This window comes from Pelmatolapia mariae, linkage group LG3_W, assembly GCF_036321145.2.
Source record: "Pelmatolapia mariae isolate MD_Pm_ZW linkage group LG3_W, Pm_UMD_F_2, whole genome shotgun sequence".
NCBI lineage: Eukaryota > Metazoa > Chordata > Actinopteri > Cichliformes > Cichlidae > Pelmatolapia > Pelmatolapia mariae.
In genome coordinates, this window is record NC_086229.1 from 66,248,935 (window position 1) to 66,321,023 (window position 72,089).

General features: G+C 40.7%; 1 protein-coding gene across 1 annotated transcript; it reads left to right on the top strand.

Annotated features, from left to right (window-relative positions):
* The first annotated feature begins 16,262 nt into the window (after positions 1–16,262).
* LOC134623882 (polyamine-transporting ATPase 13A2-like) lies at positions 16,263–50,686 on the top strand. The gene is made up of 28 exons (XM_065470223.1): positions 16,263–16,949; positions 27,120–27,287; positions 28,128–28,186; positions 28,288–28,354; positions 28,441–28,520; positions 28,629–28,706; positions 28,792–28,861; positions 29,160–29,294; positions 29,414–29,480; positions 32,682–32,813; positions 34,062–34,223; positions 34,814–34,924; positions 35,009–35,055; positions 36,319–36,507; positions 36,614–36,820; positions 37,030–37,140; positions 37,259–37,406; positions 39,064–39,175; positions 40,070–40,194; positions 40,348–40,538; positions 43,216–43,296; positions 43,521–43,600; positions 44,959–45,111; positions 45,624–45,720; positions 48,156–48,379; positions 48,490–48,641; positions 48,750–48,916; positions 50,540–50,686. The coding sequence occupies exons 1-28, from the start codon at positions 16,263–16,265 to the stop codon at positions 50,684–50,686; spliced, it is 4,047 nt and encodes a 1,348-aa protein (XP_065326295.1).
* Positions 50,687–72,089: the final 21,403 nt, after the last annotated feature.

A 72,089-nucleotide genomic window follows, 5' to 3' on the forward strand; every position in this document is an offset into this window, starting at 1 on the left:
CAAAACAATCAAAAGTACAATCAGTTCTAAGCTAGGAAATGATCATCATGCAGCATTCTATCACAAGTAAACTTATAGCATTAAAAGCTTATACTGACTAAAAAATACAATTTTCTATTGACATTCCCTCCTGTTGTCAGTATAACCTTTAAGTGAGATATCAGTATGTAACATCTTGTTGTACATTTTCTGTCACATCATCCTTAATAGCACAGCACCGACAGAAGTTACAGAATGTGAGCAGAATACTATATATACACATATATAAATACAGAGACATATATAAATAAGAGTATACAGAAGGGATAAATAGAATAAATAAGAATACAAGGGAATTGCAAGTATTTCAAGTATCTCAAGTATTGAAGTCTATTGCACCGTTGGTTATTAACAAGAAGTATTGCACAGTGAAAAGGCAGTAGTAGTCTTTTAGCACCTGTAGCCAGGAGCCAGTGTAAAGCCAAGAAAACCAGTCACTTTTATCACTTACATAGTCCTGATCTTGGGCCTGCTGGATCTGTCTCAAGGCTTTCAGGGCGTCAGTCATGTTTGATGAGTGTACATTGTGTTAGGTTTTGTATTGTGATTGTCATTTATGCTTAGAAATATTTAACCATATATGCTTAGAAGTGTATAATCAATTGTGTAGTGATAGGATGTGTGATCTTTAGTAGGCTGTAAAAGGCTTTGTGTGCATTCCAGAGCTCTCTGACTTTCACACCCACATTTTGGGAGCATGGGAGAGGTCGTACCTTGTCTTATTGTTTTATGGTAGGATAAACTGTTTTAGTCTAAGTACCTTTTGTTTAGGTGGACGGCTCTGGGGAGTCTTCCTGGGGTCACAGTTTGACCCCCCACACACAGATACACACATACACATAGACACACACACACACAAGGTATTCTTTGTTCACATGCATACCTATGTCAGATGTCATATGTTAATGACCCTATGCATATTCATGTAACCACAATAAAAGGAGTGCTATAGGGAACCTGGCTGAGAGTCCGACGGAGGCCAAGTGGGCGGAACGACATCTGGCTCCGGTCCGGTCTCCCTCATGCATGAGTACGAACTTTGCCTACTTGGTGTTCAATGCTTTTGCTGTGTAATTACATTGTCTTCAACGTTCCAGCGAATAGGTTTAAGCTATGAACCTATCATTAATTGGTCCTTCGAGAGCCGGATCCCTAGAATTGACATTCACCGAGGGGAAAAAGAGACACACCGAAAGACGTCAGCCAGGACGTATAGAAGTTCCTGTACTAAAGTCCCGAGACGTGAGAATTCGTCTTCTGGCCGATGGATTAGCTGTCTGTTTTTTCTCCTCGCTGGATGATGATTGACGGGATTCGAGATTAATGCAAGAGCGACACCAAGTAAGTACTGTACAAAGGAGAGCGCTGTAGCTGCGCGGGTTCACGCGAGCATGGTCGCGCGGGTTTCACGCGGACCTGAGCCGTGCGGTTAGTCGCAGGCTTATGAAAAAAAAAAAAACAACAAAAAAAACAACAAAAAAAAACTGACTGACTGGTAAAAGCTGACAAGATTTGACCACTACTCAAGGTTAACCTCCACCTAGACAGGACAAAAGGGTGGATGAATTTATGTGTTTCTTTTACAGGAGCAGGAAGATGACAGCAGCATCCTAGGTTGCATGACGATTTAACCTTTTGAATGCCATTTTCTGTGTTTGTGAATCTATCAGGGGTGTGTTATTCATGGGCTTGTGCGCAGCGCTAACATTTCTGCAGCATTACAGTTCTTCATGTGATTTGATCATGTGATTTATACCAGGATAGCTGGTTGATGTTTTTCTACTACAGGATTTCTGGGTTTATGTGTGAAGAAAACTGTGTTTACAGGTTATGAGTTGGTGATGCTGTTACACTGTGTTGTTGGGGAAATGTGAAGGTTACTTTGACGATGTGAATAACATGTGAGAACTTTCCTGTGTTGAAACTAGTGTCACTTCTTTCCACAGCTATGGATGGCTAACTTTATGGTCCTTTTACAGCACCTCTGGAACCTGTCGACCTGCTCCTGACCTCCAGGATTGTCCATGTGTGTTGCTGATGTTTGTTTGTCTAAGAGTGCATGTAGAGGATTCAACAGAGACGGACAAGTAACATGAGGAAGCCAATGAGAGATGCAGTGTTTATGGAATAGTTTAATATGGGGCTCATTAGCTGGCCACTACTGAGCTCCTAGTGATAGCTAAGTGGAGTGACTTTGCTTAAGGGAAGTCAGAGAATACACTAATGTTAACTGAGTACATGGGATGATCCATGTCTGAGGCAAATTATGCCAATAATTGCAGTTTACTGATTTGAGGAAACCTGCGCATGATACTTGTCCTGTTGATGCTGAGTGCTTTATTACTCTTATGATACAATTGTTTATAAGTGTGGAGTTTGATTTCACTTCCAGATCTTGTTTTCCAGGCCATGATGGTGTGTATGTTGGCTCCAGGCGGAGCCAGATGTTGAGCACACTTACTGTGCAAAACACACTAACATCTTTTATTGCAGGGTTACGGAGCTACTCCAGAGGAGATGCCCTGATGTTGCCTGGGACGTGATCTAGCTAACCTTTTTCTTTAAGACAGGAATCTGGTTTTGATGAGTTGACTCATGGGAGTGTCCATGCGTCAAGAGGAGGGGTCCAGAATTAACAATGTTTTCTATGATTTTTGCAGTACTTTGTGTGATTAACAGTTCATTTACGGGTATTAAACCTATGCAAAGTGGTGCATCCATGTTCAGATGAGGCTTTGATGGTCCATAGATGAAGCTCATTGAACTAAAGAATGTGGTTTGATGATGATTGACATGCTTTCCAAGTAGGAGTTTTTCCTCCTAGCAAGGAAATACAGGTGCAGCAGTCAGAGTATTGCTGAAAAGGAATCTCCTGAGAAATCTTCTGAGGCCCAGTGATAAGCAACCCATTCCAGGAATAGCTGTCAGCCTAGGCAGTGGTTGAGGTCAAAGGTCGAGCTGTTTGGGGCCCATCATGAGATCAGACTTTGGAGCCACAGCAAGGACCACGAAGCTGCGTTGGAATGAGAGCTGTGCCAAGGGGGCTTTCCAGAGGCCAACAGAGGAGATTGTGGATGACAGACGGGCACCTGAAGGATGAGGGGAGCGTGCCAAGCTCCATCGACAACGCGGGCGGAGTTCGAGGATGGCATCATGATTCTGTGAAAAGCACAGGAACCAGAAGCTATGGTGGTGATGACAGCAGTTTCCTATGAACATCACCTAATGCTGTGTCACTATACTGTGCATACGATGACACTCTGAAGACTGCTGGGATCATAAACAGCAGTAAAAATAACTGGATCCAGCACCCTTTACACAGAGGATTTTTCCTGCACAGGATGGACAATAGAGGAGTCATATGTATCCCTCTCGCAGGACGGGGAGGCCTGAAATGAGGTGATGGGGGTTGGTAGAGGCCATAAAACTAGAGTGCTAAAGAGGTCTGCAGCTTTCAAGATAGCTGAGACCCATGTTGATAAACAACAAACTCAACTGGTATGTTTGAATGTCTATTCTACATACATTTGGACTCTGGTCCTATGAACAGTGATGGAAACAACTGGAAGAGACATTTATGACGCCCTGCAGAAGTTAAACCACTCTGCAGAGAGACATGCGATTTATATGTCTTGCTGAGGAGCACCACCAAGCTTTGAAAAGTGTTTTTGAAAATGTTAATTTCTCTTTTGACTATTAACAATTCATTTGTTTGCTTGTAGGATGCAGTTTACCATTGAATGAGATTAATGAGAAATTGGATAACTGCTAATACATTTGTCAAACGGTGTACGTTTACAGTAATTTAGAGCGAATGACATATGCTGAATATGAAAATGTTTGCATTGACACTGTCAGAAATGAGGTATTCATAACTGGGTACTTTTCTAGCATAACTGCCAAAAAGGGGGGAATGTTAGGTTTTGTATTGTGATTGTCATTTATGCTTAGAAATATTTAACCATATATGCTTAGAAGTGTATAATCAATTGTGTAGTGATAGGATGTGTGATCTTTAGTAGGCTGTAAAAGGCTTTGTGTGCATTCCAGAGCTCTCTGACTTTCACACCCACATTTTGGGAGCATGGGAGAGGTCGTACCTTGTCTTATTGTTTTATGGTAGGATAAACTGTTTTAGTCTAAGTACCTTTTGTTTAGATGGACGGCTCTGGGGAGTCTTCCTGGGGTCACAGTTTGACCCCCCACACACAGATACACACATACACATAGACACACACACACACACACACAAGGTATTCTTTGTTCACATGCATACCTATGTCAGATGTCATATGTTAATGACCCTATGCATATTCATGTAACCACAATAAAAGGAGTGCTATAGGGAACCTGGCTGAGAGTCCGACGGAGGCCAAGTGGGCGGAACGACATCTGGCTCCGGTCCGGTCTCCCTCATGCATGAGTACGAACTTTGCCTACTTGGTGTTCAATGCTTTTGCTGTGTAATTACATTGTCTTCAACGTTCCAGCGAATAGGTTTAAGCTATGAACCTATCACATTGTCTGGTATGTAAGTGCAGCAGGTGTTGTTGAAGAGGACGCAAAAGTCCCCCTTTCTCTGCTAGTATCATGTCCAAAGCTACTCGATGTTGCATCACTGTGATCCGTAATGCATTGATTTCTTTATTCTGCTGTTCGTTGATCTTGCACGAAGCGTTCAAGAAGAGTCCAAAGCAGTAGTCCAGAGTTTCGATCCTCAGCATGTTTTTTCCAGTTCCCACCCAGGGGAACAATGTGTGGAGTACTTTCTGTCTGGTAGTCCACAGTTTGAATTCCTTGGGTACGTTGCTTCCCCATATCGGGTCATGTGGTTGAAGCTTAGGGAATGTTGATCTTCTTTTCCGGCGTGCTGTAGAAGTGGTGTTTACTGCGGTCATCCTGAAAGTGTGGTCTGACAGGGATATAGGAGCACATGTTCCTGTCCAGCCTGGGGGCAGTATGAAATATGCCCGTTGTCCACATAGCCAGGCCATTCCTTGCACCCAGTACGTGCCGTTAGACGGTCCACTCATATTCACAGGGGCGCCCTCTCTGTGGCCTGCAGTTTGGACACAGTTTGTCGTGTTTCCAACGGGTGTGTTACCTTTCTCTTGTTGATAACACACGGAGTGGTTCTTCCCTGGGAGTTGGTCCAGAAACACTGGGAAGCGGATGGATGTATTCCGGTTAGTCACGTTGAAATCGATCCAGAAGAGTTGATCACATGTTCCATTACTAAGTCCAACAGCATGTGGGATTGTGTCGTTGGTGATGATTCGGCTGTGTTGGAATCCAATGCCAGCGACGCTGGATGCACACTTTGCTTAGTGTTGTTCATATATTCACCATATATTGTGGGGTGTGTCGATGTGCTGGGCATATGAGAACAGACATAACAGTCTGTATTTGCCGATTCCGCCTTGGTCCTGTCATGGATATAACGGTACCAGGCATTGTTCATCCAAGGGTGTATATGGTCTTGCGTCATGTCTCTTAGGTGGGAGTTGTCGTGCGTCCATCTTTTCTGTCTGCCTCGTGGTTAAGCTGTTGTTGGCATCAGCTGGGGTCCTGTAAGGGTGAGTGTCGTAGTCAAGGTAACCAAGAGGGTCCACCTTCCCATGGTTGCACACAGGTCCGTCACACCCTGTCACTTGGCTGCCCTAGAGTTGATCAGCTGGAGATTGAAGTGCGAGCAATGCTCAATCAGCACTTCCCCCTCACCACTGAAGCAACCAAGCGAGGGTGAAACTTTCCTAGTTGATTTCTGTGAAGGAAGTGGAATCCTCTGGGACCTCGACCTTTTTGCAGTGGCTCTGATGTATCCAGGAGGGTCTCTCTGCTATTTTGCAGGCTAATGGAGTGGTCAGAAGTACTTGGTATGGACCCTCCCACCGTGGCGAGCTCCAGTTTTTCCTTTGGAGTACTCGAACAAGGATCCAATCACCTGGCTTCAACCTGCAGGAAATAGGAAAAGAAGAGTCTTGCGGCAGTTTATTGTTCAAAACGACTTCTCTGTTTGTCCACAATTGAGTCATCCAATCTGCCAGAGTGGTTTCACGGATTGATTTATCTATTGGCTCACTAATAACTGGCAATGAAAAAGGTCGCCCATGTATAATTTCAAATGGGGACAGTTTGTTATTTCCTTGTGTTATTCTCATCCACATTTTGACTAGGCCTACACATTCTGGCCATGGTCTGCCAGTTTCTTCCATTGTTTTCCTGAGTCTTTGTTTTATAGTGCCATTTGTTCTCTCCACTAATCCTGCACTCTGTGGATGGTAGGCACAATGGTGTTTTAAACTGAAACCTAGTGCTTCAGATACTTTGCTGATCACGTCATTTACAAAATGGGTTCCATTATCTGATCTTATCAGAGTAGGAATACCATATGTTGGAATGAAATTTTGCTGAAGTTTCAAAATTTATAGTGTAAAAATGTCGGTTTATTATAAAAACTATCACCCCTCCTGAACTATCACCAGAGCGGCTGTTTTGTCATCAGTGTCTAGTACTGCTCCGTGTTTCAGCCATTGTTTTCGTTCTTTTGGTGCTGCTTTTTGTTCATCCTGTAGTACACATGGTGGAATGGTGTGGTCTTCATGAGTTGTTAATAAGACTGTGGTTGCTATAGCTGCTGATTTTGCAGCTTTGTCAGCAAGATTGTTTCCCTTTGTAATTTCAGAGTCATCCTTCTGATGTGCTGCACATTTGCAAATTGCTAAATGTCGTATCACATAAGGAGTTTTCTCCCATGTAAACAGATATGTGCCATGATAAAACTTTTCTCCACACACTAGAAATAAGAGGGAACTAATTTCAACCCTCTGTTACCTTTTATTCATTTATTTTATAATGGAGCTTTTTTCCCAAATCTAGTATCAATTAACTAATTTGCATATCAGCTTATAATGCGCTAAGTTGACAGGTCAACAGAAATGCACGTTCAAAATATTATCACAAAACAATTTTCTTCATACAGTAAATTACTTGTGTTGCATCAATCAAACAGAAAGCATCTCACAATTTATTGTATTACCAACTAAATTTATTGTCTGATTACTGCTTGGTCATACCAGACTCTCTCTGACTTTATTTTTTCTTCTCTGTTTTCACAAACGTTTCCCTTATTGTCAAGCTGAAGAGTTAAATGTCAGCGGTGGATAAGTTCAGCATTTGATAAAAAAACTATTAAGTTTTCCCTGCTTTAACACCAATGAGAGATATAGGCGCATGTATAGTGTGTGCACACTGCTCGGTGTGTGTCTAGGCCTGCCTCTACCCCCTGCTCCTGCCCTGGCATTCCTCTCCCTTTCTTTTGGATTACTCCTGCTCCGGTTTTTTTGTTTTTCCTCATCAGGTGTTAATTTTGCTTGTTTATTCCCCATTTAAAAAGAGTTTGCTGGGCCGTCACTGGCACGCTTGAGTTCACAGTGGTTTACTGATACGGCCTTCGACTTCACTTCTAAAAAATGAAGCGGTATCAGTTTTACGAGATGAAACTCAACCGTTCTCCTTTGTCACCAGTACGTGAGCCTCAGCAAAGAAAACAAATAAAATAGAAGTAGTTCAGCAGCGTATTGTGCTGTAAAATCAACTTACTTCCAGACACATACACACACATAGACATTTGCGCGCTAATTTGTCACGAAGTATTTCACGGTCACTTCTAGAACCACTCTAAACACAGTTCCTTGTGGCGAACTTAAACCTTATTTGTTACGAGGTATTTGACGGCTACCTCTAACCTATTTTACGCGTATCATGAAGTAATTCCGACTACAGCAAACCTATTTTGCGCATTTCACGAAGTAATTCCGGCTACAGCAAACCTATTTTGCGCATTTCTTAAAACCTTCTCGGTGGTTTTATATATCAAAATAGTGTCTCTCACCCTCAGACCTCTTACTGGTGGTTCGGATCGTCGGACTGAATCCCACCGCCGTGGACCAGACTAAAAACACCGGCCTGAACCCGAATTTAACGTCCCAGGTCTTTATGGCCTCGTCTAAGAGGGCTGTGCACAGACTTCGGTGCTGGCTTCCCACGGCGTCAGGAGTCAGTGCTGGATCCTGGAACAGAGTCACAGATAACAGTTCTGATGTTTCTGATCCGGCTCGAAGGACCAAAATAAATGTCAAGAGATTTATTCTAAATGACACTTCTTCAGCTAAGAGTCTAAGAGGAGAAACACACACAGACGCTGCAGCATTTACTTGTATACAAGGGCGATCACAGAACGCTCACACCAGGGTGGGTGCCCTGTGATGCGCGCTCTGTTCTTGCACTTGTCTTTATTTATACACAAGAAAAATGAATACATTTGTTCAGTGACGTGAGCATGTGCGTATGTGATTGTGTGTGTGTGTGTGTGTGTGCGCGCGAGGTCAGAACTGCTTGTTTGACTTCTTACTATCGCTGTGGGAAGATTCAGATGCAAATATCAGAACACGTTTTATAAAGAACAATCAGTCCAAAACAATCAAAAGTACAACCAGTTCTAAGCTAGGAAATGATCATCATGCAGCATTCTATCACAAGTAAACTTATATAATTAAAAGCTTATACTGACTAAAAAATACAATTTTCTATTGACAATTGCCCTGTATTTGGCTCCATCCATCTTCCATCAACTCTGACCGCTTCCCTGTCCCTGCTGAAGAGAAGCACCCCTTTATGACTGATCGCAGCCGGCACAAATGTTTTACGGAACTATTTTTAAAGCCTGGTGGATTTGCAGCCACATGTGCAATATTTTTTGCATATGAAACCAGAGTTGTACTTATATCTTATACATTTAGCTTGTCCTAGGTCACAATTTCCTTCCACATATGGCTTTGGAATAAATTGCATAAGCATTTTCAGAAACAAAAATATAAAACAAACGAAACACGCTTTGCGGATCTGATCAGCTGTTCATAACACTTCCTACGTTGGAATAAATGTTAGCACGATCTAGCTGATGTCCGTTATTACCTGCCTGAAACCGGTCGTGACGTCATTTTTGAAGAAAACATAGCTTTTTCGTATAGGGCATTTACAAACTTGTGCTGGTGCTTTTAAAATTCATGTTTGAGTTTATGCTTTTCTGTATAACTTCTGGGATGCTTAGAATTCAAATTACACTGTTGGAAATAGTTTATTTTGACGCACATGCTCAAAAATAAAAATAAATCTCAAAAATAAAACTATGAAGACACTCAAAATAAATTTCATGTGATTGGAAACTATTTTGTGCAACTTTTTTTGCATTTACAGTTTTGCGGGATAAACCTCTTAAATTTCTCTAACTAGAAATATGTGTAAAAAAGAATTTTTTTAAAAATTGTTTTAGTAGTGTATTGCATGTTTCTTGCAATTTATGTAGTTACTATGGACTTAATGCATACATATTATTAAAATTCTGGATAGAATGGTTGTATTGATGCATAGCAACTTGAAATACTTCCAAAAATTGCACTACAGCATCTAAAAATATAAAGATTAACTCTGGCGGACTTGGTTCTAGATCTTAAAGGGTTAAAGCTTTGTCTTTGATTTACTTTTATTCATCAGACCAAGTTGAATAAATTCTGAGACTGAGCTGAATGGGACGTTGTCTCTACACATCTACATGTTTCACTAGTACTAGTTCCATCTGGTACTTTGAATATGTGACACTTGTTAAGTTTGCATTGACAGCTGTTAACAAGTGGATTAGAGTGGTTTGGAATGTGCTTTCTAAGGAATTAGTGTGGGTACTGATGTCACAATGATCAAAGCTGCATCTTTACATAAAACAGATGACACGGAAATACAGACCATTTTCTGTGGCTGTACCATCTGTCGCACTGCTCATTTATCTTCACTGTTTTTTAATCACTTGGGAAATTTATTTTCAAACTTTCCATCCTGGTGATCAAAAGAGTGTTTGGGGTTTTCAGAGATCCTTCAGAAAAACAGTAAGTGTTTAAAATTACATCTTTTAGTATGTTAGGTAATCTGACAGGTTGGCTGAAGTCTGTGAGCTTCAGTGGATTAACAGATTTTTAATGTTAATCCAGCTGAACCAGAATTAAAGCTTCACTTTACTGGTTACTGGTTACAGATGAATGTCATGTGGAGTTAGTGTGAAGAATTAGATTTACTCTTGGCTGGTTTCATCTGTGAAAACACTTATTAAATGAATTCAATGTGTTTTATCATCCAAAGAACCAAAAGCCTTCTTAAAAAAGAAAAAGGAGGAAACGTACTCAGTTACCCTCCTGTACTCAGATTACAGTCATGTGATTTCCAGAAAGTGCAGCAGCTGCATGCTCTCTCTCCCTGCAGACTATTTGCTGCTGCTCGTCTTTTCCATGTTTTCTCTGTGTGTGTTTCTGCTGCTTCTTTGTCCCTCACTGTAAACAGATGTACTGAGAGACTCCTGCACTGATGTTCCATAGGAAAGTCCAAACATCTGTTGACTTTATTCATTAGAACAAGTTTATCTCAATTCACTGACAGACAAAGTGGAAGGCTGTCTCAACACATAGACCAGTTTTTTGGAAATAACATACAGTGACAGCAGATGGATTATACCAACCTCAAACATTTTATCTTTATATGGATTTTTTTTCCGATAATCTTAAGCGTTTGAGGATTTAACAGATTTCTTAAGAGCAACAGTAAATTTTTGCTGTCTTTTTCTAAAATGGATATACATTTTCAGACAGTGATTCTGAAGTTTGTGTTTCACCTCTTTTCTCATGATGCACATGCTTCTGATAATCCCCCAGTAAGATTTGGATTCTTATTCTGAGTTTATGGTTTCTTTAAGAGTGAGTTTCTGTGTTTTAGCACTTAGTGCAGTTTTTTCTTCTTTTCCTTTGAGTCTTTACTCTTCTGTGTTTTATTCTGTTGCTGGTAGTATGTGAATGCCGGGGTAGTGTGTCCTATAGTTCCTCAGGAAGCAATGATGGCAGGAACTAGAGTGTGTGTATGTGTGTCCGTGTGTTTGTGTGTGTGTCAAAATGTGTTAAACCATAAACTAGTAAAATAATAATAAAAATAATAATAATAAAATTATTATTATTATTATTATTATTAATAATAATAATAATAATAAAAAGGTTATTCTCAATTAACCTTAATTAACCTTAATTAACCAAAATTAACGTAAACCTTTCCATTTTTTATTTTATTTTATTTAATTTTAAGTTGTTACAGACGGGACAGAAATGACTGGGGGATAGGAAAGGGAGAAAGAAAGAAAGAAAGAGAGGGAAAGAGGGACTCTCAATGTCTCAATGACACCTGTTGAGAGAAAAAAAAGAAAACATGCAAAAAGAGAGCAACACAATAAACACGACACCACTGCAATAACATAGATATGTGTATGTAACAGTAAATACTAAATACTGAATGTTATTGTGCAGCATGCAAGACCGACAGAGCACAATGGTATCTACCAATAAAGACATAGTTTGTGTCTGTGAACACCTGTTTGTACACCTGTGTGGATGAGTGCGCTTGTATTCAAAAGGTTTCTGCTAGAGGGTGTGGGGAGCCATAGCTCCCTCCCTTCTTCCAGACCCCCCCCCCCCCCCACTGACATGACCATATACCAGGCAAACCTCTGACTGCTCCACTCCTGCTAGAAAAGTTAAAAAATTGATTAGTGCTACTGAATCTTTGATTTTAAAGCATCAAATAAATGCTTTACTCACTTCTATTTGAAAGAGTGACACAAACACACTTATATATATGTATATATATATATATATATATATATATATATATATATATACATATATAAGTGTATATATATGTATACATATACATATATATACATATATATATATATATATATATATATATATATATATATATATATATATATATATATATACTGCTTTATTACGTATTTAGCGTGTGTATCATACTTTTTTTAAATAACTAAGTAATAAAGGAACTGAATGATTTTTTTTCAAGTAACTTGACCAATGCTGGTCCCTAGTAGTAGTAGTACTAGTATTGTGCAATAAACATGCATGCACGCTTGAAAAACCATCACTCTTCTGGCTTTCAAATGATGAAAATATATCACATGCGCATCATCCCTCCCACACAGCTCTTTCGCATGGATCATGTGAAATGCCTGACTACTCCAATCTTTCATAGGTCGAAGTGAGAGCCTGTCTCTCCTAAATTGCTTTATTGATTAGCAGTTTTAGTCATTGGTAAACGGTAGTGCCACCTCTATTTAAAATTGCTTCATCTGTGGATCAGGGAGGGACCCCAGCTTGGCACACCCTCATTATATGTTTAGGTGCACCAGCTCTGTCCAGCATCCTCCCCTAATACTTGATCCAACTCATCACCTGAGTGTCTAGAACAGGGGTCCCCAATCCCAGTCCACGAGGGCCGGTGTCCCTGCAGGTTTTAGATGTGTCCTTGATCCATCACAGCTAATTTAAATGGATAAATTACCTTCTCAACATGTCTTGAAGTTCTCCAGAGGCCTGGTAATGAACTAATCATGTGATTCAGGTGTGTTGACCCAGGGTGAGATCTAAAACCTGCAGGGACACCGGCCCTCGTGGACTGGGATTAGGGACCCCTGGTCTAGAACATATGGCTGAAAAACTGATGCTAGAATTACAAAATCGATCATCAACCTGCAGCACATGCCTGGTGCCACATGCACTTATGGACATTTTTATATTCAAACATGGTGTTTGTTATATTAACCTTGGCTTTGGAGTCCAGTAACAGAACAACACTTAGGTTCACATCGGGGAGGCAGTTTCTCCCAAACACGCCCCTCCAGGTGTCAATGTCATTGAATATATAAACAAACAAACACACAGGGTCCTCCCTCTACTGTGGGCTCAGAGCAGTGGCGGACGATGAATGTGGATTCAGACCACAGGAAGAGCTGGATAAACTGTGGAAGTGAAGACTTCCTGTGTCTGTGCTCATTTTAATGTTTGTGTCTGTGGTGGGTGTGACTGATGCCCTTGAGGCACCGCACGTGCATTAAATGACCTGCGGATGTGCAAACCTCTAAAGTCAGTCTGACAGGAACACAGCACTCACTGACGGTAAGCTTAGATAGTTCCTAAATTTATATTTAATCTATATTTAGCGCTAACAAAAGTGGTTTGTTTAGTTTCAGGTCTTTGCTTTAACAGGGGTTTTTTTTTTCTGTTTTGTTTGTTTTATATCATTAAAATATTTCCTCTGTTATGTGATTTGTTCCTGCTTTGTTCCCAGTTCCTGGGAGCTCATATTTCTATGGGGGGATTAAAGATTTATCCAATCTGTTTAGTGACTTAATTCATTTATGGGGATATAATTTAAATATAACTCACATGCTTACATTCATTTATTTTGGAAATGTGACTTTTTGTAGAAAACAAAATCAAAAACCTCAGCCCAGTTTAGAACACACACATTAAGCTAATAGTTTTATTTAATCTGAGTATGAATACAAGAAAACCAAAATATGTGGAGAGTAGTAATATGATGGCACTAGTCCAAGATGGCGGCCAACCAAACCGGTTTGACAACCGGTTTGACCGGTTTCGTGCGTGTGTGCATGCGCATTCAGGTGTGCTGGGGGTATGCGAGTTCATGTGTGGAAACACACAGGGCGTCAGAGAGGTTATATGAGTTTATTTGTTTTTGACTGGGTTTTAATTTAAACAAACCATAGGGTTTTTAATTAAACTATTTTGATCGCTTTGGCGTGTCTCAACATTCAGTTATGCAGACATATGTGTTCTCAAAAGCAATTCTTTGTTTTTGCGTGGAGGGGTGAAAGCCGTTTTGCTTCACAGTGCACCTTAACAAAGCGGGAATGCTTTTTATTTACCATCTAGTCAAAGTGTTGGTAATAGTGTTTTAATCACACTAATTTTGTGATTTTGACAATGTCTCAGCTTGGAGCGACGCAAGCATTTTATTTTAAAAACGGCACAAATGGGAATTTCTTCTGTATGGGCAATGTCAGCCTGTTCACAAGCGTTTCATTTAATAAAACCACTAGTTTTAATTTAACTAGTTTTTACGCATCTACTGGGGTTTCTTTCACGGGTTGATGCGATCATTTTATTTAAAAATCGGGATTTCGGAATGTTGAACTAAGAGGGAGACAGAGCCAGTTAGTTTTTAACACAGTAAATGGTCACAAATAACATTCAGCCCCTTTAGAAAATAAATGCTATAAGCAGGCAGTATCGCTCTTTCAAACTAATTGTGTTTTAATCACACTCATTTGTGATTCTGATGCCCCAGCATGCTGCGATGCATGCCTTTTATTTTAAAAACCGGCGCAAATGGGAATTTCTTCTGTACAGGTAAATTCACCCTTCATGACTGTTCACAAGCGTTTCATTTAATAAAACCACTAGTTTTAATTTAACTAGTTTTTACGCATCTACTGGGGTTTCTTTCACGGGTTGATGCGATCATTTTATTTAAAAATAGGGATTTCGGAATGTTGAACTAAGAGGGAGACAGAGACAGCTAGGTTTTTAATGCAGTAAATGGTCACAGATAACATTCAGCCCTTTAGAAAATAAACGCTATTGGGCTACTTCTAAAACACGTTGCACACGATGTCACCTTTTCCCCCAAAGCAGCCAGTATCGCTCTTTTCAAACTAATTGTGTTTTAATCACACTCATTTCGTGATTCTGATGTCACAGCATGCAGCAATGTAAGCATTTTATTTATTTAAAAACGGATCAAACGGACATTTCTTCCGTAAGGGGTTTCATGGTTTCAGAGTAGTAGTAGTTGCTATTGAGCCTGTTACCGCTTCTACTAATACTTCTGCCACACATGCGTGTCCGGGTGCCGCTGCTGTTGCTACAACACCACACACCCCCTCAATCATTGCAAATTTCTCACAAACAGATGCTGCAGTAATCGACCCCATTGTGCAGTCTGGGTCTGGCAGTCGCTCTCAGCCAGACATTAGAGAGATACCTAATTTTAATGCTCGCGAATTGCATGAGCGCCTTGATTTTAGGGGTATACAACATGATTCCCTGTGATAATATGAAACATTGCATGCACTGTGGCACCACATATAGTGAATCCAAGAAATTGCCACACAAATGTGCGCAGCCTAGATGCGAGCACTGCCGCGAACCTAAATTAGCAGGAGACTCCGACCATCAGTGTTTCATACAGCCTGTTGAAAAACAGAAGCCTAGCGATAAATACATTTTATATGATTTTGAGACGCGGTACCACAACGGTAAACACGAGGCTAACTTTGTGTGTGCGTCTGATCTGAAGGGCAATAAGTTCACATTTAATACATTAAAGTGTGTGGAGGCATTTGTGCAGCATTACAGACGCCCAAGGTTTCGTGGGTACACTTTCATAGCACATAATGCATCTGGGTTTGATAACTACATACTCCTGGAGTACTTTGTCAGACAGAGCATAACACCTAGTGTCATAATGAATGGCAGCCGTGTGATTTTGATGCATGACCGGGACTATGACCAGCGGTGGATTGATTCGTTCAGCTTTTTGCTCATGGGCCTTGCCAAAATACCCTCTGCTTTAGGTTTTCAAGACCTGCAGAAGGGCCATTTTCCACACAGGTTTAATACAAGGGATAATGAGCATTATGTGGGCCCTTCTTCTTCTACGGCTATGAGCACATGTCTGAAAGCGATAAGGTGCGATTCATGGAATGGTACCTGGTTGCCTCACAGAATCCCTTTGATTTTCAGGCTGAACTCAGGCGTTACTGTGTTAACGATGTTGATGTCCTGCGTAAAGCATGCAGCATATATCGTGACACGCTACTGGGTTGTACACAAGTTGATCCATTCATGTATACCACCTTGGCTGCATTTAGTATGGGTGTGTATAAAACGCTGTTTCTGCCTAGAGACACGCTAGCTCTCACGTATGACGGGGCATACGTTGAGCAGAATAAGACGTTTTCTAACGTCTCTATCAAATGGCTTCAATATGTGTCCCACACCACCAACACAGTGGTAAAACATGCTCTCAGAGGAGGCGAACAGAGTGTTGGACCGTATTTTGTGGACGGTTTTGACCCCACAAGTAATACAGCTTATGAATTTGCAGGATGTTTTCACCACGGCTGAGTTAAATGCTACCCCGAGAGTGAAGTTAATCCTGTCAGCAAAGCATCCTATGGACTGCTGCATCGCATGTTTTGTGACAAAGTGGATGCACTGAGATCACAACACAGTTTGAGCGTAATAGTGATGTGGGAATGTGAATGGGCTGCCTTGAAGCAGACAGACCCCGCAGTTGTGGCTTTCATGCACACATACAGAAAGCCAGAACGCCTGAATCCCCGAGACGCCCTTTTTGGCGGTCGCACAAATGCTCTAAAGCTGTACCACAAGACTGCTTGTGATGAAAAAATATTCTACTACGACTTCACCAGTCTCTATCCCACAGTGCAGTCTAAAAAAGACTATACTGTAGGACACCCTCAAGTCATTTACACCAACTTCGACAAGCTAGAAAATTATTTCGGCTTTCTTAAATGCACAGTGCTCCCACCTAAGGGTCTTTTTCACCTTGTCCTACCCTACAGGTGCCACGGCAAACTGATGTTTCCACTCTGCAGCATGTGTGCTGAAGACCAGAACCAGCACACTGCATGCAGGCACAGTGACAGTAAGCGGGTGTTGAAAGGCACTTGGGTCTCATTTGAGCTTGAAAAAGCTGTTGAGAAGGGATACAGGGTTCTTTCTATTGATGAGGTGTGGCATTTCCCCAATAAGACCAACACATTGTTTAAAGACTATGTGAAAGCCTTTCTAAAACTAAAACAGGAGGCCTTGGGGTATCCAGAACACGTGAAAACACCTGAGGAACAGCAGAAGTACATAGATGAGTATTATGAGAAGGAGGGTATAATGCTAGACCCATCCAAGATTTGTGTAAATAAAGCTGTTCGTAACACTGAATGCATTAAACTCGAAAGTTGTCACCCACGACTCCTTGAAAGGTTTAGTCCACAAGTTTGTGGCCAATCAGACATCAGACGCACACCTAGTTGCCGTGTCTGATAGCATCAGACGTGATAAAAAGAAGCTTCATTTGAAGAATGAAACCATTGTGAAAAAAGTTATTGTTTACAATAAACGCCGTGTGCTCCCAGACTTTACAACCCTACCTTATGGATTTTAAATTAGAACATGGGTTTGACGCCCGGTTGCAGCACCCATTCAGCATGGTGGTCAGCGGTCCCAGTAACTGTGGCAAGACTTTTTTTGTTAAAAGCGTCATTGAAAACTCTTCCACGATTATATCATGCAGCATTGATAATATTGTGTATATATACTCATGCTGGCAGCCACTATGTGACCAGCTTCTTAAGATAAGAGACATAAACTTTGTTAACGGTATACCCGAATCTCTTGCTGATGACAACCTTCTGCCTACAGACAAGAACAATTTGTTAATTATAGACGATGTAATGAATGATGCCGCTAACAATTTATAAGTACAAAATGTGTTCACAAAGTATGTGCATCATAGGAATTTGAGTTGTATATATCTAGTTCAGAATTTGTTTATTCAAGGAAAATCCAGTAGAACCATTTCCTTGAACCTTTTCCTTGTTTAAAATCCGAGAGATAAATATCAGGTTATGCTTTTAGGTAGGCAAATGTTTCCTGGTAATACTAAATATTTTATAGAATCGTTTAATGATGCCACATCTACAACATACGGGTATCTTTTAATAGACTATAAAGCTAAGACACCGGACCATTTAAGACTCATTTTACTATCAGACCGTCCGGTTGTTTACATTCCAAAACAAAAATCAGCAAAGAGGTGAAAGGATGTCATCACGCATGCGGAGGAATCTGTCACTGTTGGAGATGATATACAAGGCTCCCCCTACTCTGCGAAGAGTTAGTATTAGTAATTCAAACTTAGATTTCATCAATGCGTTGTGTGTGATAGCCTTTAACGTATTGCATGGTAACATTCCACTGACCAATCAGCAGTACAAACAGATAAAAAAGAAAAAAACAATAATCAGACTGATTGCTGACAAAAAGATCAAAACTTTGAAAAAGAGAAAGACAATCAACCAATCTGGAGGGTTTTTACTACCGTTATTAGGGGCTGCGATCCCTTTCATAACCAGTCTGATAGCAAACAGGTGAAAATGGAACATGTGCAAAAGATGTTTTTGGTACCCCAACACCAGTTGGACTTAATAAAACAGCAGCAGCAGCAGCAACAGCACACAGGCAGCATCAGACAACAGGCTCAGAATGAGTTGGACAATGAGACGTTTTAAGTGTTACAAGATTCTGACATAGATGTGCATGAGAAAGCTAAAAAGTACAGCGATATTCTCCAAAGATACCTTACGCTTGTGAGACAAGGTGCCCGTGAAAAGAACGTATTGTCTTTATCACTACCGGAACAATTTAACAGGGACGTGCAACCCCAGTCGGCGGACACATCGGCTGTTCATGGTGATGCAGGGGTGAGGGATCTTGTTGCGGAGAATATTTTAACACACATACCTAAAAGGAGTAGGAGGAATGCAGAACTTATTCTATCAGCGGTGAGCCGTTCGCCAGACCTGATTTCTTACAATGACAAAGGCGAAATTGTTGTTGATAAACACACCATCCCGGGTTCACACTTTTATGATCTGATTAAAGCCGTCACAACCACACATACACCTTCTGAGGGTTTGAAACCTATCGGCTGGACAGAGTTTTTAAAAGCTGTCTCAGATTTAAACATACCGTTATCAGCCATATCTGACACAGGCATACGTAAGACTGTCGCCATGTATAAAACCGATCACACACTGCCTGAAGACCCTGTTTTTTTAAAACACACACCAAAAAAGAACACCCCTGGCGGACCGCTGCGACATATTACACTAAAAAAAAATAAAGAATAAAAAAAACAAATTAAAGGGGGGTCCTGTAGAGTGGTTGGATTTTTGAATTCAGGCTTTTTTCTTATCACAGCTGAAATTGTTTTTCTGCTAAAAATATTTGCTGTTTGGTGTTTTTCTACTGTAATTTCTTTTTCACTTATTGTTGCTAAATTGTTTAGTTTTATTTTCTTTTATTACTGTTAAATATTTTATGTCTTTTATTACTGGTTAATGTTTGCTTTCTTTTATTTCTGTTTAAACAAAGTATGTTGTGAATCTATAATATATATATATATATACACGAGATTTGATAATAAATACCATTGACTCGATAAATCATGCTCTCATATTGTTTTTATTATTCTCATTAGTACAATATACACGTTGATGATGACTCTGACCTCTTTGCCAGAGGTTTCCTTAGCATCATGGATTCTTTTCATTTTACTCAGCATGTGTCTGGTCCCACACACACCAAAGGACACACACTGGACCTTGTTTTTACTTTAGGTTTAAACATTGATTTTATTTGTACTGAGGACATTTTTATTTCGGATCATCATTGTATTCTTTTTAATCTGTCTTTTCATTTGTCCCTCTCTCCTATTCAACATGTGGTTAGCTCTCGCATCTTAACTTCCTCTACTGCTGTTAAATTTTCCGATGCTTTTAATTTAGTTTTATCTCCTTATAAAGATGTTCATTTTTTAACAGATCTTTTGAATAATCATTGTCTTTCTATTTTAGACAATGTTTGTCCTGTCAAAACTAGACTAGCTCCGGTTTCAAAGTCGTCTCCCTGGATAAATGACAGCATTCGCTTCTTAAAGCGTTGCTGCCGTAAGGTTGAGCGTTTATGGAGGAAAACACGTTTGCATGTCCATCTCCTTCATTTAAAGGACCTTTTAGTCTCTTTTAACACTTCAGTTCGAGATGCGAGGGCTGCCTATTTCTCAGACTTAGTGTCTAAGAGCAGAGGTAACCCCAAGGTACTATTCGACACCATTAGTGATATTGTTGCTCCTGCTCCACCTGCTGTCCCAATTTCATCAAATGAAGATTGTGAAAAATTTCTTTCTTTCTTCGTTGAAAAAGTCAGTAACGTGAGGAACAATATCTCTCCTTCTGTGTCTCTCTTGTCTGCTCCAACTCAAGCTAGGCCTGTAATTTTAGAAAGATTTTTACCTGTGTCCTTACCTGAGCTGGTCAAGTTAGTTAATTCAATGAAAGCATCCTCCTGCTCTCTTGATATTTTACCTGGATCTTTGTTTAAAAATGTCTTTCAGTCTATTGGTCCCTGTGTGCTCACAATTATCAATACCTCATTGGTTTCTGGTCAGGTCCCTGTTTATTGTAAGAATGCTGTTATTCACCCACTGTTAAAAAAACCCAAGCTTGATGCTTCTCTTCTCAGTAGCTACAGACCGATTTCAAAATTACCGTTCATTGCTAAGATTTTAGAAAAGGTGGTGGCTAAGCAGCTTATAGCTGTCCTAGATGAATACAGCATTCTGGATAAATTCCAATCTGGCTTTCGTAGAGCTCACTCTACTGAAACTGCACTTCTTAGAGTCTCCAACGACATTTTGATGAGATGTGATGCAGGAGAATGCTCCGTTCTGTTGTTGTTGGACCTGACCTCCGCCTTTGATACTGTGGACCATTATATTCTGCTAGATAGGCTGAGACACTGGGTGGGTATATCAGGGGCTGCTTTGGACTGGTTTGAATCCTATTTGCATGAACGATCCTTTTCTGTGGCTACCTCTAAGTACAGTTCCTCTTCTACTTTTCTTGCCTATGGTGTGCCACAAGGTTCAGTTCTGGGGCCTTTATTGTTCTTACTGTATTTACTTCCTCTTCAACACTTATTGAGCACTTTTAAGGACATTTCGTATCACTGCTATGCAGATGATATTCAGTTATATATCTCCTTTAAGCCCCATGATGTTTCCAAGCTACAGATTTTGCATAAGTGCATAGACTCCATTAGATGTTGGATGGCTGGAAACTTTCTTCAACTAAATGAGGAGAAGACTGAAGTTCTTGTTTGTGCTCCTAAAAATTTTGTACCTAGTGTTATGGAAAACTTGGGTCCACTTGCTACATTTGCAAAACCGTCTATTAGGAGCCTTGGTGTTAGTATTGACTCAGCTCTGACTTTGGATGCCCATGTAAAATCTCTGGTTCGCTCCTGTTTTTATCACTTGAGAAACATTGCTAAGCTGAGTCCCATTGTATCGCGCTCCGAATTAGAAATTGTCATTCATGCATTTGTTTCATCTCGTCTGGACTATTGTAATTCTTTGTTTACTTGTTTATGTAAAGCCTCTTTGGAGCATCTGCAAGTTGTTCAGAACGCTGCTGCAAAGCTTCTGACCAAGTCCTCCAAGTACTCCCATGTCACACCCCTGCTGATTCAGCTGCACTGGCTCCCCGTTAAATTCAGAATCCAGTTTAAGGTTTTGACCTTGACTTTCAGGGCTCTGCATGGACAAGCACCAACATATATAAGTGAACTTTTACATCCATACATTCCCAGCAGGTCCCTGAGGTCATGTGACCAGGGCTTGCTGGCTGTCCAGCACACGAGGCTGAAAACAAAAGGCGACAAAGCTTTTGTAACTATGGCCCCCAGATTGTGGAACTCTCTCCCTTTGAGCCTGAGATCTGTGGACTCAGTGGTCGCTTTTAAAAAACAGCTAAAAACTCATCTTTTTAAACTTGCTTTTGGTTGATTTTTATTTTTAGGTTTTAGCTTCTGTGAAGCACTTTGTGATTTTTATCTTGAAAGGTGCTATATAAATAAAGTTTTACTTACTTACTTACTTACATGTCAGTATCCGCATTGCACACACACATAATCACTGCATACAGCAACAGGTTGTATGTTGTTGACAAATCGACACACCATAGCATCATTACAAATTAAATCAGACCCATACATGTTAAGCAGACCTGCATAAGATACACCTTTTTGTATATGATATAAAAAAATACACAATGTTGTCCGCATGTGATGGAGAAGTCGTTCTGCACTTGTTTTCCTGAATATAAAATAGTGGAGCAGTTTTTTAGAAGAAACATCTTTATCGCTGGGGGAAAACTGTCTAACGAGTGTCCAAAACTATCAAAAAAATAACCGCGTCTGTCTCTCGAAATATAAACAGCAAGCCAGTGTTCCCTGGGCATTGTAGAAGGGTGGGTGTTTACAATAGCCATAGCAGGGAGTCTTTGAAGCCGCCCTGTGGTTAGGTGATCATAGGGTAACACACCTAGGAAATGTGTGTTTTTATTGATAACGCTGTCGATCACGGCTGATAGTTCTATAGTGTTCATGACCGTTTTTGTCTCAATAGTAGTCCAAGAGCACCTGTCTCATGTTAGATATTTCAATGACTGAATCAAATACAGAATAGCACAAGAGGTTCACTGTACGGGGTAGTGGATTTCTGAAATGGGTTTCCAATCTCACGTTCCCAGTTTTAATTAACGACACATTCCCTGAATGTCCTTCGTCAGCTTCCAGATTGAAACAGAATAAAGTGTAGCCGTTACCAAAGTCGTCACGTGTTATAGCAGAGGGTCTGTCCTTTAAATCAGCGGTCCCCAACCTTTTTTGCGCCACGGACCGGTTTATGCCCGACAATATTGTCACGGACCGGCCTTTAAGGTGTCACGGATTAATACAACAAAATAAAACTAGTACCGGTACCGAAAAAAAGAAGATTTATTCATAACACACGTGAAAAGACCCAGGAAAACCGAGTTAACGTTAAAAACGATAACAAAATAACACTGAAAACCGATAAAAACCCTGAAAACCATACATTTCACACCTGAGCCTCAACTCTCACGGCCCAGTACCAAACGACTCACGGACCGGTACCGGTCCGAGGCCCGGGGGTTGGGGACCGCTGCTTTAAATGTCTTCCTGTGGTTTGTATCAGCTGGTAAAATTCTCTGGTATAGTGTTTTCTCTGGAAATTTGGCTGGAATGGGTTAGCAGGATAAGCCTGACTATCGGCATATAAAGACATAAATTCTATATTGCAGTTTTCAAAATGAAATGGATTACGCTGGTAGGAGCCAGTGTATGCTTCGTTGTCTATGAATGCAATGATGACAAATTTAGGTATCCTGCCCATAAATAAATTGTCATTTGTTGATATTCGTGCCCCAGCCGGTATGGAGAAAGTCTTTAAAGATACTCTGTCTATAGCATATTTTGCGTTTGCATGGTGCAATGCCCTGCTGTGTGCAAGTCTGACGCTCGGTGATACACTAACTTTCTTGACAAAGAGACTGGCTGAGACAATTTTAACTCTGTATGCATTGGCATCCGCTGTCATGAGAGCAAATTCATCTTTAGAGCGCACAAATTTCACCGACAGGTCGATTCCATTAAGTAACAGTTTTTCTTGAAAAAACAGGTCTGCATGTACTGGTGCAATCAATTCAACAATACTGCTATTTGCTGTGTAGCCACCTCTGGTCACCAGCCCCTGGTTCTCTCCTTCTATAGACGTTTCATTCATTACTCCTTTGACTACGATGACCTGGATGACTGAGAACCTTCACAGACATATCCTTACAGAATAACCCAGTGCTGAACTGTGTGTCTAAAGTGTCCTTATTATAATTGATAAGACACTCTATCACACCTCTGTATGGATATGTGTTGGATGATTGACTAATGAGCCTGTCTCCCAAATTAACATCGACTTGGGAAAACAAGGTGCATCCAGGATAATTAATAAATACTACATTAGCGTCCCTAGCCAGGTTTGAGCCATCAGCGTTTGTGATTCTCACACGAGTGTAGAGTGTAGAGTGTAGAGGTAATCTTCACCGGACGATGAGATGTAAAACTCGATCGGCCCTCCATCAGTGATTGCAGATACAGGGGGGATTTCGATAAATGTACTTTTCTCAATGCTAGTCTGTGTGTAGGGAACAGTAAACAGGTCCAGCTCTGTTTTTACACATTCTCCAGAATGACTGTGTAACAGTGCCATTTAAAATATGTCAAACGCTGCAGTTTTTGAACGACTGGTTCTGGGTCTTTTCACTCTGCGTGGCTGTGTCCGTTTGGTGGCTCTCCTGCTAGGTTTTGTGGTTTTACACTTTTTAGACAGCGGTTGCCCTGTGGGTGGGGTCTTAGATGGCTTGGGCGTATACACATACAAGCCGTTACCGTCCTGTTTAGTGGTTGAGGGTCTGGTTATGTTGGATATGACATCAGACACTATGCCCGATGCGGCTGTTTTTAGGTGGGGTTTGACTATGCTGACTCCTTTTTTAAACAGCGGTACTGCAAATCTAAACAAGCTGAACAACCCCCCAAGCCCTGACCCATATTGCGTGCTGGTCCCAATATACCCTCCGAGCTCTCCACCAGCCTGTGATAAGTAGTATTTTACATATTTTGATTCATCTGTGTTGTAGACGGCCATCCTTTTTAAAAAAAAAAAAATACTGGGTTATCGGTCGGAAGTGTAGCTTGACAAACACCTTGCCGTATAAAAAGGGTATGTGTTGATTTTGGTCGTCTTTCAAATCAACTTCTATGTCGTTGATTAAGGTCTTTGACACAGGTGTGTAGTGTGGGCTGTCAAATTGTAGAATAGGCAGGCGGCGGTCATCGTCTGTAATATTTATAGCCCTCAATAGCCCACTAGCTGGTAATCAATGATATCTGCATAAATAAAGATGTTATATTTTCCACCGTATATGTCTGCGGGGTGCGGGGCATATGTGTTTTTATAATGAAGTACAAATGGGTCTCCTGTTTTGAATCCTAGGATTTTTTGCCAGTCTCCCTCTAAATGTGAGAATCGCCCCCCTAGGCCCCATAACATAGGCATGGTTACTAACTGCGTTGTATTGCATTTTAATGTCTCCAGTGGCTTGGTGCTGCTGATGTTTAAAATTAAATTCTTTTATAATCTGTTCCACAGACCTAAGGTCCTTAGGTCGTGGTGGTGTTGATGCTCTAAGAATGTGTAAGGATTCCTTTTTATACCTATACAACCTAGGCCATCCCACTAGGAGGAGTCGTTACTGCCCAGAGGGGGTGTTTTCCACACATAAACATGCATAACTGGTAGCACACCTGAACGCGCATGCGCACACGCACGGAACCGGTCAAACAGGTTGTCAAACCGGTTTGGTTGGCCGCCATTTTGAAGTAGTGCCATCTTATTACTACTGTGGAGGAGCATGGTAGTGGTAGTGTTTTCTGTTGACTTTAAAGTGTGTTTGTTACTCAGGTCAAATATTACAGCAGAAGCAGAGCTGGTCTTCATACCCTGCTGTGTAGACCATGATAGAAATCGCAGGGTGGACTCTCACCACTGGTAAGTTGCAACACTGGGTACGGCACCCTGAGCTTTTCTGACACATATAGCACCAGTGAATCAAACTAAAATGACAGGTTGAGTAAGAAAAACTGCAGGGGTTGTGTGGTCATTACTAATAAAATGTTTTAGGCTTAACTTTGGTGATCGTGTCTTCAGAGATCCACAGTCTCAGATTATGAGAACATTTAATTTGTGCAGGACTGGGTATAATTTGGTATAATTGTATCTATACTGAGGGAATTCATACTGTTCGGCCGATAAATATTTGAATAGAGACAACTATTATAGTTTTGGTCAGGTACATGTGTACCATGAAATGTACATAAAGCAGTGCAGACTTCCAACTTTAATTATGTGGGTTGGACAGAAAGATGCATAAAAATGTAAACTAAAGCATTTTTGTTAAAACAATCCCTTTATTTCAGGGGCTCAAAATTAATTGGACAAATTAAATAACTGAAAATAAAATGTTCATTTCTAATACTTTATTCAAAACAGTTTGCTAGCAATGACGGCTTGAAGTCTTGAATTCATGGATGTCACCAGATACTGAGTTTCGCCTTTTTAAATGCTCTGCCAGGCCTTTACTGGAGGAGCATTTAAGTCATTGCTTTTTTGGGGGGCCTTTCTGTCTGGAGTTGTCCATCTGTATGATGAAACCTAACTGGGTTTGAGCAGACAGTGTGTCTCAGAATGCCTCACAATTCATGTGGCAGCTTCTGTCCTGTGTCACATCATCAATAAATACTAGAGTCCCAGTGCCACTGGCAGCCATGCCATCAGACTGCCTGCACTGTGATTTACAGATGATGTGATATGTTTTGGATAATTAGAATGTTTTTCCCAAATTGCGCTGTCTTCCTTTTTTCTTTGTTGAGAAAATCCATTCTAGCCTTTTTATTCTTGAAGCTTATGTGTGGCTTGCACCTTGCAGTGAACCCTCTTTCAGTCACTGTTGTCTTTACGATAAACTTGGATATTGATACTCATACCTCATTGAGAGTGTTTCTCACTTGGTTGGTAGTTGTAATGGGGTTTATCTTCACCATGGAAATGATTCTGCGATCATCCACCACTGTTGTCTTCCCTGGAAGTCCAGGTGTTTAATGTGTTGCTGAGTTCACCAGTGCTTTCTTTATTTCTGAGGATGTACCAAACTGTAGATTTTGCCACTCCTAATATTGTAGCAATTTCTTTGATGGGTCTTTTCTGTTTTTGCAGCTTAATGATGGCTTATTTCACCTGCATGGAGAGCTCCTTTGACTGCATGTTGTTAAAATATTTCAATGAAAGCACCATACCTCAAATCAACTCCAGGCCTTTTATCTGCTTCACTGATAATGACATAATGAAGGAATTGCCCACACCTGCCCATTAAAAAAATACCTTTTGAGTCATTTGTCCAATTACCTTTGGACCCTTTATAACAGAGTACCAAGTAATTCCAAGTTAAGATATCAGGGCCCACTGTTTTGTTTTGTTTTTTAAGGTCCTGTGATTTGCACCTAACCCAGCCCTTTGCTCAAGACCAATTTGACAGCATAGTTCCTGATATTACAAGGACATTCAAACCCCTGCACCACAACAAAGTAATTCACGGAGTGATAAATGAGAAAAAATACATCAGTAAAACTGACAGCAAAAGATAAAAAAGGAAAGACGAGCTTCATGTGAAAAATAATTCTCTTCTAGAACTGCTACACTTTGCAAAGCCATACGGCTTTAATAGTAGCTTTTAATTGTGCACTCTGGTCCTGACAGGTCAACAGGATTCATGTAAATTACCTTTTGTGAACTGATGTAATCCAATGTTTCTCTCTCTGTCCCAACAGGATTTACAGGGTTATAAGTGGGTGAGTTGGCGAGTGTGGTTGTGTCGTCTGGGTTTCGTGCTCTCCCTGGGTCTCCTGTGGATTTTATTTTACTGGTTGCCACGGTTTGCTGTCCTTGTCCGCTGCAGTCCCTGCCCTCCAGCTTTGGCAGATGTTCTAATATTAAAAGTGAGGACACCTGGAATTATCACAGACACTGGATTCTTTTTTTTTTTTTTTTACTAATTTCAATTTACCTGCTTAAAATTTTGTTCCACATTATTCCTCCATGTGCTAACATGCAAAAGAAGGTTTACCGTCTATGCTTTGTTACTTTCACATTTATTTAACATGAAATCAGATCAATCCATTCAATTCAGTTTTGTTTTATATAGAACCAAATAAAAAAAATTGACTCGAGACAGTTTTTATTGTAAGGTGAAGACCCTACAATAATACAATTAAAACCCCAACAATCATATAACCTTCTATGAACAAGCACTTTATGACACTGGGAAGGAAAAACTGCCTTTTACCAGGAAGAAACCTTCAGCAGAGCCAGGTTCAGGGAGGGGCGGCTATCTGTCCGATCCTGCTCTAGGAACCACAAGTTTGGGAGCGAAGTGCTGTAATGGCGTGAAATGGTACTATAAGGTCATTAAGATAAGCTGGGGCCTGATTTTTTAAGACTTTGTATGTGAGGAGCAGGATTTTAAATTTCTTTCATTTAAAGCTCTCAATAAATCTCCTCTCCGTTATAGTTCTGCCACTTGCTTTGTTTTTTATGATTGTTTTGATCCCACATCATACGTGAACATGTTCTGACATGGAAAATTGGAATATATGGAGTAAATTTGCACAGGCAATTTTAAACCTTGACAATTGCTTTTAGGTTTCCTTCTTGACCACAGTGTAAAATGAGCTGTATGTTTAAAACAACAACAACAACAACATTCTTTTGTATTTTCCAAGAACACAAAACCTTTATCAGAATAATTTATGTTTTAAAAATATAAATTTTTCCCCAAGGACTCTTCTGGACAGCAGTTTGTGGTGGCGGTCCTCACTGAGGAGGTCGAGGAGGGCAGGTCAGCTCTGTCACCTCTAACCTCTCAGCTCTTACATATTTAGAAGAACACTGAAGTAAAACTATGTGTCTGGTATAGCTAACTTTGCTGATTCCTTATAGTTTGGAGCTGCTGGGAGAGTTAGAGGAGCCAGACTGCAGAGATACTGTTCATCTGTACACAGGGGAGGTAATGTGAGCTGTCTTTAGTAAATTATTTTCTGCTGAGTGATTTCTGTCAAGCATGTGGAAAAAGTGAGCTTTACTTGTTTACAGAAAACGCTGCTGCGGTACTACCTGTTTGAAGAGCTGCGATACATCTGGGTGGACAGGAAGGGTGCTTTCTGTTGTGTTAGGTACTGGAAAAAGAAAAAAAACTGTGAGATTTAACTGTTAAATTCAAAAGAAGAAAATACCTCAGAGCCCACTAACATATTACTACAATCTCCTATCTTCGGTCTTAGTTCTCTTCATGAAGACTGGACCTGCAGTAAACTGTATGAGTTCCAAAGCGGACTGAGTCCTCAGGAGCAGAGCTCAAGGTAGGAGAGGATATATGAATGGAGAAATGTTCAGATTGTTTTTAGTCCAGCAGGATGACTGTAAGTCCTTATATGACTTTTTCAGGAGAAGCATATATGGAGCCAACCTCATCAATGTACCAGTAAAGCCTTGGATGAGGTTGTTGTTTGAGGAGGTGGGATTATAATCACATTATTATTATATTTATATTACTATTAATATGTACATGTATTTTTTAAATCACAGTGCTTCTAAATATTTGAAGTATTAATGTCAAGGGCCGAAAGGCCAGTATGTTGGAGCTGAACCAAAAAGCAGACTCAAGGGACAATAAGACTGAGAATTTAACAAAGCTTCATTGAACACAGCAGTGGAAACGTAGAAGTGCAGCGTGGGTCTCTGGTGTGCAGAAATATAGAAATGTCACATTAAATGACCACTTAAACTATTTCTATCTTTTTCTGTTTTCGTAGATCCTCAACCCGTTCTATGTGTTCCAGCTGTTTGGCATTATCCTTTGGATAAGTGATAACTATTATTATTATGCCACAGTGGTCCTTGTACTCTCTGTCGGCTCCATTGTTTACTCACTTTATGAGACCCGCAGAGTGAGCATGTCATGTGACGCATTATTAAATTACAGTTTATTTGTTTTGGCTTTGAAAATGAATGTTAATAATTAATTACACTTCTTTTTTTTCTTTTTTCTTTTTACATTATTTCAAAGCAATCTATCACTTTGCATAACATGGCCAGGTTGGTCACAGACGTCACGATCCGCAGAAACTCAGGAGGTGAGTTTTAAGTGCATTTATACATCCATCACTACTATATGCAGCTACTGATGATACAGACAGGGGGGTAGGGCTGTGCGATATGACCAAGATCTCATAATCCAAGATAAGACAATTTTCATCCCGATAACAAAATATATTGCAAAAATTTTACATTTTCTGTAAATTCTTTGGTTCTCGGGCAGCTCAACTTGCATGAAGTGTTTTCAGCTGGACATCGTGTACCTGGAGTCAAGTGTTTTCACCGATGCACAACACTATACATTTTTAGATATATGTAGTAACGGCTGCCATTTTCTTTGTGAGTATTTACTACATGGCTTGCTGCGGGTAAAAGCCTGTTCAAACCTTTGAGTCTAAACTTTATTTTGAGCACCTGATGGCTTTTTTTTGCTTCTCATGCATAAACATTCTCATGATGTTTGTAATTTGTATGTGTTTGTATGTATGTTTGTATGTACTTTGTCATCATTTCAGTTTATTTTAAAAAAACAGGATCTTCAACTTTATCGTGAAAGGTTTATGTGGAAAATAAACAAGCGGACTATTAATTATTATGTTAATTAATTATTCATGACAGCATGTAACTAGAACTGTGTAATAATTTGATCAGTTTCAGTCCATCACTAAGAGTCAGTTACTAAAATTATTTGGTTCACAGCACCTACATCCAATGTGACCATATTTCTGTCCAAGTCCAACAAAAGCTTTCTGTACTACCTTAAACGTGTACGGCACATTCGGACTGGGGCCTTCGTCCCCGGGGTGATCTCCTACCACGGACCCATCGCCTAGTGAAGCTCACTCCAGGCACCCTGCTCAGCGTCAAAATTGTCGTGGAATTTTGTTAAATAAAATGCAGACAGTTAATCAACATCCTGGAAGTGAGTTTTATTCATGCTGAGGCATGGAGAGAGAGCACAGTCTTTCAGAGCAGGGCTGCGGTCTTTCTAAACAGGAGCGGTGTGCCCTCACTTTAATACAAAGCAGAGACAAAGAAAATTCCACAGCCCTTACACATTACCGTTACCATTACCATATTGCCATATCATGTTAGTGGTGGACAATACCTTCAGCTCATCCTTGAAACATCCACAACTGTTTCCTGCGAAATGCAGTCATACCCAAATACGGGCATATTTTTAACACCATCCTACTCAGTGGAATTTTCCACTGCCATGCAGCTATCCTATACATATATAACCCAGTGGTACAAAAGTGATATTGGTATTGATAAAAATATGACATTTTTAAAATATGTCATCAATACATTGTGTATTGTCGAAGAAATTTCTATCTTACTATCAACACTACTTGTTTGCCAACTAGCTTGAATTCATCTCAGGATGGTTAAAACATAGCTTCTTCTATGAGCCCTGGCTAGACCTATAATAGGCACTAGGCAATAATACAGAGATTTCGGACCTACCATTCATTAGCTCAAACATCAAATGACATATATACTTTGAAAGCATCAATATCAGCTCCTCTCTGACAGCATCATGTGAGTTTCTAAAAATGAGTCCTCACTAATCCCATGCAAATACACATGCATTTGGAACAACCCTGACATAGTGGAGAACAATAGTCTGATTAACTTCCCAGAGGAAGGTATTAAATACTTGGAACATATTTTTGGAACAAACTTTATTATGTTTGAGAGATGGGATAGGATAGGATAGGATAAAAGAAATTTAAGCCTAATCAAGTCGAATTATAAACACCACCTATTGTGCTACAATTTCTTACGGTGCGTTCACACCGAACGCGATAGAGGCGAGCAAAAACGCCCCAAACGCCCCTAATGTGACGCGTGCACATTCGCACCTCAACGCGTGTCCAGGGAAAATCCACTGCGCCTCAAAATTGCATCTTTCCACGCGCGTGGACCGGAAATGTGGGAGGAAGTTGTGCCAGATGTGTTGTGCTGCAGATGTCCTCTGAATAAACACATTATCTTGTTAGCGGAAAGGTATTTGTACATCAGTGGGAAAATATCGGGACAGTAGGCGGGCTTGCTAGCTTTTGCACGGTTTCATCGGGTCAGTCTGGAAATTAAAAAGCAGAATGAATGAACTTACCAGGTTGCCCGATCTCCTCACTAATGTGCCTCCAAGCTAGGTCCGTTTTATTCCTGTCTCGGTAGAAGTAGCAACTAGCATCATTTAGCTCTGGATGATTAGCCACGGCACTGATGAACTTTTCCTCCATACTGAGTGACGAATGAAGGGCTTTGGCTGGATCTGCCCCTTTGACCTAGTTACAGTCACGTCACCAGGCTCCTGATTGGTTGTCACGCCGCGATTTGACGCCGGAGTTCAGATTTTCCAACTCGAGCGTGTGCACAAAATGCAACACACAATCTGACACGCGTGGTTTTCTTCGCGAGTCACACGCGCCCCACGCGGTACACTGACGCACGTTTCACGGTTTTTGGCGTTTTCGCGACGCAAATCTGCTTCCGCATTTTCGCCGGATGCGCAGTCGCGTGTCATCGCGCTCTTTCCATTGACTTTACATGTGAACCTGACGCTCTGGCCGCCTCTTTCGCGTTCGGTGTGTGTGCACCGTTAGTCTCAAAACTCCCAAATTACTATCGAAAATATACAGGACACTCTCCAAAAAAGGTGAATCATTATCCCTTCATATTGCAAAATGGGAGGAGGATCTATCAATCAGCTTAGACCAAAATGTTCTGTCCACCAGTCCAGAGGTTTTGGTGCCAGATTTGTGAAGACTTCTCAAAGTGTCTGAAATATAACATACCAGCTTCGTCTTCAGCTTTCTTATAGGACAATTTAGATTATTTCACTATGGAGATAAATTCAGTCCAAATGGCTTTCACCACCTTATGCATTACCAAGAAATGCATAAGTATAAAATATACTGTTACGGTGTCCACGTCAGTCCAGATGCTTCACCAATCAGTCATTCTGTCTCCCACTGCCCTCAGTCATAAGTAAGACCCTGAGATACTTGAGCTCTTCCACATGGATCAGCAACTCATCCCCAATCCATGGTCTCAGACTTCGAAGTACTAATTTTCATCCCAGTCCCTTCGTCCTTGGATGGAAACTGCCCCACTGCAAGTTTTCCTCTACTTGGCCAACAAAGCCAGGCTACCTTTATCTGTTTGTTTTTTCTGTATTAAATCCATGAATGTATTTATATATAGTTATTCTGAGTTCTATGTTTTCCCAGCAAAGGAATGTGTGAGTTCGATAGACCTGGTCCCCGGCGACTGTCTCATCATCCCACAGAAAGGTCTGCTGCTTCCATGTGATGCTGTGCTGCTGGCTGGGGAGTGCCTCGTTGATGAGAGCATGCTTACAGGTACATAGCACACCTCAAAAGGAAAACCAGAAAAAGTTTAATGCTGCCCTAACAAAATAATAACTCACTGCAAATGGGTTAAAGCGAAAGCAAGTCAGTCTGAAAATGTAAGGAGTAGAAAGCACAGATATTTGCTGAAAAATGTAGGGAGTGAGAGTAAAAAGTAGTCTGAAAAAAACTACTCAAGTAAGACAGACAGAGTTAAACTGAAAATGAGTTTAGTGTCGTTTAGTTTAGTGTTGGAAGCCCACCAATCAAAAGGAACACTGCAAAAGTATAAGCTACTGAATGGCAGGACAACATTTATATGTACACACAGAAGGGTAATCGGGGAATTGGAGACAGCTGGGGAGAATGAGACAGAACTGAACTAAATCACAGAGGACAAGACAAGGGAACCAAAACTAAAAGCAAAGCACAGAAACACTAACTTTCAAAATAAAACAGTGAGATAACAGGGAAAACAACGAGACATAAATGAACTAAATACAGGTGATTTGATGCAAGAGAATAATAACAATAATAATAATAATGACTTAATTTGTAGAGTGCTTTTCAAAACACAGAGTTACAAAGTGCTTCACCGTTTGAATAAAAGCCACACATTAAAGATAAGTATACATGTTCAAACATACAACACATAAATTACACACATAAACAGACACATAATCAAACCTACGGTCATTCCAACATACATGCAAATATTTGTAACTATAGTAAGAGGGGTTTTCAGCAGTCCTTTGAAAACAAATGACAGGTAAGCTACGAAGCTGCTCCACTTGATGGATTATGGCTAGCATAGTCAGGAGCCTCGCAGAGTAATCTGGGTCTAAAACTCCGTCCCCTTCAGGTCCCAAAGTCAAACGATCACTGTGTAATCAGTGAGAGTTAAAAACTGTCTTTCATCTTTATTTAAAATCATCAGCGTTGCTGCTTTACCAGGTGTAACAAATGAAGTTTAACATCCAGGCCTCCATGAAAACAGAATTTATTAAATTTATCGGAGTTTGAAGTTAGCAGGAAGTTAGCTCGCTAGTTTCCACCTAAACATGATATACCATGTTCTGAGATGGAGTGACCCTAAGTACATAAGCTGATAAAATTGGTAAAATTTGAAAGAAATCAAAAAACAAAACACCCTATTGGGTTAGTTTCCAGGCCTGTCAGTATGCTAACCTCTTCCAGTTAATTTTAAATTTTCCTGTGAAGAATTTTTTAATAGAAGTTATTTTTGTTATCTCTGTCCAGGTGAAAGTGTCCCAGAGCTGAAAACTCCACTGCAGGCTGGTGACAGGCAGTACAGGTCAGACACAGAGCACAGACACACCCTGTTCTCTGGTACTAAGATCATTCAGGCCAAAGGCAGCAGGTCGGGAGATGATGGTGCTGTTGCTGTTGTCACAAACACTGGTAAGGAGAGTAACTGATGAGCTCAGTGCCTCTAAACACAGATATTACTCAGTGGTCAAGGTACCCTTACTCAAGTCATGTCAAAACCTTTCTGTTACCTTTTTTTAAAAATCTAGTGTGTGGTTGACTGTGTTGACATCATCATTAAAGATTAGTGTTTGCAGAATAACTAAGAATAAAACATCTGTCCTAACATCAGAGGACTGGGTCATCCCACAGTTTTACTCCTGTTCTTACTGTGTTCTTACACATATCCTAATAATTATGCATAACATTTAATAAAAGAAATCTCAAGTTTCTACTTATAAAAGGAAAGATATGTTTTTAAGTTGTGATTAAAAACCTAATGTTACCTGGAGGTTCAGTAGTTAGTGCTGTCGCCTCATGAAGATGACATTTGTTATTCTGCTTGTGTCTGTGTGGCTTCCTACGACAGTCAAAACACATAAGTTAAGATGGAATTGTTCTTTCAGTTTAACACTTAGATAATCCAAGTCTGAGAAACTGATTGTTAAAATAACAAAATGTCTTTAAAGGAACTGCTTAAGCCACCCTACAGTTTCTGTATGTTCGCCAATATTCTTCCACAGGGTTTTTTACAGCCAAAGGTCACCTAGTCAGCTCCATTCTGCACCCTCAGACAATCAACTTCCGCTTTTACAAAGATGCTGGCAGATTTCTACTCCTGCTGGGCATTGTTGGTAAGAAAAGAGGCAACTTGACAGATTTTGAAACTTTAAACCATTAAAAGTTGCTCCAACATCTCCAACATCATCTTTCTGCAGCTCTCTGTGGCTCTATTTACATTTTTGTGGCCCTCTACGAACAGAATGTAAGTGCCGGTTTTAATTTAGACAGTGTATTTTATGTCCTGTTATATCTTCTCACCTATCTTGCCTCTGTCATCCGCTCAAAACCCCATCCCCACAAAGACTATGTCTGCTCCAAGATTGGTTGACTGATTATTGTATTAACCACAACCACAGATTTTAATTCAGTTCAGTTCAATTCTATTTAATTTATATAGTGCCAAATCATACTGGTAGGTCCCTCAATGTAATTTTGATTGCAAGGTAAAGATCCTAAAATAATACAGAGAAAACTCAGAAAAAAGTCCTAGACAGAGTTATAATTCACTTTTAAGCGTGACTCTTAGCCCTGTCTACCCATCTGGAAAATTCAGAAAACACTTTTGTTTGCTTTTATCTATCATCCACCAATTTTACTCCGAGTTCTTATCTGATTTCTCAGACATTTTGTCTTTACAATAATGAAATACAGAGAAGTGGGGAATTCATTTCAGATGTTTTTTTGCTGTAAATATCATGGTTCTGGGTCATTTGACCCAGCATTTTGGGTTTCTTGTGTTTTTTGTCTATTTTTGTATTATGTTATGGTTTAGGTTAATTTAGCAGTCTTGAGTTTATTGTATGTTTTTAGCTTCTTATCCTTTAGGCCCCTCTTGTGCTTGTGCACCTCTCTGTGTTGTGTTTATGTGTCTTTGTGTGCGTGTCCTTGTGTCTTGTTTCCATCTTCTGTTCCCATGTTCCCCTCATGTTCATTCCATGCCACCCCTGTCTGTCATGTGTATCCATGTATTCACGACTCCCTGGTGTAACGCATACCACATTCCTCCAACCTTTATATTATCTATGTAGAGAGTATTTGTAAAACACCAAACAGACCATCTGCAGATGAGTGGTTTATATGAAGAGTTTCAGTCAGGATTCAGAGCTCATCAAAGCACAGAAACAGCTTCAAAAAAGGTTATAATTGGTCTTCTTATGGTCTCACCCCAACCGGTCACAACAGATGGCCACCCCTCTCTGAGCTGGGTCCTTCCTGGGGTGGTTTTTGTCTTTTTAAAAGGGGGGTTTTCCTTCCCAAAGTTGCTGACTGCTTATACGGGGTTGTATGATTTTTGGAGTTTTCTCTGTTTTTGTTTTTGTTTTTTGTATTATTTTTTTAGGATCTTTACCTTACAATATAAAGCACCTTGAGACCACTTTTGTTGTGATTTGGTACCATATAAATAAAACTGAAATTCATTAATATTTACCTAAACCCATGAGTAATCTGTGGTTTGATGTGTCAGGCAACCTGGCAGGAGCTGATTGTTAGGAGCTTGGATATTGTGACCATTGCAGTGCCACCTGCCCTGCCTCTTGCCATGACTGCTGGCGCTATCTATGCCCAGAAAAGGTTGAAGAAACAGGGTATATACTGCATCACTCCACCACGCATCAACGTCTGTGGGAAGGTCTCTCTCTTCTGCTTTGACAAGGTCAGGAGGAAATATGCTACCAGAAGCTCAGTGTGCATGTGGAGATGAGTTACACTTTATTTATATGTAAGTATTTCTTTTAATAAGAAGACATTTGTTTTCCCAGACAGGAACTCTGACAGAGGGGGGTATGAATGTGGAGGGAGTGATTGAGGGAGGACCTGGTGGTTTCTCTGAGCTTGTCCATGACCCCAGCCTCCTCCTTCCAAAGCCTCTCCTGTTCAGCCTGGCCTGCTGTCACACTCTTACCCTGCTAGAAGGTCAGCCCCAAGGAGACCCTTTGGAGCTCAAAATGGTTGAGTCCACTGGTTGGGTATGAATGAATAGATATTTTAATTAACTAATTTCAAGGGATTTCATTTTGCATGTGTGTCATTTCATTACTTTTGATGTGGTTTTTAGAGGCTATTAAATTCAGTTCAGTTGTGTATATAGCGCCAAATCACAGCAACAATTCCTCCAAGGTGCTTGGTTAGGTTAGGTTAGGTTAGTTTTTATCAGTATATTTTTGTAACTCTCTAGACTCTCCATGAGCCTGAGGGAGATGGGAATGTGGTGCCTGCAACATTTGGAAGGCACAAGGTTTTGGCATTGATGAAACCTCCGACTCGGTCTCTCCAAAATCGAGAAATAGTGAGTCTTGCTATCATTATTCATATAATGAGTTCACGTTTTTGGAAAATGAGTAATCTCTGTTTAAGTCTGCTTTCTGGAGTTATGCATTTATTGTTCTCTTTCATGTTGCTCTCAGTCTGCAGTTGCACTTGTGCAAAGGTTTCCCTTTTCCTCTGGCCTGCAGAGGATGAGTGTAGTGACTGTGGCACATGGATGGGACTCAGCTCTCGCTTTCATGAAAGGATCACCAGAGATGGTGATAAGCCTCTGTCAGCCTGAAACAGGTTTGGTCACAAATTCTATATAATAATGTGCAAAGTCCTGATCCAGACTTTCATAGAATTTTTAAATTGCTCTTCACCAATATCCCAAAAGGTTGATTCTGTTCATCTGGACGTAGCATTTGCAGTGGGGGAAACATTTCTTCACTCATCCATGTGACTTCTTTAGTCTCAGCTGACTGCAGGTTTCCCTACTTTATGAAAAGAACATTTTCACAATGACTGACACTAACTGACTCAGACAGTAGGGTCAGTATCATGATCATTAATATGCAAATTGTTATGACCATTGATCAACAATCACTGATCAATGATCAGTGACAAAGACATTGCGGGGCAATCTTGTGTTCCCCTCTCAAACCAGTGTTCCCCTCCTGTCCACAAGGTGTGCATTCTAATCATTGAGGATGATGTGTCCACTGGCCTGTGGAGAAACCTGCAGTCAGCTGAGACTGAAGGGATGAGTGATGTCACTTGGATGAGTGATGAAACGTTTCTCTCACTGAAAACGCTACGTCCAGATGAACAGAATCAACCTTTTGGGATCTATTACCTGGATGACTGAGCATGCATCAAGACACTCTTCACCAATAGTTTTCCAACTTTCTGAAGGTTTTTAATGTGACCATTATCAGATGACTGTTTCAGTTTGGTAAGCGTCTGACCCATCATAAACCCATCATACATAAATTAATAAAAGGCTCCTAACAAAGACAATGCACTTTAAATTAAATAGCATGTTTCCACCAACAAAGTGATTTCCAAAGAGCTGTTAGCTGAAACCTTGGCATATGTCAGCATGCTAAGCAGTGTGTTCTTAAAAATCTGAAGAAATTGGACAAAAGAAGTGTGAGGTCTAAAAATATTATAGCCGCTGAAGAGTATCTGAAAGTCAGGTCCTCGAAAAAAGAGGAAACAATCCAGCAGCCCTGACACAGGACCTCAGAGATTATCTGGACCTTCTGCTGATCATTTGCTGTTCGCTAAAGCCTCCTCAGAAATGATCTCAATGAAGGATGACTGTCAGGAAGACATACTTAATGAAGGGAAACAGAAGGAAAGGTTGAGGTAGGAAAATGACACAAAACTGGATTTAAGATTAGAGGAACAGTTATGATGGAGAAATTGAGCCACATCACAGTTGGTCGAGAAGGCAAAGAGACGCCCAACAGTGTGAGTCATCTGTGATTCACAGTGGAGGCTGTGTCATGCACCAAAACACAGAAATGTCCAAAGAAGAGCTTTGAATGTCCTTTAAGAAGCCAGAGGAGCTATTCCTGAAGCTACGTTAAAAAAAAAAAAATTACAAAGGGGTTCCTCAGAGAGTTCCATCTTCAGAAATAAGATGCTTAAACCAAATATTCATTTTAACCTTACATACTGTAGTTCCATGTATTTGTGAATTATTCAGTAAATCACTGCAAATATTGTAAATTTTCCTGCAAATTATCAAAAAATTAGAGGTGGCTCACAACTTTTGCACAGCCCTGCATTTGTTACTAAAGCTTTAAAGTAGAAATTCACTCAGATGAGTTTTTATACATATATTTAGGTAATTCCTTCATGTTTCAAATGTGTAGCTGTAGTTTGGCATTTGCAATGACTTGGATTTTTTAATTTTGCTTAAATTTATATTCATGTCTTCTACATCCACTGACAGTGCCTGCACAATTCTCTAGTAAGCTGCGTGAATACACCAGTGAAGGCCTCCGTGTGCTTGCACTCGCCTATAAACGAGTAGATGTGAACTCTGACTTGAACACCATTGAAAGGTGAGAACAGTTCATTGATGTGAATAAGTTAATTTTCTCTTTCTTTTGCTTTTCTTCTTCGGTTCTCGGTGGAGGTGGACACATCCTTCACCCTCTCCTTTCCTTATCTCCCCTGCCAGCGTCTATGTCCTTGTCTGGTCTTATCTGACTCTAACCCTGATAGAGCCTTTCATTCTTTTTCTTGTTCTCTAAAATCTAAAGAAGAACTATGGATTTGATCAGCTGGTCCCTTAATGCAATTGACACTCTATTTTTGACGAGAAGCCTGGATTTGGGAGAGCCGTGGAGGGATGTTCCCTGCTGGATACACGATTGACGGGTTGCAGAAGTGGCACGTCGTGTGCCTAGCGGGACTGTCTATTGAGGACATTGAAGTCATCTAGCTATTCGGAACGATGATAACGGGGTTCTTGCTGATCGAAGCTAGCTTGGCCCTGGCTAATCAGAAATTGAAGAAAGCAGTGACTGCTGTTTAAAACCCTACAAAGCAGGCTGCTATGATCGAAACTGTGGGAAGAGCTCATGGCTCTTAAACGTGTGATACAACAGGAGACCAGGAATGGACACTAAAAACAGCTATACAATTGATGCATTCTGTTCGTCCTAAAACATTATATAACATCTCTCATGCGGCTCCCTCATACTGACTCCCCCTTGGTGAGCAGTATCAGCAGAATTTCTTTGTTTTTCTCCTGGATTGCCCTCCTGTGTTACACATTTCACTGTTTCTCCTTTTTGCTACCTAGCCTGACCTGTCTCCCCAGTGTGATGTTTGTGTATTGTATGTACAGTCAGCAAGGTCTGTCATCTCAGTTGTGGGCAATTGCAACCGACAAGTAAAGGCTATCTATCTATCTTAAGTAAGCTGCAACATCTCTGGCTCTGTGTCCACAGAGAGGAAGTAGAAAAGGAAATGCATTTCCTTGGTTTCCTGATGATGAAGAACCTATTAAAGCCTGAGAGTGCAGGAGTCATTGACGTCCTGAGAAACGTAAACATCCGCAGCGTGATGGTCACTGGTGAGGAATTTTGTGAACGTCTCTTGGTGTAAGGCATGAAGTTTCAGACACAAACACAGCTTCTCTGATCTTCGGTCTTTGACATGAACATCATAATTAGATATTTCAGTGGGTGATTATGAAGCTCTGTCTGTTTTGTCCTCGTTCACACAGGAGACAACCTTATGACAGCTGTTAATGTCGCAAAAAGCTGTAAGATGGTAAGATCGGATGAAAATGTGATATTTGTCACAGCGGCTCCCCACACTGACCAGGCTGACCCCACCCTGACATTCAGATTGGAAGACCAAGGAGCCAATCCTGACCAGCGTCCAGCAGAGGTTATTACTCAGATTCTTGTTGCTGCAGCAGTCTGGTTTTCAGTCTTGATTGTACGACAGGTGGTCTCTGTTCTGAGGTTAAAAACGTCCAAGCATGGACACATACACCATCACGGATATCATCCCGGGACTTCTGTGTGTCTATAAACATGAAAGCAACTGATTATTTAATGCATCACTGGGTGATTGGAGTGTTTTATAGTGAACTAAACTGACTTTCACAGTGACATGGATTGCCATACTGTCCATACAACCATGAGCTGAATTTTTTTTTTTTTTTTTTTTTGTCTGTCCCATTTGGTTCTTTAGCCATCAGAATTGTTATCTGAAGACCAACAAGGATACCAAATGGATTTATTTTGCCAAATGGATCATCATGGCATTGCCGTATTGGTCCATTTGATCAAACTTTGTTGTTATTATTTATTTTATTTTCAGTTGTTACAGATGGGACAGACATGATTGAGGGATAGGAAAGGGAGAAAGAAAGAGAAGAAGGAAAAGAAAAACAGAAGGGAAAAGGGACAGTGAGAAAGGGCACTTACAAAGACAAAGAGAAAAAAAAAATCTCCTGGATCACCTGTTGAGAGAAAAAGAAGAGAAAACAAGCAAAAAACCCAAAACAAAGCCACATACTAAACACATCACCATCACGTTAATCTAGCTAAGTGTGAACAGCAGTAAATACTAAATATTGAAAGTTGTTGTGCAGCACGCAGGACAGACAGCGCACAATGTGCTTTGAAGTAGCAGCTAAGAAAGGTGTAGTTTATGTCTACGAACAGTGAACACCCGTGTGCACACCTGTGTGGATCAACGCGCTTGTATACAAAAGGTTTCCCCATGTAACGGTCTGCTAGAGGGTGTGGAGGGCCATAGCCCCGTCCTCCAGGGCATGAAGCAGGCATGGAGGAGATCCAGGCTCCAGACATCCAGAGGCCCCAGAGTGCGAGAGCCCAAGGAGTACCACCGGAGGGGCATCCGTGCCACCTTCCTGGGAAGGGCTGAGGACATCCCCAGACGAGGGGGTCACCCAGTAGCCACGGAGCAGAAGCCGTGGCTACTGGCTCTGCCGGCAGCCAGCTGTGCCAGAGTGAACCGAGTTGCAGGCCCCGAGGCCGGAGGCCCGAGGGCCCCCTTTGCCCCGGAAGAGGCCTGACTGAGCGGCAGGCACCAGGCCCCGCCAAGTAGCCACCGGGAGTGAGCTGGTGCATACCTGAGCGCCCAGCCCCGGACACCAAGAACCACCAATGCACCAACCCCTGAGGGCATCAGTTACCAGCAGGGAGTGTGGTGAGGGGAGATAGGCCTCCACACTTGGAGGGCCTGGGAGTACCCAGGGAGGTGGAGTCTAAGACCCGACCTGACATATGGACACAGACAAACAGGCACACATAGACACAAACATGCATTCCCACCCTCATGCACACATATACAAACACTCAGCACTCACCCAACGTAGGGATAGACATACATAGACATGTACACACAATCATACTCCCAAAACATACTCTATGCCCCGGGTCTAGGTACCCTCGCCCCCAGAGGGGGAAACGGCACCCAGACCCAAGAGATGTGACCCTTTCCCCCGGGGTGGAGGCAAGCAGACCGCCCCAGGCTCCGCAGCAGCAGGGAGGCCAATCGGATAGCCAACACATCCTCCCAGCCCCCCGCCCCGATGGCTAGTAGAGAACGGGGGTGTGTGAAGACCCCATACCTCCCTCCTCCCGCTCATGTGAAGTGTTGCTGCGTGTTGTTCTAAAGTGCATTTAAAACAAGGGAGGGCATGGTGCTGCTGCCAGAGCAGCAGGTGTTAGCACAGCCCCTCCCGAGAACCCTCAATGTCTACATGGATTTAAAATTGAGAGGTGGGCACCGGCGCCAGAGGTAGGGTTGAATACGCAGACCGTCCTCTGGACGCCGTTAACGTGGTCACCCTCAAGGCCCTATATATGTGTGTGTGTTATGAGAGTGTGAATAATGTGGATGTCTAAGTTGTGAAATAAAATTGAGGCACAGGTGGCCAGAAGGGGACAGAGGGGGGGGGGAATGCCTCCCCTGCACCCTGGTGACACACCCGCACCCCAAGGCCCTACCTGTGTGGGTGGGTGTGGTGGAGCGGGAAGAGGGAGGCAGCCGGGGATGGGGAGGAAAAGAAGGGAGGGGCAGGATGCCCCTCCTTAGGGCCAGCTCCCCCGCTGACCCCAGTAGGCACCCCCGTCCTCTGGTACCCACCAAGGCAAGGGAGCCCCGGCCCATCCAGACCGGGGCCTATGGCAGCAGCACCGCTGAGCCCCACAGGACCTGGGGAAGCCCACCCCACCCCACCGCAGAGGAAACTATACCCACCCCAACATTCAATCATCTCCAGACTACACAAGACAACAGACACCCAGGCTAGGTTTGTTCTCCACCTTTCCTGTGTCTCTCCCCCACCTGCAGAGTGGACTGCAAGGATGGAACAACCTCCCTGCCAGTTGAAGAGCCCCCCAGTTAGGCTGATGCACCAGAGGCCCCCTGCGCCAGGGCTGAGCCCCGGTGCACCCACCCGCCCACAACCGAAGCCCCCGAGGCCCAGTCAGAGCCCCATCACGGAGACGAAGCTCGGAGATGAATTCAGCATGAGCTGAATTTTTAAATGTCAGGATAGAGTGTGATTACTGTTGCTGATGTTTCCCTTCTCCTCTCTTGTCTGCATCAGGGTCCTTTTGACTATCACTTGGCTATTAATGGCAAGTCTTTTGCTGCCCTCCATGACCACTTCCCTCATTATCTCCCGAAGGTAAAGTGAACTCTGTATTCTCTGTGAGAATAATGTGATGTTGGAAAACTGGAGGAATGAATGCAAGTCCACACCAGGTGAAAAAACGCTTTGCTTGAATTGAATAAAATTTTGTAAAAATACAAAACTGGATCCCTGCTGTGCACAAGCTGTTGATTCTTTTTTACAATAATCTGTCAGTGAACCTTACCAATGATTTGATAACTTACCTGCTGTCACTACAGGTTTTGATGCGTGCCACAATATTTGCACAAATGGTCTCTGAGCAGAAAACCCAGCTAGTAAAGGAGCTACAGAACCTGGGGTGAGTTTTTTATTTTTAATTTCAGATACTAAACATGAAAGATGATTAAAAAGGGTGAAGAACTAAAACAGCAGGAGCATCCACAATCAGGTCCCCATGACTGTGCAATTACAGGTGTGTGTGTGTGTAAATGTGTCAGTGTCCATATATATATGTGTGTGTGTGGAAACTGACACAGTTTTTCTTTACATGTTTAGTGAAAAATATTCCAATTGCAGTTATATAACATACATGGAAGTAGACTCATCTTTCATTTGAGGGTATCCACTTTCAAATTGGATGAAGAATTTAGGAGTTTCATCTTCTTAGCATGCATAATTTCAATTCAGTTTTATTTATACAGCATCAAATCACACGAACGCTTACCTTAAAGGACTTGTCCCACCCTCTTTTTAAAGTGACCAAAAGTCAAAAGGACAATTGACTGAAAGACTGCATTAAAGTAAATACAGAGGGTTCACTGCTAGGCACAAGCTGCTCATAAGCATCAATAATAGGCAAAATAGGACCCAGAAAAGCATCTAAAAAAGATGAAAAAATATTATTTGGAGAAATGAAAACAAGATAAACCTCTACCAAATGATAGCAAGAAAAATGTATGGAGAAGGCGTGGGACAGTTCATGATCCAAAAAATACAACATCACCTGTAAAACATGGCAAAGGTAGCTTGGGCGTGCATGGATGCCAGTGGCACTGGGACACTGGTGTTTATTGATCATGTGACACTGGACAGAAGCAGCTGAATGAATTCTGAGGTGTTTAGAGACATACTGTCTGCTCAAATCTGACTGAATGCAGTAAAATTGATTGAACGGCATTTGATAACATAGATGGACAATGAAAAAACACACAGACAAAGCAACCCAGTATATTTAAAAGTATATTTAGTCAGTCACCTGATCTTTACCCAGCTGACCATTTCACTTGTTGAACACTAAACTTAGGACAGAAAGGCCCACATACAGCAACAGATTTAACACATTACCAACAAAAGTTTTCAGATTCACATCTTAAAGAGTGGGCATAGACTCTACCATGTCAGGTGTGATAAAACATCTGGAGTGAGATGAGGCAGGTGAATCAGAGTGTTGGTCTGTTTTAAAAACCAAGATCAGGGCAGTACAGGCGTGCTGTAAACTGCGTTATAAATAGAATATAACATTTAAATTCAGCTCAGCTACAAACATCTGCACCAGTAACACTGATCTATATAACATTTTTCTGCTGTATAAAGATTGGAACATTGTTGACATTTTGAGGAAGAATACTTTAAGTAATAATACACAGTACTGATGTGTTTTCATCATGCAGTATTAGTATAATTCATAAAGGCCACCAATTGTATTTATGTCTGCAGATACCGTGTAGGCATGTGTGGGGACTGGGCCAATGACTGCGGGGCACTGAGAGCTGCTGATGTTGGGATTTCTCTGTCTGAAGTGGAAGCCTCAGTCGCTTCACCTTTTACTTCCAAAACTGAAAACATCACTTGTGTGCCTCAGCTTATCAGGTTAGGAGCCAGAATGCATTAAAAGTCCAAACAACAAAAACAACAAAAAAAACAACCTAGCAAATAAGATAACACTTTGTCATACATCCCACTACTAAGGGCATACTTATTAATAAATGTAATTTAATTTTTTTAATCACATGTAATATTTAACAAGAAATACTTAAAGGTATGTACACTAGCATCCAGGCAGGTGTGGAAAGGTCTGAACATTTTCAGCAAGTGTCATTGGCATGCTATAACATAATTATAGCAATTATAGCATGCTAGGAATGTATAGGAATGTGAAGGGGAAATGATAAATGATAAAAATCTGTTGCTATCTACCAGGATGATGAAGATGAAATGAGGTTGGAGGTTTCAAGACTGGTTGTTACCAGCATAATTATATTATAATTTCAGATGAAATTCATCCCAACTCCATTTAATTATAGGCAAAGTAGGCCCCTAGTTGCAGTTATAATGAAGTATTACCAAAAATAATCAATATTTTTTCCTGCTTATCCATTCAGAGAGGGCCGATGTTCTTTGGTCACCTCCTTCAGTCTTTTCAGATACATGTCTCTATACAGCCTGGTTCAGTTCTGCTCTGTCATCATCCTCTGCACGGTGAGTAGGGCGAAAGAAGAACATCATCCCTTCACATTTTACTTTTTCAGCATTCATCTTTATTTTTTCTGAACTGCTTTAGTGAAAAGTTGCACTAACACATTGTTACTTTAGTCCAAATTTTTTTAATCCAGGTGTGCCCCCTATCGTCAGAGTGTTTAATGCAAAATAAACCAAAATATTCTAACATTAGCAACATATGTCTATTTATTTTCTGCTGCTTATACATATTTAGGTCGCAGGGGTAGCAGTCTAAGCAGAGAAGCCACTGTCAGCCTCTCATATTCCTCTTCCAGTTTTTCCACGGGGATGTTGAATGTCCCAGCTTTCTGAGGCTAAACTATCTCGAGCTCTATAACAGAGCAGTTGTTCAATTATCTCCATGACCTCATCCCCAGTGATAGACAATTTGCCTCCCTTATTGCCAGATTCTACTTCCATTACAGAAGGTTTAATGGGTGAATTACGAGATCCTCGATTTGAGCCCAAACAAAAGTCTTGTTCCACAGCCTCATTGACCTCTTCCTGTTGGGTCTAATACATAAACCAGCTGACTCAGAGACCAATCCTTGTGAACAAAGCAAGACACACAGAGCTCAATCGGTTTTACTTGCTGGCAAGGAAAGCCCGCTCGGGATCTTAGAGTTGTAGAGCTCTTCAGCCAAACTCAGCCAACTTTAAACCTGACCTCCCTTACAGCCCCTTTTATTGAAAACAAGCAATTACACAAATATCTCGTCAGTCATGTGACGATTTAAGGCAAGCATATGTGAGCAAGTGAGTTTGTATTGTTTGTGACATTTCCTGTCATGCCATATATGGTGGTGACCTCTTTACGACATCTCTACTCACTTCATATATGGCGTCACCTTTTAACGATTTAACATATACAAAAACAGAAGTGAGCAGTCTTGCACCTTAAACTTATAAAAACATGACCGTTTGATTTCTTGTGTGCAAATTGCAGTGACAAGACTGCTTCCTACATCTTATGTCTGCACACAAGCTACAACCTAATATGGACAAACATTTTATCAGTACACATACAACGGTTATATATGTCTTTGCTCAAATGATAATCTTAAAAGACTCAACTCTTCCATATCTGATTTTTTACTTCAGGCACTATCAGAGTTGCAGTCTAACATGCCGGTAGCCATCAGCGACCTCCAGAATTTAACCAAGCTCAGTAAGAGTCCTTCAGCTTAATTTAAATAAATGTAATTATATTTAAATTCAGTTTTATTTATATGACTCCAAATCTCAACAGCAGTCACCTCAATGTACTTTATATTTGAAGTTAAAGACCCTACATAATAGAGAGAAAACCGAACAATCAGACAACCAAGCAAGCACTTGGTGTGAGTGGGAATGAAAAACTCACTTTTTACAATAAGAGACCTCTGGTAGAACCAGACAAAGACTTGCTTAACAGCTCCCTTCACCTCTGGTCTCTACCATCTGGTTCAGGGATTACCACTACAGCAGGCACCGACAACTTTGCAGCTGCAGCTCTTTGTGGCAAACTGTGATTTACACAGAAATCCAAATCAGAACATCTTTCAGGTTTAGATCAGGCAGCTTGTTCCTTCGAATAAGATCCCTCCAGGTCACGGAGTCACCAGATGGAGCATGCTTGAGCAACTCACTCAATGATGAATGTTGGGTACTCTGAACTGTTTGTTGCATAGGTAGAATTAACAGTCAGGACCCAAAGGCACAAGGAAACTTCTCCATCCACTGCGGAAAACCCCAGCCAGCAAACCGAGGAGGATACAAGTGTACCCATTCCTGCCTGCCACCTATCACCTGGAATTTACCAAAAGTGGAGCTTTGACTTCTTAGACACTCTGTGTCTATGAAGTAAAAAAAAGTCCTGAATCAAAGAAGTGCGGCTAAGGCTTGGCAGACACTGAATGTCTTCTACGGAGCCCCGCAAGGGACACTGGGGGAAAAAAAGAGCTTTTGCGAGATCTTACAAATAATCCCGCTACTCTTTGATAGCAGTTCTGTTTCTGTGCATTCAGGAATCAGAAGAGTCAATAGAGTAGACATGAAGGGGCTTTAGAGCGTTTCCCGCGGTCAAGAGAGGTCCCACAAGAGAACATCGTACTACGGAGCACTGCAAGGGACATTGGAGAGAAAAAATGAAGTAAACTTTTGCGAGATCTCGTTTTACAAAAGTTCATCTTCATTTTTTCGTCTCCAGTGTCCCTTGTGGGGCTTTGTAGTCTTTAGCTGTTCTTTCTGAACACTTGTATGGCGTTCATGGTGTTTATCCAGTAATGGTGTTCTATTCAGGTTCAGACGGAGGAGGCTATGATTTTTTATTTCTGATTGTATGAATTCATGATTGAGACCTAAACTGCACTCAGTACAGTCTTCCAACTTTGACTAATCAGTTTCTCAACAAATGCTCTTAATGTGTTCCTCAGGTTAAGACAACTTTAGGTGACTTCCAATTCCTTTATTTTGACTTCATTCTCGTAACTCTGCTGGCCATTGTAATGGGGAGAGGAGGCCCAAGTGAGGAGCTGCACACCTTCAGACCCCCAGCTAATCTGCTAAATTTACCAATCCTAGGCAGCCTGTTGATTCACACCTGCATGATCATCCTTGGACAGGTGGCTGCTCTCCTCATCACCACTTCACAGAACTGGTCTGTAAAATGTCAGATTTTTGTTCAGATTGTTGTTGAGAAATATTTTCATATTTCCTTCTCTGGCCACCAAACCATGAATTAAAATAACTCAGCTCTTTGGTTTTTAGGTATATTCCACTCAATTCAACTGTTTTTGAGACAGACAATCTGCCAAACATGGAGGACACGAGTGTGTTTGACCTGTCAGGTTTCCAGTACATCATCATGGCAGTAGTAGTCACTAAGGGCTACCCTCACAAAGAGCCAATCTTCCAGAACTGTGAGTCAGAAATATCTAGGGTTAGTTTTATAACAGGCTGATCATCAGTCACATGATTAAGGATTTGTCGTCTCAGTGGAGTCAGGGAATTTTCTTTCTGGCTTTCAGGGTCGTTCCTTCTTGTGCTGTTCTGCCAGCTCTGCGTGATGCTTTGGCTGGTTTTCCATCCCCTGCCTGCATTTTTCCTTCAGCTGTACAACATCTCCGATATGGTGTTTAAAGTGGTGCTAGTTGGTGTAGCTGCGATCAACTTTTTAATTTGTTTTCTTGTGGAGGTGAGTGACATAAACCCCTCTTTGTGACATTGTTGGTTTACATCAGCATGGACAATAAAGCTAAATGTGACTTACAGTTCTGGTCAGAAGTTTCCATCCTCTCAACATTTGGATGAATGTTATTGTAATTTGGGGTTTTTAATGATTGAACTGTTCTTGTTTCATTGTGGAATGATTGTACAGCTTTAATGACTTTAAAAAACAAGTTTGATTTTAGCTTGGATTTAATTTGAGGAAGAGCTTTTGACCACTTTTCGTGGCATAATTGGAGACTTCATTTAAATTGGTTGCTTTTCTCGCACAAACCTAGCTATTAACCATAGTCAGCAAAATCTTCAAGAGCATTGAGTTTTGAGGTTTTAGAAGTCCATTCTAGAAGATTAATAGAGCCATTTCTAAACAGTTGCCAATTACATGATAATCAGTTCAAACTGTATGTAATAAAATGTTATTCAGATGTGTCAACACTTCGCTGAGGTCTAGAAGAAGACCCAAACTATCAGCCTCAGATCAGAGGAAATGAGTTATGTTCAGGAAGAACCAAGGAACCACCATGGCTCAAATCTGCCCTCAACTGGAAACTGCTGGAATACCAGTGTCATTGTCTACAGTGAAGCCAGTTTTAAATCACCTTGGACTTTGAGTGTACCAACTAAAAAAGAAGCCTCTGGTCCGAAATCAAAGCAGCTGCCCACATAGACGAGCCAAATGTCTTCTGGAGAAAAGCTTGGTCAGATGAGACAAATATTGAGCTGTCTGGTGACAATAACAATAGGTAAGTTTAGGCTTTCAGACCTCTGAACGCTACCAGCTGTCAAGCATGGTCCTGTTAGCATCGTGTTCTTGCTTCTTTTGCTGGCAGTGCTACTCGTACACTGTACAAAGTGGATGCAATACTGAAGAAAGAGGACTATCTCTAAATTGTTCAACTTTACATCTGTTTAACAACTAGATTTTTGAAACTTCGACAGAGTTGACTGTTCTAACAGGATGATGACCTAAAACACACATAAAAATTAGTTTTTGGATGAACATAGGCAAGCCTTATTCATTATAAGCCTAACATTAAGCAAGCCTTGACCTCAACCTTGCTAAAAAAAAATTGCACCATGCTTAAAAGCAGGGTATGTGCCAGAAATATAACCAGTTTAAATTGACTATAAAATCTATGAAAAACAGTTGTCACAACCACCCGGATTTTTGACAGAAGCTTGTTGATAAATACTAAATGCATCTGACTCGCAGTTCACTAAGAGACATCTAAATAAATATTAATGGGAATATATGTGTACTTTTAACCTTTTGTGGATCAGAGAGAAAATTCAAAATGAAATTAAACTTGTTTTTTAAAGTTCTTCAAGATGTATAGTGTACACTAATTCCAACCTGGAGAAAGAATAGTTCAAAGAAATCATTAAAAGTTCCAAATCCCCCTGCCCATGGTGTGTGAATGGGAATCTCTGACCACAAATGTACTACAGTGGTTATTTTACAGAGCCTGTAATATTCTCCAGTCAAAACTGCTGCTCTAAAAAGCCCATGTTATCAGTGTTCGTCTTCGATTGCATGTGTGGTGTATTCCTAGAAGCCCTGTTTTATCAGACTATTGTTATTTTTCCCCAGATACTGATAGACTGTGGTGTTTTAAATGGATTTCGTCGACTGTGGAACAGAGGTCCATCCAAGAAACAGTATAAACGCCTCCTGCCTGACATCAGATTTTGGCAGCCCCTTTATGAGAATGTGATCATCAGTGAAGCAGAAAACTGAATCCTGAACATTTGGAGGGTGTCCAGGCTTGATAAACTACTTCTAATAAAGAAAAAGTGGGGGGTTACCTGCATATACTTCCTAACATGCCACTAAGCGTGTTGTTTGCTGATGTTTGGAACTCATGTAAGGCTTGTAACTATGAAGCAAATTAATGGGTTATTGAACTACACTGGCAGTTTTCTGTTTCTCTTTTTACCAGTTAGGTCAACATGTTAATGCTGGTCAGCAGGTTCTGTTCAGAGTTTCGTTTTAAATTAATCTGGATATGTTTTCACTGATTTTTTTTTAACTTTTAGTCTTGTTTAAGTTTGATGTGAGTCTTACTGACATCATAAATGAATGACAACTGTGATGTTACAGCAGGTCGGTGATACCCACTGCTTTGATGCCCTTACCTCTGACTAACATTTTATGTTTTTTCTGAGGTAGCTAATGAAGCATGGATATGTTTAGCTTGTTTTGTAGTTACAGCCCTCCAATCTTTGCATACTATACATATACTGTTTTTATGGTTTCTTTTTTTATTCCATTGATGATGGTTTATAACTTCATCTTGTCCATAACAATGAAGACATATATTCATCAGTGATCCTGGTACTCTGTTTTCGCCTCGTATTTTTGGATTTTATTGTTACTCTCTGTAACGGGTTGCCAGGGCAAGCCGTGTGAGAATGATTTAGGACCCAGGAAGCGGCAGCTCTGGTGCAAGTGAGTTTAATAACAAAAGAAAATACAAACAGCAATGGCACGGGAGAACGTGAAACAGGAAAACCTAAACTGGGCAAAACTAACAAAACAAACCACAAACGAAGATGCAGGGAGGCACAGGAAAATACACGGGAAGACGGACGGAGAGAAGCAGACAAACCAGCGACGAGGACGAGGGAACACACACTATAAATACACACACCAGTAATCAGGGGATAGGAAACAGGAGGGAAACACACCTGGGAGACATAACAGCTGACGAGGCAGGGGAAACGTAAAGAGAACACACTGACATCAGACAGGGACCTTCAAAGTAAAACAGGAAACACATACACGTAATGACACAGACTCAGAGACGCGGACTAAACACAGAGACCTACTACACTAAAGGGGATACACAAGCAGGGATGACAGCAAACAGAGGGAACACAACTAAACCCTGGGAAACCCAAAACAACAGTCATAATACAAAAAACTATCAAAAGTAAAAGTACACAACCAAAAACACTGGGTCACCGACCCAGGACCATGACACTCTCGTGTTTTTGAAGTGAGATTCTTGTGTTTCACAGTTGGGTCTTTTGATGATATTGTCATAGTTATGGGTCATTTGACCAAGTGTTTTGAGTTTTCGTATATTTTGATGTTTATTGTTTGTGTCTCATTTGGTTATCTTAAGCTCATTTTGCCTAGGTTGCTGTTATAGTTCATTGTTATTTAAATTCCCCTTGTGCCCCGATGTTTACGCCCCCCTCGCCCTTCATGCATTTCAGTAATGTTTTTGTCTCCCATCTCCTCCTCTTGTTTACATGTTTTCCCCTTGTGACCCATTCCTTCTGTCACATGTGTTTCCCCCCAGCCGTCATGCTCTGTTTGTATGTAGTTATGTCCATGTCTCATCTCCAGTCCCCTTTTCCCTCTGTATGCATACACACTATAAATACATTTATTTATTTATTCATAATGTGTATGTTCCTCATCAGTTTGTCATATTAAGTCTCCATGTCTTAGTCTGTTATGTTTCATGTATATGTGTCCTATGTTGTCAAGCTTGTGTTATCATGTCTGCATCTCATTATGTTTCCTGCTTTATTGTGAAGTCTGGCGTGTCCATGTCCAGTTTGTTTAGTTTCACTTCCCCTGTAGTGTCATTATGTTGATTCATATCAGCTGTTTCTCCATGTGTCCCCTGATCACCTCATGTGTGTTTTTAGTCTGGTTTTCATTCATTCCTTGTCCGATCGTCCTGCTTTGTCTGTTATGTTCATGTTGTGTTTCCAGGTCTTCGTGTTCATGTTCACCTTCAGGGTTTTTTTTCATGTTTTAATCTTAGTTCACCCAGTCTAGGTTATTGTTTAGTTTCGTCTTTGCCCTTTTATTTTGTACTGTTTATTATACATGCTTCCCCTAGGCTGTATCATCAGAAGGCATAGCATACATTTTTACTGCTATGCAGATGACACGCAACTGTATCTGTCCATGAAGCCAGATAACACACACCAATTAATTAAACTGCAGGAATATCTTGGAGACATAAAGACCTGGAGGACCTCTAATTTTATTCTTCTAAATTCAGATAAAACTGAGGTTATAGTACACAGCTCTTAAAATTCCTAGAAATATAATATCTAACGAGGTTCTTACTCTCCATAGCATTACCTTGGCCTCCAGTAACACTGTGAGGAAAAATGAAAATATGCATGGCTGCTTTCTTCAATTTGAGCAATATCTCTAAAATTAGAGAATTATGTAGAAATATCCTGCATCACTTGTTTCTTTTCTGTTTCGGCTTGCAATAAGTTGAGTGACCACATTGATTTTGTCTTAAACACTCACTGAAATAAAAAAATTATCATTAAAGTTTTGCTAAATGTGTAGATTCATTCATTTATTTGTTCTTTCTTGTTAACTAATACAGTCCAACAATATTGTTTGGCCTCTATAAAGGTCAGTGTTGGGGAGTAACGGAATACATGTACCGGCATTACGTATTTAAAATACAGAATATGAGTAATTGTATTCTGTTACAGTTACCGTTTGAAAAGGTGGTATTTAGAATACAGTTACTTTGTTGAAGTAAATGTTGTTGAAACTTGGGTTGAATCTGCACCCCAGAAATGTTCCACATTAAATTCTTCTAGGACTTTATTACTGAGTTAATTAACAACCTCTGTGACCTCACCCCCACCATTTGGCAAATGATCTCCATCATCCCCAGACCCTTGCTCTTCTATAGACAGCATATCAGACATATGCACTCTTGGTTGTGATCAGCTGATATGTGAGTGATCAGTTGTACTTCGTCTTCGTTGACATCCATGAAGACGAAGACCTTCGGGTGTCTTAGCAGGTGCCAGAGGGGCAGACAAAAAGCCATAAACCTGAAATTATAAATAAAATCTGAAACATAAAAAGGAATAAATTCAATACTAACTGTAAAAAATTGAACAAAATTCAGCAAAAACGAATTATAAATACAAAACAAACGACCCAGCACCCTGACACCCAGGCTCAGATCCCAACTTGGTTCTGGTGACTTCACTGAGTGATGACCTCCAGCACTCAGTGATGGAGCAGCTTGCAGTCTGGCCTGAGAATCAGCACCTTCAGGTCTGAGGCCATGTTTTTTTTGTTTGTTTGTTTGTTTGTTTTTTTCCCAAACTAGACGTAGCCGAATGACAGAGTGTCAGAGACATTTTGGCAGATATGCCCATGATGTAGAGTTCAGGTTATTCACACCTACATAGTTATACATTAAAGATTTAGGCATTTTGTGTGAATAGCTGAAAGGCGAAATTTCACCTTTAAACTTAAAAAAAAACATCTGAATGATATTTAAATGGAGGTGGAAGTCACTGACTTTCAGAAGCCTGTATTTTACGAGGCCCCTCTCACTCCACCCCCAACTTCAGACGAATATCTAGACAGGTAAATGGCTCAATCAGTGAAAAGTAGAATGTACCCAGAGCATGTGTTTTTATTTATTTTATTTTTTTTAAATTAACAGCTTAACAAAAACTCTATAATGATCACTGCTTGTGTCAACATTAGTCTGTAAGATGAAACATCTCCCTCTAGTGGCCATATATAAACCATGTGTGAGGATGGTGTTAATGTAAAATGTGAATCATAGTGTTCCAGTCAGTCATCAGTGTGTCTCTGCACAGCTGTAATTAAAATGTGTTCAGAGGGCCTCAGTGTCTGAATGGTTCCAGTTCAGCTCCATAACAGCAGCGTCCCTGGTTTGATTCCTGTGTTTCAGCTCATATCTGCCTCTCTCACTGAGGGAGACGTCCACTACATGGAAATGGATTTGTTCATCAACCAAACTACAGATCAGTGAGAGCAGTGAGTAGCTTCCCAAATCTGTCTTTGAACCAATAATAAAAGCTGGTGCTCAGAGGAAGAGGGCGGGCTTTACTTGGTGTCAGTGACAGAAATGAAAAAAAGCTCAAATGAGTGAGAAGGACGATGAAGGAAACATCTGTGCTGTGTCTGCTCTGTAAGTAGAATCTCTGTGTTTGTTTGAATTCTTGTACTTTGACTGTCTGCTCTCCTGATAACTGATGATGGAGGAGAAGACATGAAAAACAAATCAGGCTGAATTCAAGTTCAAAACACCACGAGGACCAACTGCAGGTCTGAACTGACTCTTTATCTTTGCTCAGGAGTCGAGGAAACACAGCAGGCAGTGAAAAGATCAAATCATTCACTCATTATATCAACACAGCTGCACAGTGGACACATGACTTTGTGGGATTTACTTTTTCAGTCGTTTGTTGTCTGAACGTTATTTAAACATGTTGCTGGCTTGAATAGAAAATGAGCAGATATTTCAGAGAGAGACAAGTTTGTGTGTTTGTCAGCTGTTTGTGTGGAGTTGTTCTTTATGTTCACCTCAAATCAACCTGAGTGTCATTTCTCTTTAGTTCTGATCTCACTGCTGAGCTGCACAACAAACCAAGGTCAGTAACCTTCTTCTGTCACAGTTTAAACCTGAGAAATGCTCACTGATATGACCTGATTGGGTTCGTGATTCACAATTGATCTCATATATAATATTAATGATGGATTAAACAAAAACATTTTGAGAATATTAATTTTTTTTCAAAAATTAAATGGTTTGATGAATCTCAAATCCTGCAGAACAGTTTTAAGTTCTTGTTTCCTGAAAAGAGCCTTTTTTTATGATTCTGAATTGTGCATCATTTTTCAGTTTTGGGTAACCTTTCTTTAAAGGTTTAAAAGATTTAAAAGACGACCTTTGTTTAAAGCAGGGGTCAATGACAGGCAGACTGTGGTCGGAGTCTGGACCCAGGCACCATCCCATATGGACCCAGACCTATAGTTAACAAAATATTTAATTACTTTTAATTTTGACGGGTCGATTGAATTTTAAGCGGTAACGTTACCTTATATTAATAGACCAGGGAACATACAAACCAATTGTGTGAGAGTTAAGCCACCCATGTGACGCTACTTAGTCTGTGCATTCAGAGCCATCGCAATGCTGAATGCAGACACAGACAGACAGAGGAAAGAGACGGTAAGAGGCGACAAGCCAGACGATTAATGATACAGTGAGACAAGACGTGAGTGGGAGTCACAAGAGGTAAAACAACTATGGCGCTTTCAAAAAGGAGAAAAGTAAACACCCAAAATACAACTTTCGTGACTGAATGAACCAACGCATATATGTTCATTCTTCCGGCCGCAAGCAACAAACCAGTGGGTCTCATATGTTCAGAAACCGTGGCACTGATTAAAAGTGGCAATGTCAAATACCACTACGAGAGAAAGCACAAAGCCTTTGAACAATCATGCCCACCCAAGTCAGAAATCAGGTCCCAGAAAATTAGCAGTCTCAGAGCCCAATATGATCAATCCACAAGGATCTTAACCAGTTCTTTCACCGCCCAACAACGTGCTCATGAATGTTCCCTCAGAGTTGCTTGGATTTTAGGTCAACACAAAAAGCCCTTTGCAGATGCAGGTGTTGTCAAAGAGTGCATGAGTGCAGTAGCAGAAACATTACTTGAGGGTAAACAAAAAGAAGAGCTTTGTGACAAAATAAAGCAAACACCAATGTCAGCATCAACAGCCACAAAGAGAAGTGAAATATTAGCTCAGGATGTGCTGTCCCAGCTGGAAGAAGCTATTCATAAGACACCATGTGTAGGCTTGGCCGTAGATGAGTCCACTGATGTGTCTGACAATGCTCAGCTGTTAGTCTATGTATGGTTCTTCAACAACGTTAACAAAGAGTTCTGTGAAGACCTGTTAGGTGTAACTTCCCTTCAGAGCACTACAAGAGGAGAGCATATTAAGGAAATGTTAACAAAGCGAGGAATAGAGCCAAACCAAGTGGTTTCAATAACCACAGATGGAGCCCCTGCTATGATGGGGAGAGAGAAAGGAGCTGCAGCAAGAATGAAAGAGGACAATCCTGAGCTAATCTCTTATCATTGCATTATTCATCAGTCTGTCTTATGCTGCACCCTGTCAGATGAGTATGCTGAGGTGATGAAAACAATGAAAATGATAAATTTTATCAGGGCATCTTCTTCTTGTCAGCATCGCATGCTCAGGGAATCCCTCAGAGAAGTTGATGCACACGCTGATGATCTTCTGCTTCACAACAATGTGAGATGGCTCAGCAAAGGCAGGGCATTGGAGCGATTTTGGTACATCAGAAGTGAAGTAGCAGCTTTTTTGGAAGAGCTGGAAAGTCAGAGAGCAACAAACTTTTCTCTCTTTTTAAATGATGGGAAAAACATGGATATTGTGGCCTTTTTGGTTGATTTCACTTCACACCTGAATGAACTGAATTTGAAACTGCAGGGCAAGGACAATTCAATTTGTGAACTGATGACAGCTGTCCGCTCCTTTCAGAGGAAACTTGAAGTGTTCAAAGAAGATCTGCAAGGAGACTATGCACACTTCCCAACAGTGAAGGAACAGGTTCAGGGACAGAGAGATGTGTCCTCTTTTGTTGACTTTGTTGATAAGCTGATTGAAAACTTCAGCAAACGTTTTGATAGCTTCAGCTTTAGACAGCAGCTCACCATGTTCATAAAGAACCCATTTCTCATCACTGATGTCAGAGGGTTCTCAAAGGAAGTCACACAGCACTTCAAGTGGGCAAATGCTGGGCCTCTTCAAATGCAACAGGTTGATCTCCAAGCAGATGTGGCCCTGAAAGAGCAGTTTGGAAGAACTGAACCTGCCACTTTCTGGCTCCAAATGGTCTCTGAGACAGCTTTCCCAAATCTGAGGAAAGTAGCCCTGTACATCTTGACCATGTTTGGCTCCACATACAGCTGTGAGGCAGCTTTCTCCACAATGAACATAATAAAAACTAAATATCGTTCCAGGCTCACCAATGAGCATCTACACATGTGTATGAGAATGGCTCTGACACCATTCCAGCCCTGATTTAAAATCCTAGTAGAGCAAACTAAAGCTCAATTCTCTCACTGAACAAGTGGAATATAAGGGGGAAAGAAAGAAAAACTAAAATTGTTAAGATGTTTTGATGTTATCTGTTGAAAATGTATTGGGACTGTTAAGACAAGATGTGAAAGGTAAAGAAAAAGGGAAACTCAAGCTGCTGCTATTTTTTTTCTGAAATTAAGCACTTTGTTTTAAGATGCACAGTTGAGCCATTTTATTTATTTTCTCTAATTCATTTAAAACCGCTGCCCTATATCTAATTGTTACGTCCCTCTGCAGCCCCTAATGTCCTCAATGTTTTCAGCTGGTGCTAATTGGCTACACAGGTGTGGATAAAAGCTTACCTGAGGCAAGCTTCCCAGAATCTCACTTGTCTTTGCCTCGGTGGCACCAACCATTTCAACCAACCTGGTATTCCATTTTAAGATAAAACCTCTTCTCACTAACACTCTGGTATTCATCTTTTTTTTAATGTTGCGGCTTTTGAGCTGGGTCGTAACAATAATGTAGGCCTACTGTGTGTTACAGTGTCAACAATAAATTTTATTGAAATGTTTTTAACTTGAATTTTCCTTGATTTGACTATCTTTTGTCCATAGATTCAGATGCTAATAAAAATAGGCTGCTTCTGTACAAACATAACGCAAGTGAAACATTATGGTGTCCTGCACCTTTGCCTAAGGAGATTTTTTCTAACTGGACCTCCTCAAATTGTGGTTGAATACCCCTGTTCTGTTGTATTCCTGCTGCAAATGTGATGTCAAGTTGTGGTTTTTTTTTTTTGTTTTTGTTTTTGTTTTGTTTTTTGTTCCACATGTTAAAAAGAAATTAACAAATTTTAAAGATAACTATAAAAAAACTGACAGAAGCTCGCTAATGTGACCTGTTTTGGTTGATGTTGGCAGAATCAATAAAAGATTTAAAACTGATGAAATGAGGATAAGACAAAATTGCCCATTTGTGAAAGTTTTGAGACAAAGATAACAAATAATGATTTTTTTCATTTTAACCCTCACAGCTCGTCTGACTGTGAGTCCCAGCAGCTCTCAGTTCTTTAAAGGAGACTTTGTGTCTCTGAGCTGTGAGGAGGACGACAGCTCTGCTGGATGGACTCTGAGGAGAAACACAAGCAAACAACAGAGAACTCAGTGTGGAGATGGGTGGGGAAGAGGGACTGGTTCTTCCTGTAACATCACTGTTTTCCCATTGGACAGTGGAGTTTACTGGTGTGAGTCCAGAGAGGGTCCCATCAGTAACATGGTTAACCTGACAGTCACTGGTAAGCTGAGTGTGTGGAGTTAGTGTTGATGAAGCTGTGTGTAAATGGATGAAATGCTGTAGTTTGTCTCTGTGTTGAGGTGGATCAGTGATCCTGCAGAGTCCTGTCCTCCCTGTGATGGAGGGAGATGACGTCACTCTGCTCTGTAAAACAAAGACCACTCCCTCCAACCTCCCAGCTGCTTTCTATAAAGATGGCTCCCTCATCAGGAAGCAGCCTACAGGTCACATGACCATCCAGCATGTTTCCAGGTCTGATGAAGGCCTCTACAAGTGTGACATCAGCGGTCATGGAGAGTCTCCATCCAGCTGGATCACTGTCACAGGTGACACACTCACCTGTCTGTGTTTCTGCAGCTTTCAACATTCACAATGTGACGACAACTTAATAACTGTGCTTGCTTTATTTTAGACAGACACACCACCACACCTCCACCTACATCCACACCTCCACCTACATCCACCTCTGCTCCTGGTTCCTCCACCATACTTGTGATGTCATCTGTTGGATCAGTCTGTGTTGTGGTTCTACTGGTGTTACTGGTTCTGCTGGTGAGACGATGTGTTCACAGGAAACCTGAAGGTGAGACTCAGACTTCCTGATCTTTCATGTTTGAGTTTGTTTAGTAGAATAAAGTTCATATTCAGTATGATCACAGTAACAACTTTATTAAATGTAATTGCTGTTTTAGATATTTAATTTTTATTATTGTTACTTTTGAATCATTTCAGCAGATCAAGAAGAAACTGGAGAAGATGACATCATCACTCATGTTGTGTACAGTTACATCAAAATGTTGAATCATCAACAGCGAATCAGATGAAGCAGAGGTAGTGTTGTGTTTTCTTCATGTTGTTCTACTGTGAGGACATTTGTGCAGTGGAGATCAGGGGTTCCATTATGTTTATCTATATTTTTTCATGTATGGTACTGAAAGTTAAAAATTAAAAGCACACATTCATCATTTGGGGATGTTTTGAGCTCAACTGATTTTCGGGGATCATGTTAGCAGTGTTCACCTTTTCCTTTTTGTCTCCTCAGCTGGAAGTGAAGCCAAAGAGCAAAAGGATCTCAATCCCCTGCTTAAGATCCCCTAGAGCAGGGGTCTCCAACTCCAGTCCTCAAGAGCTGCTGTCCTTCAGCTTTTAGATGCATCTTTGTTAAGATGTTACCAGACATTTGATGATGACATGCTCAGCAGCTAATTCAACCATTTGAACCAGCTGTGTAAGAGTAGTGATGCATCTAAAGACTACATGACAGAATTTCTTGAGGAATGGAGTTGGGGACACCTGCTCTAGGGAAACCAAAGTGTCAGGTTATGTTGAATCTTGGTTTGGTGTTGGTTTATCTGGAGTTTTTCGCTTGGTTTTGGTAGCACTGATATCCACTCATTCCAGATACTCACCAAACAAAATCATCTACTTTCACAGAGGCTGGTGATCAATTACTGCTATAACAGTAAAAACATGCTGTTGGTGGATGAACTGTCTTTTTTTTTCAGGGCTTTTTGTTTCAACCTGAAGCCAAAACCATCTAAACTGACACAATGTAAAGACATCAAGTGTGAAAATATTTTATAAAGCAGATGAACCCAAAGAAATTAACTCTGAATATAAAATATAGAAGCAAGTGTCCACACCCATGCTCTGAAACAGCCAATCAACAGCTGAAAGGGGAAACATGTGACTTTGGCTCATGTTAAATTTTAGCTCATTTGTTACTATGTAAAAAGGTACGACATGATGGCTGCTAACATGTTTGATGTATTTTTAAAGGGACATTAAATTTATATTTAATTTATATTATTGTTAATTTTGAATCTAAAAAACTGAGGGCACATTGAAATATAAAGTTTGTGTTTGTCTCCTTTGACTACAGTTTGATTAATCAGGCGTAACCATGTGTGTTTAACTCTGTGCTCACTGAGTGTTGTTCACTGTGAGCTGGACTGTGTGTTTGTGGTCTGTGGTTAACTGAAGCTAACAGCTCTGCAGTCGTCCAGCATCCTGTTTCTGTTTTTAACATCTGTGTTTCTAACATTTTAAATTCTATCTCAGTAACTGTACTGGGATCCTGAGACATAACAGTTTACAGTTTCTGTGACATCCTGACATGTTGAACATGTACATTGATGTTGATTAATCTAGTGTAACTGCAGTCTGAAGTTGATATGACGTGTCACTGCAGAGTGTTGTGGTTTGTCTAATAATAATGTTCATGCTGTGAGAACATGTTTGCTTTCTGCTCTGTGGTGAAGTGTTGAAAAGATAAAGGCAGCTTTGTGGTCGTCTGACTTGTTTATCACAGAAACACCTCCAAGTTCTTTGAGGTCACTCTGTGTTTCACAGCAGAGATGTGAAGATTAGAAAAGTGAGAAAAGCTGCTGTGGTTTATTCAAATAATCTCTTCATGAAGCTGCATTTAAAAGAAATCACCTGCAGTAAGTTAAATGTGTTTTATTCTGCAGAGAGTGAATCAGCTAAAGACGTCAGTTATGGACAAACAAGGAGGCCCAGGTACCGCTGCTCTTTATCTTTAACTTTATCGCTAACTCTAAGCTAAGCAAGGCTAACTAAACCACATTTGAATGTGTCATTTTCTACATCAGTAATAAACATATTAGATTGTTTTATGTCCTCTATAATTTCGGTGTTTTTTTATGTGTTGTTGTCTTTGTTCTCACTTGTTTTTCCTCGTGTGGTTCTTTAGGTTTCACCGATGTGTCAGATGGAAAGTTTGACTGTTACTGTTTGGTTGATCCTAACTGATACACTCTTGAGTGCACAAAATAATAAACATTAAACCACAACCTCAGAGTAGAAACAGCAGTTGTAGTTTTATTTTTTGTTTACTTACTTTGTTACTTTTCTTTCTTCTTCCGCTGTGAAACATCCATATTGTCACACTTGATGGTTCAGATGAAACTGAGCTGAAGTGTTTTAGTGTCTGAAACTACAAACTGATGAACTGGACTTTCTTCAGGATCCTGAACTCAGAGCTCATCCTGCTAAACTTCTCAGTGAAGGTAAAATGCACCTGAATCACATTTAATGTCTGCTCCCATCTACTGGTTAAAATGGATATTACAGCACAGCTGATAACCTTTAACATCTAGCAGGTCACCACTTTAATGCGGGTTAGTTTAATATCAGGGTGGTAGTTTGATAAATTGTAAGATGTTCTATTTCAAATTTCCACTGCTGTATGTTAAATACACAAAATTCCACATAAGAGATTAAACATGAGCCTAACTAAACCCACAAACAGTCTGCTGGTGATGTTCAGAGGTTACAGCCATGAACTGGAGTCACTTTATATCTCACCTGGTCTCAGGATCTCTCAGGAGGATGAAAACATCACTGTGGTAAAGATCATGAGGAAAACTCTGCCACTGTGACCTGACTATGGATAAACAGAGTCAATACACTGATCCTCACTGTAGTGCAGGAGTAAATATCTCATTAAACACCATGTTTCTGACAGTCTAATAAAATAACTGCAGCTTTATCTGAATTTAGACAAAAGTTACAGCTCATAGAAGTCTTTATGACCTGCCTGTGATTTAATCCATATATTGACTTGTGTCATCGGCTTTATACATAAAAAAAAATTAAAATCTTCTCATAGCAAATAAATTAGTAAAATAATGAGTTAATCCAGGTAAGCTTGTTTATTTTACACACATACACATTACACTGTACATGACCACTCCATCCAGTTTTGGGCACTTATCCCAACAAAACCAGAGTACCACCAACACCAGTTTAGGTCAGTGAAGATATTTTCATCAGATTTTAACACTTTCACTGAAGACATATCTTTCCCAACTACAATATGAACTGTGTACAAAATCCCCCAGCCAACAATACAAATATGGAGCTCACCAGAACCTTGAATACATGAAGTGGAATCAGAAATTTTTCAGAACCTCTTCACTTGTTTCAGCCGGACGCTACAGTTGGTTAGATTATTTCCCCCTCACGACTCCACACTCACATCTACACTGACCAATACCAAATTAAAACCTGTTCCTGCTGTAGGTCATGATGCAAAAACATGGGTCATTATAGTCCATTGATAGGTGGTTGCTAGGCAGCACGTTATGATATCATGTATAATCAGTGATGGGAATAATGGCGTTACAAGTAACGGCATTACTAATGGCGTTACTTTTTTCAGTAACGAGTAATCTAACTAATTACTATTCCTATCGTTACAACGCCGTTACCGTTACTAACAAGAAAATGCGGTCGCGTTACTATTTTTCAACAAACAGACGGTTGAAGCTGTGTTCAGCTTACCGCATCTTATATCAGTTGCACGGAAGTAGCTGTAAGTAATCTGGGCGCTACAGCTTTAAGTAGCTGCGCGCTCCCGCAGACGGCAATCACGATCACTGTCTAGCACAACACCTGGAGCTCAGGGGGCAAAACAATCGCATGAGTGCTGCTGTTTGACTGAGGAAGAATAAAGTAGTCGTGGTAAGCCAATCACTCGACCATTTTAAGATGACAAAGCAACAAGGTGATAGTTTTTAAATTGTGCTAATAGGCCACGTAAAACCAGAGTCATGATAATCAATATATACATGTGTTTTTTTCCTGAATAGTTTCGTCACGTTTACTGTCTAGGGACAGCACTAGCAAGCACTCTCTGCTTATGAGCAAAAAATAAAATAACAAAAGAGAGAGAGCGAGTTTTGTGATGTGAGAGATTTGTGACGTTTAGCGTGTTTGGAGTGTGTAGTTAATGTGTTGTCTTGTGTAGTTAGTGTGTAGTGTTGTGGATAGTTTTGTGTTGTGTGTCAGAACAATGAGGCGACTGCTGTCTCAGGCAAAAAACATGAGCAGTGATACACCTGCTGCTGTCAGACCTGCAGGTATCAGGCTGTGATGTTCTCCTTTATAGTGGACAGAAATTATTTTTTTGGAGTGGCACAAATAATTTGTGCGGCATCTTATTGAAGAACAGCTGATTGTTCTGTAAATAGCTTGAAGTGGTTATTAAAAAATCAAGGTAAAAGGTAAATGGCTGCAAATAACTTTGTTTTCAAAACTTGTGCATAGGATTTTAAAATTGACCATTTATATTTGCATTTAAAGTTATGAAATATGATTCATTAAACATGTTTGTGGTTGTTACAGTAAAATTTTAACTTTTTCTAATTGGATTTTATGTTTTTTGCCTGATTTTACATCAATTGTGTTAACACAGTATGTCAAAATGAAAACATAACTGTAAATTCAGACACATGAGGTTGTGCTGAAAAGGATGATACCAAACAAGGCAAAGTAAATAGAAAATAGTTAAAACTGGCCAATTATACTCTGGACCCCAGAGGGTTAAACTTTTTTTTAACGTAACGTTATAGTTACTTTTCCAGTGATTAATTACTTTTAAAATCTTGTAACTCAGTTACTAACTCAATTACTTTTTTTGAAGAAGTAACTAGTAACTATAATTAATTACTTTTTCAGAGTAACTTGCCCAACACTCTGTATAATTCAACTTTAATGGATAGAAATGATGAGCTATTTTTGTCAACTGAATGTGTTTAGTGCCTTCATGAGGTTGTAAAGAGAAAAAAAGATCATTTTAGAACATTGCTCGGCAACATGATGACATCATGACCTCAGATAAAGATGGGAATCTTCAAGACGCTGAGATTTACCTCATGTTTAATTTTGGTTGGTCAACTCATGATTGTTCACAAAGAGTGTGCAGACAAAACAAACACAGAGACTCACTGGCTGGCTGCTGGCAAGACATTTTCAAATCCAGGAGGATAAATGTGATGAAGCTCGACACAAGACAAGAGAAGTTAAGTGTTAGCAAAAACTAACACACAGACATAAAAGCTTCTCTCTCGCTTTGCTGCCAGAATGACTGTTTGCTGGTTGGTAAATATTCCCTGGACAAAATTCCCTCGGTGGTGTTGTTGAATTTTCCCTTTTTAACATCAAAACTCCAGAGCTCTCTGTCACCACACCCCCACCACCGTGTGTATTGCTGTTGTCTCTTCTCACTGTATGGTCGGACACACAACACACAGAGTCAGTCTGTACCAGTGACAAACACTCACTGCTGAAGCAGTTTCACCTGCATACACAGAGCTGTTCAGCATCCAATAATTAATCAGAAAGTTAAATTATTGATTTTGATTTTAAGAGTATTCTGAAGTGAAGACTTAACGAGGTGAGTTAGACTCACTTTTCCACATCCAAATGGCTGATATCACAGATCTTTTCAGGGCTTTTTAGAGCAAATGTTATTTAGAAAGCAGGTAAAAATATGCTCTCATATCCTCCAACTTGTTTTTGCCACATATGCCACATTGACATTGTAACACACAGATGTCACTGGTGTTTTTTCGTCACACTTATCATCCCCAGCTGGGGGTGCTGCTGCAGCTTCAGTATTCCCTCTTACCACAGTCTGACTATACATGTGTAAAACTCCCTTGAAAACATTGCCGTTTAGGTTTATTTTCTTTCAAGTGATGATTCCACAGTATTTCCTGGTACTGATTTGATAAACATAAAGTTGCTCTTCTTCTTTTCACTTGCAATTGTACAAGGAAGTGAACATTTAATGCTTCCACTATTTTTGCACCTAATTTCTCATTTGTCCTCCTGGTTTTGAAAATGTCTTGCTGGCATATTTCTGTCTCTGCTGTCATCTCAGTGTGAGAAAATCTTTTTTTTTTTTTTTGATGATCCACTTGGTAAAGTAAATCCGCTTGGCATCTTTTTTGGCCTTCAGACAACAGTTCTGATGGCTAAAGATCCAAACGGGACAGACAAAAAAAAAAAAAGAAGAAGAAAATCCATTTTAAGGTACAGCAATGATGTTCCTGGGTCAGTTTGACCCAGGACATGTTTAGTTATCCAAAAGTGTCAGAAATGAAAAGAATTAAAAAAAACAAAAACAAAAAAAAAACATTGACTATATCTCATTATTTACCCCATTAATAATTATATCGATCAATCTTTAGTGCAGTGGTGAATTGTTCCTCTCACAGGTTATGGTTCAATCAGGATATTTCACTTGTTTTTGTTTTTTGTTTTTTTTTTTGGTAAAAGAATGTATATTAAAATTTTTTAATAATTTAGGCAGTGACAGCTGGAACTGGTTTCCAGCCTCCTCACCTGTGTGCTTCAAGGACTTGAATTTCATGTATACAGTATTTATTAAGTGCTTTTTATTTGATTTTTATGCATTGGATCAAGTTGAATAAATTCACAGACTGAGCTGAGTGTGACGTTGTCTCTACACATCTACTGTACATGTTTTGCTAAATCGGTTCATTTCTTGTTAGTGTCAAATGTCTGTTACTTTGAATATGTGATACTTGTTTGGTAAGTTTGTACTCACAGGTGATTAAAAGTGGATTAAAGAGAATGTGGTTAATGCGGAATTACTGTGGGCACTGATGTCAGAAAGATCAGAGCGGCGTCTGTACATAAAACAGCTGACATGGAAATACAGACCAGTTTTTGGCTGTGGCTGTACCATCATCACACTTTTTATAGACTCATTATTTTACTCATTATTATATCATAAACTCATTATTTGTTTGTTTATTTATCTTTACCTTTTTTTAATCACTCCTTTTTTTATTTTTCCATCCTGATGATCAGAAGAGTGTTTGAGGTTTTCAGAGATCTATAAAGATGGAGAAGATGACATCATCACTCATGTCTTTATGACAGTGCACCACTGTCAAAATATCAAATGATCAACAACAGCCAATCAGATGAAGCAGAGTTAATGTTTTGTTGTCATCATATTTTTATAGTGTGAGGACATTTATGCAGTGGAGATCACTGATTTCATTATGTTTAACTATATATTAAAAAAAAAACTCAAGTCTTTGGGGACTGACTCACTTTTGGAGCTTTAAGTGGAAGTTAGAGGGACTGCAGTTATGGAGTACACACCAAATCACAACTGTCAGCTCAATGTACTTTATATTGTAAGGAGTTGACTATAGAACAGAAAAAAATCCAACAATCATATGACCTCAAAGCACTTTGGCGACAGTGGGAAGTAAAAACTCCCTTTTAACAGGAAGAAACCTCCACCAGAACCAGGCTCAGGGAGGGGCGGGGCCATCTGCTGCGACCGGTTGGGGTGAGAGAAGGAAAACAGGATAAAGACATGCTGTGGAAGAGAGACAGAGATTAATAACAGATGTGATTCAATGCAGAGAGGTCTATTAACACATAGTGAGTGAGAAAGGTGACTGGAAAGGAAAAACTCAATGCATCATGGGAATCCCCCGGCAGTCTACACCTATTGCAGCATAACTAAGGGAGGATTCAGGGTCACCTGGTCCAGCCCTAACTATATGCTTTAGCAAAAAGGAAAGTTTTAAGCCTAATCTTGAAAGTAGAGATAGTGTCTGTCTCCCGAATCCAAACTGGAAGCTGGTTCCACAGAAGAGGGGCCTGAAAACTGAAGGCTCTCCCTCCCATTCTACTTTTAAATACTCTAGGAACAACAAGTAGGCCTGCAGAGCGAGAGCGAAGTGCTCTAATAGGGTGATATGGTACTACAAGGTCATTAAGATAAGATGGGGCCTGATTATTTAAGACCTTGTATGTGAGGAGCAGGATTTTGAATTCAATTCTGGATTTAACAGGAAGCCAATGAAGTGAAGCCAAAACAGGAGAAATCTGCTCTCTCTTTCTAGTCCCTGTCAGTACTCTTGCTGCAGCATTTTGGATTAACTGAAGGCTTTTCAGTGAGTTTTTAGGACATCCTGATAATAAAGAATTACAGTAGTCCAGCCTGGAAGTAATAAATGCATGAACTAGTTTTTCAGCGTCACTCTGAGACAGGATATTTCTAATTTTAGAGATGTTGCGCAAATAGAAGAAAGCAGTCTTACATATTTGTTTAATATGTGCGCTGAAGGACATGTCTTGGTCAAAAATGACTCCAAGGTTCCTCACAGTGTTACTGGAGGCCAAGGTAATGCCATCCAGAGTAAGGATCTGGTTAGATACCATATTTCTAAGATTTTCAGGGCTGAATAAAATAACATCAGTTATATTTGAATTAAGAAAGTAACAGAGGCCATTTTTAAAACATGTCTGTGGTATGAATTATGCAATGTAGAATAGAATAGAATAATCCTTTAATTGTCCCACAAGGGGAAATTTGGTTGTAACAGCAGCCAAAAAGACACATATACAAACAAACAGTACACAGGACACAGAACAGAAACATACACAATTTTTCTTAAATATTTACATTAAGGACAATGGTTACTATAAACAGAGTACTGTACAGTTATTAAATTAAATAAAAATAACTACAAATAAGAGGCAAACCAGGTTGTAGTGCGAATCGGTTGATTAAATTGTTGCAGTTACAGCGCAGATGTAAACATCTGTGTTTGTTGGGAGCAGTTCTGATTGTACAGTCTGACAGCTGCAGGGAGGAAGGACCTGCGGAAACGCTCCTTCATGCATCGAGGATGCAGCAGTCTGTCACTGAAGGAGCTCTGCAGTTCAGCAACATTTACATGCATGGGGTGGGAGACTCTGTCCATCAGAGATGTTATTTTGGCCAGAGTCCTTCTGTCTCCCACCACCTGCACTGGGTCCAGGGTGCATCCCAGAACAGAGCTGGCCTTCCTGTTGAGTTTATCCAACCTCTTCCTCTCAGCTGCCAATAAACCGCTGCTCCAGCATACAACACTGTAAAAAATGACAGATGCCACCACAGAGTCATAGAAGGTCTTTAAAAGCGCTCCCTGTACTCCAAATGACCTCAGCCGCCTCAGCAGGTAGAGTCTGCTCTGACCCTTCCTGTAAAGAGCATCAGTGTTGTGGCTCCAGTCCAGTTTATTATTCAGGTGAACACCCAGGTACCTATAAGAGTCCACTATCTCAATGTCCACTCCCTGGATGTTCACCGGTGTCAGTGTGGTGGGTCTGCGTCTCCGGAAGTCCACCACCAACTCCTTGGTTTTCCCGGCGTTGATCAGCAGGTGGTTCTGCTGGCACCAGTCCACAAAGTCCAGAGTCCACTGTCTGTACTCTGAGTCGTCCTCACCTGTGATGAGGCCGACTATGGCAGAGTTGTCAGAGAACTTCTGTAGGTGGCAGCGTGGGGAGTTGATGGAGAAGTCTGCAGTGTAGAGGGTGAAGAGGAACGGTGCCAGCACAGTTCCCTGTGGGGCCCCTGTACTGCAGACCAGTGTATCAGAGACACAGCCCTGTGACCTCACATACTGTGGACGTTCTGTGAGGTAGTCCAGTATCCACTGGGACATGTGGTGGTCCACTCCCGATAGCTCCAGCTTGTCTCTCAGAAGTCGTGGCTGGATGGTGTTGAAAGCACTGGAGAAATCAAAGAACATGATCCTCACAGTGCTTCCAGGCTTCTCCAGGTGAGTCAGAGCTCGGTGCAGGAGGTAGATGATGGCGTCCTCCACCCCGATGCCAGGCTGGTAAGCAAACTGCAGCGGATCCAATGAAGACCTCACCAGGGGGCGCAGATGGTTTAGAACCAACCTCTCGAGGGTCTTCATCAGATGCGATGTCAGGGCTACCGGCCTGTCGCTGCTGAGGTCCTTGGGATGGGAGGTCTTTGGTACCGGTACCACACAGGAGGTCTTCCACAGCTGTGGTAATTTCCCCAGTGACAGGCTCAGGTTGAACAGATGACCTAGGATGCCACACAGCTCATCTGCACAGCATCTCAGGAGCCTGGAGCCTGGAGAGTAAGAGTGTAAGGGTGACGATTAAATAAATAAATGGTTTACTAACACATTTGTTTCCTTTGCCTCCAATTTAATGAGCACAATAATCATGTGTGTTTAACACATGTATTTACTGAGTGTTGTTCACTGTTTGCTGGACTGTTTGTTTGTGGTCTGTGGTTAACTGAAGCTAAGCCAAATGGAGGGTGCAGAATATAAAACAACTGTGGACACAAATATCTCTTTCAAACTAACCAAGACTTCGTATATAGGATGATCAGTGCTGCTCAGGGCCGTGACGTCTCACATGGAACAAAAGAGGCTGGAGTGCACATGAACTGCAAGTTGGTAGAGATGCATGTATATGGTCTTCCAGGTTCCCACAGACTATCACTTAAAAAGAATAAACAAATGAAATTGCTGCACATTTTGTAGAATAACATTTTAATATTATTTTAAAAAATAAAATATCTTTTTATTATATTAAATAGAGTCAAATAGAAGTCTATCTAAAGTTATTTAAGGATATTTATATTATGAAAAGCTGATTTTTACGCTCTCACACACACTACTGAAACGCTCTCACACACACAACTGAAATTTTAGCTCTCACACACACTACTGAAATTTTAGCTCTCACACACACTACTGAAATTTTAGCTCTCACACACACTACTGAAATTTTAGCTCTCACACACACTACTGAAACGCTCTCACACACACTACTGAAACGCTCTCACACACACTACTGAAACGCTCTCACACACACTACTGAAATTTTAGCTCTCACACACACTACTGAAACACTCTCACACACACTACTGAAATTTTAGCTCTCACACACACTACTGAAACGCTCTCACACACACTACTGAAACGCTCTCACACACACTACTGAAACGCTCTCACACACACTACTGAAATTTTAGCTTTCACACACACTACTGAAACGCTCTCACACACACTACTGAAATTTTAGCTCTCACACACACTACTGAAACGCTCTCACACACACTACTGAAACGCTCTCACACACACTACTGAAATTGTATCAATTATTTCAAAAATAGGAACTAACATTGAAAAAACTGGCACGTGTATCATGTGATTCATGCTGGCCAGACTTTCACTGCACCTATTTATTTCTTCACCAGAATAATTTCCTCATACTGACTACTTCTTCTTTCGGCTGCCCACTTAACTTTACACCAACTAGTTGACAAAGTTTCTCCACCGAGTATAACTACATGATATTTGATGTGTTTAATTAGGATTTTATATGTTTTGTAACAAAATAATAATAAGCATCATATTAAAGGCATGATGCCTCAGTGTTCCCATTGAGAGGCTACAGAAAGATTCAAGATGGCGCGGCCACGTCCAGACGCCTTCCTGACCGCTCCGCTCCGACTATCCACTTTTCTTGTTTTTTACTTATTTTTTGCACTGGTTTACATTCCAAAATCCTCTAGTCTTATAGTATACGACGGCAGATCACTTGTAAACATCGGTGACAAGGTTGCACATCTAATCTTGGACACTTTTAAACCTGACCCATCCTGGCCGCCAGAGATTCTACGCGGCGCGGAGAACAACAAAGGACGGGCCGCTCATCCGAGGCGTAGAACAAAGAAGCGCCGGGGGAAACGCGCTGGCATTAGGAACAGACTGAGACAGCAGGCGCATCGCGCACCACTGCCCAGTATCCTACTGGCCAACGTACAATCCATGGAGAACAAGCTCGATGACCTAAGAGCAAGAGTCACCTTCCAACGTGACATGAGGGACTGCAACATTCTGTGCTTCACGGAGACATGGCTGACCCCCACCGTGCCGGACCAGGCCGTAACTCCGTCGGATTCATTCTTTGTGCTCCGCGCGGACAGAACGGCAGAGTCGAACAAAACCAAAGGTGGAGGAGTGTGCTTCATGGTAAACAGAAAGTGGTGTGATGCCAGGAGCATTTCTACTCTTTCCAGCAGCTGCTCGCCACATCTGGAATTCCTGAGCATTAAGTGCCGCCCTTTCTATCTGCCCCGTGAGTTCACCTCGGTCATCGCCACGGTGGTCTACATCCCACCCCAAGCGGACACAGGTATGGCTTTGTCCGAACTACATGATGTGCTGAGTTCGCTTCAAAACAAGGATCCGGGTGCAGCCCTCATTGTAGCAGGAGACTTTAATAAAGCGAACCTCAGACAAGTCATGCCAAACTTTTACCAGCATGTCTCGTGTCCAACGAG

Bases quoted from the DNA above. Each gene is read 5' to 3' on its own strand.
- LOC134623882 (XM_065470223.1), top strand. From the start codon at position 16,263: ATGTGGGAATGTGAATGGGCTGCCTTGAAGCAGACAGACCCCGCAGTT. The intron at 37,407-39,063 runs GTTTGGTCACAA...ATCCACTGACAG, and splicing joins CCTCTGTCAGCCTGAAACAG to TGCCTGCACAATTCTCTAGT. The intron at 39,176-40,069 runs GTGAGAACAGTT...CTGTGTCCACAG, and splicing joins GACTTGAACACCATTGAAAG to AGAGGAAGTAGAAAAGGAAA.